The 69,334-nt window shown below is 52.7% G+C and overlaps 4 protein-coding genes across 9 annotated transcripts; 2 read left to right on the top strand and 2 right to left on the bottom strand.

Moving 5' to 3' along the window:
• The first annotated feature begins 8,645 nt into the window (after nucleotides 1-8,645).
• CCDC8 (coiled-coil domain containing 8) lies at nucleotides 8,646-11,329 on the top strand. The gene has a single exon (XM_032614862.1). It carries the CDS (start codon nucleotides 9,412-9,414, stop codon nucleotides 10,750-10,752), a length of 1,341 nt encoding a protein of 446 aa, XP_032470753.1. The 5' UTR covers nucleotides 8,646-9,411; the 3' UTR covers nucleotides 10,753-11,329.
• Nucleotides 11,330-13,893: 2,564 nt separating this feature from the next.
• PNMA8B (PNMA family member 8B) lies at nucleotides 13,894-23,576 on the bottom strand. Its single transcript, XM_032613393.1, is given in 9 exon segments — nucleotides 13,894-14,350; nucleotides 14,352-14,683; nucleotides 14,685-14,764; nucleotides 14,767-14,839; nucleotides 14,842-14,997; nucleotides 15,000-15,653; nucleotides 15,655-15,807; nucleotides 15,921-16,288; nucleotides 23,477-23,576. Coding segments are annotated over 9 exon segments (2,373 nt in total).
• Nucleotides 23,577-49,087: 25,511 nt separating this feature from the next.
• CALM3 (calmodulin 3) lies at nucleotides 49,088-58,586 on the top strand. Its single transcript, XM_032613712.1, has 6 exons — nucleotides 49,088-49,414; nucleotides 53,721-53,751; nucleotides 55,952-56,095; nucleotides 56,261-56,367; nucleotides 56,636-56,771; nucleotides 56,910-58,586. The coding sequence occupies exons 1-6, from the start codon at nucleotides 49,412-49,414 to the stop codon at nucleotides 56,936-56,938; spliced, it is 450 nt and encodes a 149-aa protein (XP_032469603.1). The 5' UTR covers nucleotides 49,088-49,411; the 3' UTR covers nucleotides 56,939-58,586.
• Nucleotides 58,587-63,395: 4,809 nt separating this feature from the next.
• On the bottom strand, nucleotides 63,396-67,739 carry PTGIR (prostaglandin I2 receptor). 6 transcript variants are annotated; one of them, XR_004347138.1, is made up of 4 exons: nucleotides 66,630-67,739; nucleotides 65,058-65,588; nucleotides 64,558-64,655; nucleotides 63,396-64,420 (listed from the first exon to the last, which is right to left on the bottom strand). XR_004347138.1 is itself a non-coding variant. In XM_032614854.1 (2 exons), the coding sequence occupies exons 1-2, from the start codon at nucleotides 67,395-67,397 to the stop codon at nucleotides 65,202-65,204; spliced, it is 1,155 nt and encodes a 384-aa protein (XP_032470745.1). In that variant the 5' UTR covers nucleotides 67,398-67,739; the 3' UTR covers nucleotides 63,396-65,201. The 6 variants fall into 6 exon arrangements, 1 of the variants encoding a protein (XP_032470745.1); XR_004347139.1 differs by having other exon boundaries at nucleotides 63,396-64,347; XR_004347137.1 differs by having other exon boundaries at nucleotides 63,396-64,347; nucleotides 64,558-65,588.
• Nucleotides 67,740-69,334: the final 1,595 nt, after the last annotated feature.

Raw genomic sequence — 69,334 nt, 5'->3', positions numbered from 1 at the left:
GAAACTACTTATCTGTGTGGGTCAAGACATGGCTGGCACACAGAAAACTCCAAGTAAATTGGATGTGCTGGCTGAGGGAAGGCTGCAGGTGGCCTTGGTAAATCCGCATTTTCAAACGTAGGTTCGATTAAAACTCTTCATTTTTCTTTGTGGTTGATGCTATATCATACAAATATGAACTTATAAGATAAATGGATGTGAATGCAATCACTGCATGCTCTTTGATATGTTGGGGGATCCGTGGTAGATTTAATTTGGAAAAACAATCTGGTTGCTAAAAAAGATACTCTGAAAATCACTTCCATGGGTTGCCTGAAGTTTTCCAGGGCTGCATTGTTTTTAAAAGGGGTGTTATCAGATCTCATGGCCAAGAGAACACAAAACACACAGCTTTTTTCTATCTCACTGGCTTCCAGTGGCTGATGGGAAAAGTGAAACAATTTATCTGGAATAAAAACAATAACAGCTATCCTGTGTTCCAGGCACTGTGCAGAGTCCTTCATATTCATTAATTCATTGTATCTTCCCATCCCTTGAGGTATGGGACTATAGGTCCACAACCCCTGATTCAAAACCCTCGGGCCAGGTGTGGTTCAGAATTCAGAGTGTTGGGTTTTAGAAAAGTGATACAGAGACTATATCTTATATTGTGTAATTCACCCCCAGGGGGGATTTGGGCAGCGCCCATAATCATATCCATTAGTATTCTAATAGTAGAGAAATACTGACCTTAAATGAAATAAATTAAAACTGTAAGTAGCCTCATGTCAGTCTAGATTTTGCTTCCAATTTTTTTTCATTTTTTGGATACATTTTTTGGTGCAAAGCTTTCAGAGCTTTTTGGATTTCAGAAGAGGAGCTAAGTGTTTATGAACTGTCATTTTATCGTGACCATCTTCTCATTCTATGGCTGAAGAAAGCGATGCTCAGAAAGGTTAAGTGACTTGCCTAAGGCCACACAGGAAAGCTCAAAAGAAATTGAAGCCCAGGTCTTTCTGACTACAGTCTGTGCCCTAACACAGATCCCAAGAAAAGGGGACAGGTCACACCACAGTGGGGGGGGGGGGGGGCACACGAGGAAGCTCCAGGATTGGTCAGGAGGCAGAGGGAGAGGGAGAGGGGGAACCGCGGACAGGAACTTTATTATGGTTTCTTCAGGGAAGGAATGGGTGAGGCAGGGAAGGCAGGCTCAGGATTGGCTAGTCTGAATAATTTCAGCAGGCTCTGGGGTAAAGGGGCTGTCCCTAGGTGTCTGGGACCTGGCCCCGGAGTGAATAGGGTAGGTGGATGGTGGCCCAGAGTGTGAGGGCTTAATAAAGAAGGTAGCTGGGGGCACGGGCTCTGGATTGTTTGCATTTGAAGAACACGTTCAAGGACAAGCATTGTTCCCTTTCTCTAGGAACTGCCTAACCCTGGGAAGGGCAGCCCCTCAAGGGTCAGCAAGTCCCCAGATGTCAAAGCATCAGAGTACAGAAAATAAAAGACATGGTTAATACAGTGATAAACACACAACATGGATAACTATCTCTGTAAGTTCAGAGTGGAACTAAATTCCTCTAATCTGCTGGCTCATTAGGCAACCTGCCAGTTAAGGCAGCAGAAGCCTCTGTCTGGTGTATGGAGGTTGGAGGTGAGGAACAGTGTTGGACGGTTGGCCTGGGTATGAGTCCCGCCTCCTCCACTTCCCAGAACGTGAGTCTGGGCAAGCCTCTTATCCCCCTGTGCCTTGGGTTGCTTATCTGTAAAATGGGGCTAGTAGTAACCTATTTCACCAGGTTTGGGGGAGGAGTAAATCTGTTCAGACATATAAAGGACTTAGCACAGTGGCTGAGAGGGGGAAGCTGTTAAGTGTTGGCCATTGGGATCCTGGATCCAGTGACAGCTGCGTTTTGCGTTGACAAAGAACACAGTCTGGTTTTAGAGCTCAGATTCCTGAACTTGATAAAAGCGTACCCAGCTCCCACAGCAGACTATGTGTTCTCTGTGTGCTGACAAAAGGCTGCTTCAGAATGGGATGCCGAAAGGCAGACTGGTGAATCCACCAAGGTCATGACCTTCGGAAGACAGTACCCACAGTTCCCTGGCATCAACAGGGCACACAATGGAAGGGGTGTCAAAGGATTTGGAGCTACACAGTCCTGGGTTCAATTCTTGATTCTGCTACCTGTTTAGCCGTGTGTCTTCAGGGAGCCAACTTCACCTCCCTGGGCCTTAGTTTCTTTATCTGTAAAGTGGGGCTAATGCTACCCATGCTTCAGATTCTTTGCAACAGAGAGAGTATACAGCTTGCAGTGAAAAACGTAGGCTCTGAAACATTCATAGGAGCTTTAGTCATAAAGCTGCTAGAACCCAGATCTCCACTGAGAAGTGAATGGATAAATCGTGGAGTATTCACTCAATAAATGATTACATAGCAAATAAAAGGAATGATCTACAGATACAGCAACACAGATGAATTCCCAAATCATGATGTTGAGTGAAAGAAGCCAAACAAAAAGGACACATTGTATGATTCTTTTGATATAAAACTCTAAAAACAGCAACACTTATAGGACAGAAATCAGATCAGTGGTTGGGGGTAGGCAGAGGTGACGGCCATAAACGGTACAAGGGGAGTTTTGGGGATGATGGAAGGGTTCTGTATCTTGATGGTGGTGATGGTGACTCTAAAACTTACCACAATGGACATTTAAAAAGGTTACGTTGTATAAGATATAAAGTATACTTTCAATAAAACTGACTTAATGAAATAAAGAGTGGGGCGGTCTGGAGGTGGGCTGCCTGGGTAAAGTACTTCATTTTCGTGCCTCAATTTCCTCATCTGTGAAATGGGTTGATAGTAATCGTACCTATTGTTGAGGGTGATCATGAAGACTCAAAAAGATGCTATCTGAAGATCAAGTGCTCAGTACGGGGGAGGCGATTTTACAGGAAAGTTCAGTGTGAGATATGTGAATGCCAAAAGTTTCATAGACTCCTGAGAGAAGGGAGGTCTAACCATTGGAACGCCCTCGTGTGAGGCTGGCGACGAGGGGCAGGCAGCAGACAGAAGCTCTGCAGGCTGGGGTGGGGGGCATTTAAAAACATTTCCAAGGTTCCCATGACCCAAAACTGACTCCTGGGGATCAGGACACTGCACAATAATTCTTTCACTTCAGGAATAATTATTCTTTTTCTTTGCGGTACGCGGGCCTCTCACTGTCGTGGCTTCTCCCGTTGCGGAGCACAGGCTCCGGACGCGCAGGCTCAGCGGCCATGGCTCACGGGCGCAGCCGCTCCGCGGCATGTGGGATCTTCCCGGACCGGGACACGAACCCGCGTCCCCTGCATCGGCAGACGGACTGTCAACCACTGCGCCACCAGGGAAGCCCCAGGAATAATTATTCTTGAGAGACAAGGTCAAGGAATAAAACTCGAATGCTTTAATTTGGAGTTTTCTTCAGTCCTGCCAGAGAGAAGTCCAACATCAAGGTGTTGGCAAGGCTGAGCTCCCTCCAGAGGCTCTAGGGAAGACTTCCTTGCCTCTTCCAGCTTCTGATGACTCCAGGTGTTCCTCGGCTTGTGGCCCCATCACTCCAGTCTCTGTCACCATCTTCACATGGCCTCCTCCGATTCTGTACCTCTTTTCTGTGTCTCTGTCATCTGCTTCCTCTGCTTCTCTCTTATAAGGACATTCCTGATGGTAGTTTTTGGGTCCACCCAGATAATCCATGCAATCTCATCTCAAATCTTTACTTACATCTGCAAAGACCCTTTTTCCAGATAAAGCACCATTTTCCAGTTCCAGGGATGAGGACCTGAAATCTTTGGGTAGATATTATTCAACCTGAGAGCCCCCCGCGCCCTTTAAAGGGCTCCTCTATGTTGCTAAAATTGGACAAACCGTAATTTCCGATCTGGTTCTTCGCTGCTACTGTGGTACTTCCAGTTGGTCAGGTTCCTCTAGGGACATTCAGTTCCTCACCTACTTCTGTCCAGCCTTACCAGCCATCACGTCTGTCAGAGTCATTTGGAAAGATTTTTAAATGTAGTACCCCACCCCCACCCTAAGACATTCTGATCCAGTAGGTTGGACTCAGGAAACTGGGATTTCTAAAACTCTTCCCAGTGATTCTAATGTGCAACCAGATTTGAGAATCACTGCTTTAGAGAAATGTGCCACATGAATAAGTGAATGAATGAATGATTCTTTAAATATACGGCTGCTCTAACTACCAGCTTTGCTTCCATACTCACCAAAAGCCTTCAGATTTGGGATTGGGGAGGGTGGGAGGGGAGATCGACCCAATTATGTGGTTGGAGTGTGGGCCACAAGGCTGCTTCCTGCTGTATGTGTTGAGGACCTACTATGTGCTGTCACTTAACCCAGTGATATCTGGTTCAAAAGTGTGGATAATTTATATCCTGTTCATTCTAGATAGGGATCTGATTTCGGGACATTTAGGACAAATCTGGTGACTGTGCCAGAGTTACAAATGTCACCTGGGAGAGAAGTCTTCGGGGATTGCCCGCCAACCTTGTTCCCTACCCACAACCACCACAGGCAACAGGGCGAATAAAGGAGGCTTAAGAGTATGGGGCTGGAGGGACTTCCCTGGCAGTCCAGTGGTTAAGATTCTGCACTTCCACTGCAGGGGGCACAGGTTCGACCCCTGGTCAGGGAACTAAGATCCCACATTATTTAAAAAGAGTATGGGGTGGGACTTCCTTGGTTGTCCAGTGATTAAGCCTTCCCCTTCCAATGCAGGGGGTGTGGATTCGATCCCTGGTGGGGGAGCTGAGATCCCACATGCCTGCAACCAAGGAGCCAAAACAGAATTAATATTGTAACAATTTCAATAAAGACTTTAAAAAAAAGAAGTAGGAGGCTGGAATCTAAGAATCCTGAGTGATTCAAAGTTCTGCCACTTCTTAGCTGTGTGGCTGCCTTTGGCCTCAGTTTTTCTCATCTGAAACATGGGAATAATACTTGTTTAGGAGGGGTTGTGGGATTAAAAGAGAAAATGCACAGGGTTGGGGGTAAAATAGGTGCTCAATAAAAATGAATTATTATCAGTATTATTACATTCCAGGCTTGAGGGCTTATGCAAAGATGAAAGCTGCTGAGAAACAAGAAAACTGAGATCGATCTGCTTGTACTGATATGGAAAGACTTCAAGACATGCTACTAAGTGAAAAAAGCAAGTTTATAGCACTAGATCTATAATCCCCTCATTCATTCATTCAACAAATACTTTGAGCCCCGATCAGCACTGTTCTAGATTCTGCAAATTCAGCAGCGAACAAACTAGACAAATATCCCTGCTGTCATGGGGCTAGTATTCTAATAGGGTGAGACAATGAATAAATAAGAAAATACGAGGAAGTGGTAAATGATGTGATGAAAATAATTCAGGATCATGTTAAAAATCCTCATGGGTTAAATTCTAAAATTACCCATGCCAGCATTTTTTTTTTAGAAAAAAAAGTACAGAGGCATTTAACTGTGGTTACTTTGGGGGGAGAGGCTGCAGGCTTGGGACTGGGGGCGGGAGACTTGTTTTTCATTTTAGCCTTTCTGTAAACTTCAGCATTTTCTTAAGTGTGTGTGTGTGTTACTTTTATTAATTTTTTTTAAAGTGGCAACCAAGTGTAGCTGGGTAGAGAGAGTTGAGCCATGTTTTGTTTTCTTCCTCCATTCTTTTTGGATTTTTCATTTCTTTTAAACAAGTATAGAAGTAGGAGCTATAATTATCGGTTTTTTCTGGGGCGGCTGGAGAATCTCTCCTGCCAGAGAGCTGGGTAATCTAAATCACCCACAGCGGAACTGCTCAGGGGTTGGCAATTTTTGTAACAATGTTGAACATTTGAGGGTTTTATTTCTAGGATAATCCTCCCCCCCCAACCCACCCCCAAACACAATTTTTACCAGTTACAAAACCCAATGCCTCATCTGCGAGGCCATTCCCACGTGGAAGCCTTGAGTTATCAGAGTTGGATTCTTAAGCCAACATTCCTCAACCAGAGGTGTCGCAGAAATTTTTAGTTTCGGACCTCTACAAAGCAGCTTCTCAGGGAAGCTGATTTGTGGGATCAGGCCGAGGGAAGTAATAAGAGGCTGAGAGGAGTGGCTACCTTGCTCCGCCCTCCGCCTCCGCCCACCCCCTCAGAGCGGACCAGCGGGAAGGAGTGCATCTTCCTCGTTGCCATGGAGAACGCTGGGAGGCGGGGAGAGAAATTGTGCAAGAGGGAGGGGCGCAGTGGCGGGAGGCCCGGTGAAGGGGTGACCCCGGCGGCTGGGATGGAGCTTGTGAGAGGAGGAGGAGAAAATCCAGCGAAGCCTAACGACCCGGCCCTGCAAAAGCAAAAACAACCCGAATGAGCCAATAACTGTGAAAAGGTCTCAGCGAGACCTTAACCATCCCCCGCCCCCCCCAAGCATCTTTCTTCCTTCCTTCTTTCCCTAAACATCTGCCTGCTTCCTTCAAGAGTGAAATAAAATCACACGTGGTGAGTTAGTTACACGTGTTCATTTTTATACTTTTATATTAAAGTCATTAGTTTACAGGTTTTGTTGTTGCCATATTTCTTTTAACAGTTCTAGTTCGTTATAATTGGTCTCCTTTGTAATCCCATGGATGCAATTCTATACGTTGAAAAACTATCCTGAAAAGGGTCTATGGCACAGAAAGGGTTAAGGATTCCTGGACTGGAGGGCCCAGAAGAGGGTGGAGGCCAACTAGTAGTTTGGGGGTGGCAGGCAGTGTGACCTTTCTAAAATGATGACCTTTGAGGTGTAGGAGATTGCCAAGAGGAAGTGGGAGCAGAACATTTTGGGTGTTTGGAACAGCAAGTGCAAAGTCCCTGAGGTGGCAGTAAGCCTGTGTGTTGGATGAACAGTTAGGAGGCAGGTGTGGCTGGAGTGGAGTGAGGAGGAGAGGAAGAGAGAGGCAAGTGGGGAGATTTAATAGGGCTTCGTGGGCCTCAGAGTTACCCGGGAAGCTTTGCAAATCCTGGTCAACACGTCCCAGGGATCCTGACGCACTATGTCTGTGGCCAAGTCTGAGGACCTTCAATTTAATTTAACTTACTTTAATGAACATTTCTTTTTTGGCCCCGCCGCAGGGTTTGTGGGATCTTAATTCCCCGACCAGGGATTGACCCGCGCCCTTGGCAGTGAAAGCGCAGAGTCCCAACCACTGGACCTCCCGGGAATTCCCTTAATGAACATTTTCGATTGCTAAAAATCTAAGGAATCCCAAAGGATATAGAGTGAAAAGTACATGTCTCTGCCACCTCTGGGGGTCCCTAGTCCCCCTCCCCAGACACAGCCACTTTGGGCGGTACTTATATATGTGATGAGTAAACATATGCACCTAGACCCTTTGGCCTTCGCACGCGTACACGCTCACACACACACGTCAGACTGTTTCAGATTCAAATCCAGGTTCCAATACTTCCTGGCCATGTGACCTTGAGCAAGTGATTTTATTTCCTCAGCTATAAAATGGGAATGATCATCATATTACCTGTGTCATAATGTTTTGGTGAGTTAATTTCATGAGTTAATTCGTAGAGAGCACTTAGAAAGATGGCTAGTACATAGGAAGTGCTCCATAAAAGGTGACTATTCTCAGTCACTTCTTTTTTTTCATAGCTGCCTAGTATATATCACTTTAAGAACAGAGCTGTACAGTTTAGTCAATTACTACTAATGAACAATTAGGTTCATTTGAGACAGGCTGGGACCTGGGACCCTTTGCTGCAGTGCTGCCATGCTTGCACCTGGACACACGGTCTCCTCCAGCAACAGAATACAAGGAAACTATATGGGACTAAAAATAACTGCATGCATGCGCAGTTAGGGCAAATGCTGGACAAAAGATACCAAAAAATCCAACTGCCACTTTTGAAGAGCCCAGAACAAAAGCAGGGGGTCTGGAGCAAAAGCAGGGTACTGCGCCCGCCCCCTGCACACACCATCACCTAAGGGGTGGGCAAACCACCTAAGCCACCGCTCCAGCCGGACTCCTGGACACACCCCTACCCTCACCCCATATAAGGATCTCCCCCGGGAGCGAGCCAGCAAGAGAATCTGTTGTTTGTTCTCGCTCCCCCCTGCTGCCGCAGGGGCCCCAATAAAGCCTTGCCTGAATTTCTTGTCTGGCCTCTGATCAATTTCTATTGATTAAGGAGGTCAAGGACCCTGGTCGGTAACACATTCACTCACTCAAAAATATTTCTTGGGCACCTACTGTGTGCCAAGCTCCACACTGCGGTTGGTGCAGAAAGACCCTGGTACCAAGGTCTCAACCCACACATCTCGGTATATAGGTAGGAACTGCTGGTACCACAAGTCACGCGATTTTAAAACGGTAATATACAGTGCCAATGGCTTTCAAAGGGACTGTCCCATTAGCACGCCCACCTTCAGGGCTTGGCTGGAACCCGCACGTTTAGGATGGCAGGTTTGGGAACTGCTGCCTTTCCTGGGGTAAGGTGCTGACGTGGGCTTGGGCTTTGGCGCAGGCGTTCAGCTTGGAAGATAGGGCCCCTGAGAGGCCCGGGGCGCGGCCACACCCCTGTGGGGGAGGGGAGCGAGGGCGTCCCGAAGGGAGTGGACAGCCCCCTTGTCAGTCTTCCCGAGTCCCGGAGTGTAAGATGAGAAGGGGGTAGGTGGGCCTCATCCTGGGGGAAGGCGAGGAGGAGCTTCCTGCGCGCGCGCGCTCCTAGGCATTGAGCGCTCGGGCTGGGAGGTGGGAGGTGCGTCAAGGTCGGCCTGGACCGGGGTGGCAGCCTGCCTAGGGGCGGGAGACCCTCCTGGGGAGCTGGGCTGCGGCCTCCAAGCGCCTCGGCCATATTGAATAGCCACGGCTGAGACTTCTTTGTCTGCGAAGTTCTCCCCCAAGTTCCAGGCACGTCCCTGGAACAGGAAGAGCCACCGGGCAGCCCCTGTATCGCAGCTGCAGCCGGGACACCAGTTTGCAGCTTGCGGTGGGCTTGGAGCCTCAGGACTGACCTCATCCCGGCTCACGTAAGCATCCTGGAAATTGATTCCACCAGTCCTTGAGGGGAGCGGGACTTGATCAAGACCAGACTCGTTGCAGGCGGAGAAATTGGGAGGTGAGACTCTCCCGGCGGCGCCACCGAGACCCCACCCTCACCCCCAAGACTCGGGGCTACGAGTAGTTTGGGCTCATTGCCCCCACCCCAGATTTCACCCTGGAGATTTTAAAGACCCTCGAGAAAAGCCATGTGGGGGGCTGGTTCCCCTGGGGCTTCCTCCCATCCCCCGACTGCCTGATCCTCTGGAGCGTCCCCGACGTCTGCAAAGATGTGGATTTGGACGTCCTCGTGGAAGCCTTGAAGCCTGTGGGGACCTTTAAGAAGATCGGCAAGGTGTTTCGCCGGGAGGAGGACTCCACAGTGGGGATGCTGCAGATCGGGGAGGACGTAGACTATTTGCTCATCCCCCGCGAAGTCAGGCTGGCGGGAGGCGTCTGGAGGGTCATCTCCAAGCCCGCCACCAAGGAGGCGGAATTTCGGGAGCGGCTGATCCAGTTTCTGGAGGAAGAAGGCCGCACCCTGGAGGATGTGGCCCGCATCATTGAGAAGAGCACTCCGCATCCACCCCAACCCCCCAAAAAACCCAAGGGGCCCCGGATGAGGAGAGTCCAGCAGATGGTGACCCCACCTCCCCGGCTGGTTGTGGGCACTTATGACAGCAGCAACGCTAGTGACAGCGAGTTCAGCGACTTCGAGACCTCCAGAGACAAGGGTGACAAGGGCCACAGAGGCACGGGGCGTGGCAGGAAGGTGCGCAAAATGCCTGTCAGTTACCTGGGCAGCAAATTCCTTGGGAGCGACCTGGAGAGCGAGGATGATGAGGAACTGGTGGAGGCCTTCCTCCGGCGAGGGGAGAAGAAGCCCAGCGTGCCGCCAGCCCGCCGCCGGGTTAACCTGCCAGTGCCCATGTTTGAGGACAACCCGGTGCCCCAGCTGTCCAAAGCGGACAGGTGGCGGGAGTATGTCACCCAGGTGTCCTGGGGGAAGCTGAAGCGGAGGGTGAAGGGCTGGGCACCGAGGTCCAGCCCAGGGGTGGGCGAAGCCTGGCAGGCCTCTACCAGGTCGGAGAGGGATGGCGCATCAGTGCCACGCAGCGCCAGCCTGGGGGATAATGTGGGAAATGCAGGAGACGGGCAGGTGCCTGAGAGCCCCCCGAGACGGTGGAGGCCTAAGATCAACTGGGCCTCATTCTGGCATCGCAGGAGAGAGGAAGCAGCAGCCAGGGCTCAGGGGGCAGAGGCTGTAGGTGAGCAGAGAGTGGAGGCCGTAGATAATCAGAGGGTGGAGGCTGTAGATGATCAAAGAGCAGGAGCCATAGCTGTCCAGAGGGCAGAGGCCATGGCTGTCCAGGGGGCAGAGGCTCTGGGTAATCAGAGGGCAGAAACCCCAGCTGTCCAGAGGGTAGAGGATGCAGATAATCAGAGGGCAGAGGCACCAGATGTCCAGGGAGTTGAATCCTCAGCTGCTGGGAGGGCCCTAGGGGTCAGCCCAGTATCTAGGACCCGGAAACAGGTCAAGACAGTGAGGTTCCAGACCCCTGGACGCTTTTCATGGTTTCGAAAGCGCCGGAGAACCTTCTGGTACACTCCCCGGTTGCCCACCCTGCCCAAGAGAGTCCCCAGGGCAGGCGGGGCTAGGAGCCTCAGGGTCCTGAGGGCTGAGGCCAGAGCAGAGGCAGAGCACGGAGAGCAGGAAAACCAGCTGTGAGGAGAGGGCAGGTGGGCCACGGAGGACCTCGCCACCTGCCACAGTATGGGCCGCTCAGGGTGTGTCCCTAACTCCGACACTTGGACAGAGGTGCTATCTCCATACTTGAAAATGGAGGTACAGCAAGGGCTTGGCAGTGCCCCGCACATCTCCTTTGTTTTCTTGTTAAAATTGTGTCTCTCATGCATTGATTTAATTTTGTTTTCTCGTGGCTTGTGGGATCTTAATTCCTGGACTAGGGATTGAACCTGGGCCCGGCAGTGACCGTGCCAAATCCTAACCACTGGACCACCAGGGAATTCCCCATGCATTGATTTTTTTAAAATACAGACTCTTTATAGTAACCCAAGGAATGTAAATAAAGAAACCCATACAACGGGTTCGCATCACCCATGATTTTAACTTCTTCATATGCAATTCTAGGTGCTCAGCTTGAAAAAGGGAGAGAGGTGAGGGAGAAATTCCTTCCTCTTCTCCTTTTTCTTCGCCCTTTCGCCTGCACACTTAAACTCACTGCCTCCTGGAACTTAAAAAGAGGGCGCAGGTCAACATGCAAATAAAAGTGTTTACAAACTTATTTCTTGGCTGTGGACTCGGCAACTGAAGAATGCTCCAGGATGATTTTGTCATACCCTTGTGTCCCCTCCCCTCCCCCCCTCCACTATGGCGACTTGTGTTTAAGTCACTTTGCTTGCCATCCCCACATTCCTGGGTTCTGCAGGCTTGGTGGGTACAGGGCCCGCAGTTTACATGCTTCGTCACATCTTGGCTACCAAGTACAGAATCATCATCTGGGAAACGTGGCCAGAACGCGGGTTCTGGAGCCCTTTGTGCCAGAGCTGTCAATTGCTGGTGCAGGCTGTGTGGCCCAGGAATCCGTTTTGATCAAGCCCCACAAACATCTCCTGGGGCAGCTTGGCTCCTGGACACATTGAAAAAACTTCATTGCAACAGGAACAGGGCAAAAGGTACGTTGTGGTGTGATAGCAGTATGCTGTGACTGGCCCTTATAATCGGGAGACATCAGGTTGCTACATGCTGTGGGAGCTGGGGGACATTTCTGTGTGTTGTTTTGTGTCCCCTCACCCAACCTCACTGGGGGAAAAACACAGCAAATGACCCTGGCCCAACCTCGATACAGGCAGGAGAAAAGGGAATTCTTGGAGGGAGGTCTGAAGGTCACCTGGGTCCTCCTGAGGCTGCAGTCCTGGCCTGAGCTTCTTAGACCTGACTCAGTAGGGCTGTAGGGCTGGTGGGGGTAGCGGGGGGCGGCGGGGGGGGGGGGGCAAGAATATGCATTCTTAAGAAGTTCCCAGGAGACGTGGATGCAGCTGGTTTCAGGACCTTATTTTGAGAACTGCGGCAGCCTGGCCGAAAGTTCAAAAAACAGGCGGAGCTTTGAAGTTTCAAGGCAGTGGACCAGTGCCCGCGCACCTTTAGTGCTCAAGAAGGGCCGTTTACCCTTGATTTTAACCATCTGTGCCGGAGCGCTTCCTGGTTGGGACAGTGGGCGCACCCTGAGAGCCACCACGGGGCGATTTTAACCATCGGTCTTGGAGCGCCACCTGGTGGATAAATGGGCCACGGCAACTCGCCTGAGTTGACGCTACCTCCTCAGGCCTAGTTGTAGCGGGGCGGAGCGTCCTGTCTTGGGGCGGGGCCTGCAATAAGGAAGGCGGGGCCTCGTGGGCAACAGGCTTTGAGGAACCGAATAGAGGGAAAGGCTTGTTGTTTTCTGTTTCTGGAGTCCTGGCTTCTCCCTCCAGGCCGTTCGAGGACCAGGTCACATCCCCGGGAGTCTCAGGGGGCCCCTGTCTCCGTTTGAGCAGACCGAGGGGTGGGACAGCTTACTCCTAGAGGTTCCAGGAAGGGGAGGGGGGCACGCTCCCGGCCTGTCTGCTCTCCCCGACCCCAGGGACCTCTGCACACTCACAGTCTAAACTCCAGTAACGTGGAATCCAAGTAGACAGCCACCCCCGTGAAGGCAGGTGGCCTGTTTTGGAGACACGGTCTCTCCTACGCTTAGCAGGGAATCCTGGCATCTGAGCGGTCCAGGGTTACACACGAATAAACCCCAATCACCACAGCCCTGGCTCGGGGCTTTTGCTCCGGCTGTTCCTGCCTCCTGAGAGCGCTTCCCTCGGGTATCTGCCGGCCATACCCCTCCCCTCCAGCGCTGAGGGGAGTCAGCCCACGGGAGGTGGGGTGGGGGACAGCTGGCGGGACGTGCAGGGGGAGCCACAGGCCCGTGAAGGAGCACCGCCTGGTACTGCAGAGAAAATCCAACACTCTGTATGTGAATTGCCCCAAACTGAAAATGTTGCAAATAATTCCCACTCTTTGAAAACACCGTGCAGGTTGAGTGACAGATTCGGTGTCTGGGCACCAGCAGGTGGCTTTGGCCTTGAGGAGCTGGTGCATTTGTACCAGCTACACTTCAGATGGGCAGGGCAGGTGTGGGTCTCTCTCTCTCTCTCTTCCTTCTCCTCCTTCCTTGGTCCTGGTCGCCAGAGCCCCGCCCCTCCCTTTCCCTCCCTCACTTCTTTTCCCCTCCCCCAGGAGCAACCCCTCTGCCTCTCAGGCTTCTCTTCCTGGAATCATCTCCTCCCCCAGCAGGGAGGTTCAGCCTTCCTGACTGAAGGCTCAGCTACATCCTGACACCCCCGCGCGGCTGGGTGGCCGAGCCTCCATCACAGAGCCCGGCCCCCATCAGATTGGGGTGGAGGACAGGGGCACAGAGACGCTGGCCAGAAGCATGAGTCTGGAAGGGATCGGGCTCTACGAACAGCCAGAAAAAACTCACTGGCACTGCTGGCCTCCCCCGGTGCCCGGTGTCCACGGACACGCTCACCCCTGCGCTAACGCGGAAGACCCAAAGACAATCCCGCTCGGGGGGCCCTGAGACCCCGTCCCATCACCTAGGGCTGCTGCGTCCGCGGGCGCCCGTTACACTCTTCCTTCTTCCCTTGGGCTCGCTCGCGCCACCTGCAAAGGAGGGACTGAAAGGACAGGGGCGTGAGCGGTGGGCGGGCGCGCACTTTAGAGCTCAGTGCCCACGGTGCAGCGGTTGCCGCCTCCGCGGCGGGGAGGGCCGAGGGGCGGAGCTGGGGCCCCACCGGCAGCTGCAGCCTTGCCGTGGCCTTAGCCGCACTTGGGGGGCAGCCTCTTGCCCCGACCAGCCTTCTTCCCACGCGTGGACTTGGAGCCGGCGGGCGGCCGAGCCCTGGGCTGGCCGCCCTTGGCCTGTGCCCCAGCGCCCGCGCGCCCCTTCCTGCTCTTGCTTCCTGCCGCCTCGTCCTGGGCTTCCGTCTCGGGAGGGATGCCCAGCCCGCCGGGGCCTACGCCTCCCCCTCGGGTTTTGCGGGTCCCCGACGGGGCGGGAGACCCTGCCCAGCCCGCCCGATCCGGGGCCCTAAAGGCCGGGCGGGCCCGCTTGGCCCCGGGCTTCCTGGACGCGCGGTCCTCGGGCTCCGACTCCTCGCTCTCCACGTGCTCCGACTCCCTGTTCCCCCGGGCCGCCCGCAGCGCCAAGACCTCCCCCAGGTTGCCTTTGGCGCATCTGAACCTCCCGCTCTGCCAGGCCTTTTCCTTTTCTTCCTATCACCTCAGCCATGTCCTGGGCATCCAGGAGCACCGCTGGCTCCAGGAGGCCGCCCTCATCTTCCTCGTCCTCGCCCCAGCCCCCCAGCGGGCCACCGGGAGCCTTCTTCCCTTTGCAGGTGGTCCGAGGCTCAGCCACGGTGGAGATGCATCCCAGCAGGTGAGCGCCGTCTTCGGACTTCCTCAGGACCACGGCGTCCACCTGGCGGCCTGCCTCCTCCACCTTCACTCGGGTTCCGGAAGTGTCCTTGGCCATGATGGACAAGACCTCGGGCAGCTCAGCTTTCTTGTCGCTCCAGCCCAGAAACTCGATCACAGAAGCAATTTTCAAACATCTCGTCGCAGGCGGAGTGGCCCGCGGGGTCTGTACAAGGCACAATGGCCACAAACTCGGGAATGTCCACCCCCCTCTTTCTTGATCCCCGTTTTCCTGAGACTCGCTTTGGGAGGCGTCACTGCCAATGGTCTCCTCGTCCGACGTGTCTCCCCCCTGCGAGTAAGTAGGGCCACTAAGTCTGGAATTTCGCTCCGGTCTTCTTTGATGTTCAGGCTGATCGACTCAGCCCCAGGGGGATTGTTCTCCATCTTCCTCTTCTTGGCTTTGTCCGTCACCGTTGCCAGGGCCAAGAACTCGCCGGGACCGTTCCATCATCTCCTTCCTTCTGGAGGGCCCACTTCCTAACAGGCTCCTTCGCGGCGGGCTGGAGGGTGGCGTACAGCGCGCTCTGTTCGCCATCCCCGCTCAAGTCCTCCTTGCCCATCTCATCGATCGTGATACCCAGGCTCTAGTCGGGAGAGTCTTGGAACTCCCGCTCCCCGACGTGGATGGCCGCCCTCCACGACGCTCTTCTGGCCCACCTGCTGCCTCTGGTTCTGTTTCTGTGACCCCGACGGCCCCTCCTACCATCTTTGGCTGCACCAGGAGGGGGGCCAGCCTCCCTGACCCCTGGCTCCGACTCCAGAGCCAGGGTCTCCGAAGCGGGAGGGGTGGGCGTGTCCCCGGGGGCCCTGGCCACTGTGGCCTGTGGGGGCCTTTTATCCAACAGCAAGCGTTTCATCTGCCTCAGGACTCTCGTGCCCTCCGCGCTGTCCTTGCACAGAACCCTCCAGTCGCCGTCCTTGCCCGGGATCTCCTCGGGGATGGCACCGTGATTAATGCCCTTCACAAACTCCATCAGGGAGGCCTTGGCCTTCTCGTCCCTCACGGCCCGCGTGTTCCGCAGCCTGAACTTGCCCAGGGGCAGCAAGGCCGGCTTCAGGACGGCTTCGATGGCTGTCTGCTCCAGGTCCTCCGGGATGCCCGGTGACCAGCAGGGCCCTGTGCACGTCCACGGCCAGCCCCCTGCACCAGTCCCCCAAAAGGCTCATGGCCACGGTGCCGCCGCTGGCGCTGACAGCGAAGCAGGAGGGAGCCCAAGGCCGACGTGGGCTGCGGTCCCCTGTGCAAATGCCACTCTGGAACAGCGCCACAGGGCTTGGAGCTCAGGTTCAGGTGAATGTGGCAAGGCTCGGGCTCCAGCTGCCCCTGGGCGGCTGACGCAGCGTCCTTTCCCGAGGTCCCTGCTCACAGGGGTCCTAGCATCCACAGGAAGCTTACGAGTCAAACCCAGGGGTGCCACCGGCCCGGCCCCTCCGCCCTTTGTTCCTGACAGAGGCTGAGTGACACCGCGGCGCCCGGGACAGGTGCTGGAGAGGGCGACGCCGTGCGCCCCCGGAGCGGCGCGGGGAGGGGCGCCACGCTCGCCTGCCTGTGGTCGGGCCTGGCCTTGCACCCTCTGCTCAACCTCAGCAGTTCCGGGCGACGGGTCTGCTCCGCCCTGCGCCTGCGCACACGGGCTAGCCCCGCCTCCCAGCTGCACCCCATCTCCATGGCAACACTGCGGGCTGGAGCAGGGGTCGGAGTTGGTGGGGTCTGAGGAGCCGGCTCTGGACGAGCCTGAGGAACAGAAGACTCAGGGGGTGGGATCACCATTAGTGATGAGCCCCAAAAGTCCATATTCACAGGGGGTGAAACAGCAGTCAGGAGGACCCGAGCTCCTTCAGGGGATAGAGGCCTCTTTTCCGTAGAGGACCGGCTTCCTGCAGGGTTGCAATTCCCCTCCACAGTGTAGGTGGAGTTCAGGATAGAGAGACGTAAATCAAGGGCTATGGGGGAAAAAAAGTGGTGGGGGGAATTCCCTGGCGGTCCAGTGGTTAGGACTTCGTGCTTCCACGGCAGGGGTCAAAGGTTCGATCCCTGGTCCGGGAACTAAGATCCCACAGGCGGCGCGGCGCGGACAAAGAAAAAACAACAAAAAAGCCTATGGCCTCCCACGGTGGAACCAGGACTCACTCAGAGTTTTCAGGCCTCACTCAGTGGGGACGGGCTTCAATAAGGGTACACAGGCCTCAGCTGTGAGGTGCGGGCATCATTTGGGGTCCACAGCTCTCGCTGATGGGGTACGGGCCTCGTTCAATGAGGCCTCGCTCTCGCAGATGTTTCTGTAGCCATAACGATGCGCGTGCAATCCACCGTGTGTTTTTGTACACAGTTTCTGTACGTGTATGATCCTCAGTGAGATCAGACGTGAATTCTGCAAGAAGGCATTTCTGCTGACTGGGTCCACAGGCTGGGACAGGTGAATATCATAGCTACTCTAAATACACATCTGCATCACCGTCCTTTATAACCCCCCCCACCCGCAACTCTGTGTAAATCAGGCGCTGTGGTCCAGCTCTTGAGTTTCTACTGCCGCTCGCTGCCCTCGCAGTGACTCTGGGAAGATCCCTGGGCTTCTCTACGCCTCGGTTTGCTCCTCTGTGAAATGGCGATAACCATTAACCCTACCTCATAGGATCCTTAGGGGGATTAAAGGTGATGATCCATGAAAGTCCCTGGAACAGAGGTTGGCCCAGAGTTGGTGCTCCATGAAAGATAACTATGGGACTTCTTTCTTGAGAACGTATGATGTAATCATTTAACATAAATATATTAATTAATTTAATTGTTAAATAAATAAGTATATAAATAAAGAAGAAACCCAAACACTTCCTTTTTTTTTTAACGTAAGAAGAGTTTATTGCAAGGTTACCATGGAAACTGGGCCTAGGGCAAACCAAACGGCTTTCTTACTCTCTTACCCACGCCCTTGCAGCTCTTATTTTCCCTGCTTTCCTCTTTTCCTTTCGCCCTCCTGGTCCCCAAATGGATGTTATCCTTCTCTCTGGAGCAGCGTTGTCCGACAGAAATATAATGCGAGCCCCTAAGGCAAGCCACATGCAAAATGTTAAGTTTGCTAACGTCCACCTTCAACAAATACGAAACAGGTGAGGGCTTCCCTGGTGGCGCAGTGGTTGAGAGTCCGCCTGCTGATGCAGGGGACACGGGTTTGTGCCCCGGTCCGGGAGGATTCCACATGCCGCGGAGCGGCTGGGCCCGTGAGCCATGGCCGCTGAGCCTGCGCATCCGGAGCCTGTGCTCCACAAAGGGAGTGGTCACAACAGTAAGAGGCCCACGTACCGCAAAACAAATAAATAAATAAATAATAAAATTAAATTAAAAACAGGTGAAATGAATTTTAAGAATAGATTTCGGGCTTCCCTGGTGGCGCAGTGGTTGAGAGTCCGCCTGCCGATGCAGGGGACATGGGTTCGTGCCCCGGTCCGGGAAGATCCCATATGCCGCGGAGTGACTGGGCCCGTGAGCCATGGCCACTGAGCCTGCGCGTCCGGAGCCTGTGCTCCGCAACGGGAGAGGCCACAACAGTGAGAGGCCCACGTATCGAAAAAAAAAAAAAAAAAGGAATAGATTTCATTTTTTATATAAATTTGTTTGTTTATTTTTGGCTGTGTTGGGTCTTTGTTGCTGTGTGCGGGCTTTCTCTAGTTGCGGCGCCACAGACTCAGTTGCTCTGTGGTATGTGGGATCTTTCTGGACCAGGGTTCGAACATGTGTCCACTGCATTGGCAGGCAGATTCTTAACCACTGCGCCACCAGGGAAGTCCTGGCTACAAGTTCTTTGACCGCTATCTGGAAGCGGCGTCCGCATACCCTTTTCTTGAATCTGAATCTAGACATGCTGTGACTGCCTCGACAAGTATGGCAGAAGTGATGCTATGTGTCTCCCAAGGCCAGTTATAAAAGCCTTTTGCCCACTTCTCTTGGAATATTTGCTCTCAAGACCCCCCTCCCAGGACATTCCTGCTTGAAACTTAACCTCCATGCTGTGAGGAAGCCCAACTCACACGGAGAGACCAATGGAGGTGCTCAAGTCAACATCTCCAGCTAAGCCCAGTTTTCAAGTCATCCCAGACCAGGCACCAGACATGACGATGAAGCTTCCAAATGATTCCAGACCTTAGCCATTGGAGTCACCCCAGCTAAGGCACCAGACGTTGTGGAACTGAAAAAAAGCCATTCCCCATTATTCCCTTTCATTATGCTGACCTACAGACTCCATGAACACAATAAAACATTTTTGTTTTCTGCCAGTGAGTTTAGGGTGGTTTGTTATGCAGCAAAAATAACCAGCACACACCCATCCCATCCTTACTGCTTTGGATAGGTAACTAACCTCTCCGTGCCTCCATTTACGTCCCTGAAAATGGGGATCACGTTCTCTTAGCGTCGTCAGGAAGATAGGAGAGGTTGTGGCGTGCGCGTGCCCAGCGAACCCCCGTAGCACTCAGCAAGTCCTACTGAGGTTATGAATCAGCGGCCGGTCACTTCCAGATCACCCACAACTGACCATGACCGCAATGGGGGCAGCTTGCGTAGAGACCACTGCGAGCCCCAAGACCGTGTACCGTCCCCATCCCGGTGCCTCGGGCCCCTAATGATCTGCCCCAGCTCACCCTGGCCTCTCCCCGTCCCTCGCTCCTCCACACCCAGTTTTCCCCTGCCCCCAGAGTTTGCGGAGACGGCAAGGAAAGGGTCCGCTCACAGACCCTGGAGTCACACGGACGTGACTTGAGTCAAGCCAGATCGCCTGGGTTCAGATTCCATCTCTGTGTGACTCTGACGAGTCATCTGCCTTCTCTGAATCTGTAAGATGAGCACAGTAAGAGCACCTAAACTTGCGTTGAAATCATCAGAGCGCATGTATTAAGAGATATATAAATAACAGCTATTGTTGTTCTTGCTGTTAGTGTTGAACCCCAGCACCCCACTTCAGAGCTGAATCAACTTAAGCAAATTATTTCGCCCGCGCCCTTGAACGCTGGGGAAGCGCCTTCGCAGGTGCGTCTTTAAGTCGCGGCCCTGGAGCGCCGCCTGGTGGTCAATACGGGCGCCGCAGAACTTCATCTACTGCGCGCGGAGCACCCCCCACTATTCCCTCCCCGCGGTTCTGGGACCTGGTACATCCCTGAGAGGGGGAAGAGTGTTGAGGGAGGGGGGTCCCAGGTTCGGGCATCGGATCTATCTCCCCGCTCTCCCAAACTGAAGGGGCTGGTGTTGGAGGTTTGCTAGATTCAAGGTGTGGCATCAGGCTCGTGTCAGCCCGCACCACAATCACATTAACACACACAAAACACACACTGGCTCACACACACTCACTTGCATTCACACAAGGTGACATTGACACACACTTGGACTGAGCTACTCTATTCCCTCCTACACACACACACACACACACACACACACACACACACACACACACAATTCGCACATAACCAGAGACATACACAGAAACCCGTTCATTGACACCCCGAGACTCGCCCCACCTACATCCACAGAGAGACACACACAGCCCTAACAAATGAAACACACAGATACACTACACATGCCTCAGCCCGAAACACCCACATCCTCATCTCTAACACGTGAACAAACCCACCAACTCCACAAGGAGACCGCCAGAGAGCATGCAGGGACCAAGCGACGCCTCACCCTTCGCCCACTCTCGCCCCGCTTTTGGAGCCGGGAAGGTTGTTCCTGCCCATGAAGGGACGGACCCCGCCCGGAGGGACCCGCCAGATTCTCCTTCAGGCTCACCAAGGCCAACCGAACCTGCCCTGGGGCGCAGGGAGCTTGGACCTGCAGGCTGAGGGGGTGCCGCCGCCACCCGGAGCTCTGTGTGTGGACACTGGCCTGGAGACTTGGGCCAGGTCCGTGGGTGTGTGTCGGGGAGCTGCCATCAGACTGCCAGACTTGGGAAGACTCCGAGGGAGGGCGAGAGTCTGATCCAGCCCCACTCCCGCCCTTCCCATTCATCCTCCACGTGACATAACAAACTTGACCCTGTCTCTCCTCTCCTCTAAACCTCTCTATGGCTCCCCAGTGCCCTCGGGAGAAAGCACAGGCTCCTCGCCTTGTCCTATGAGGCTCTGCATACTGCGGTCCCGCCCTCCTCCCGGGTCTCTTTCCAACCTAAAGTATCCGGCTTCCGGGTTAAGCTCTAATCAGGAGTGTCCTCTGACAGGCACCCCTCCGCCCACACACACACTAGGCTGTGAATCCCGGGAGGGCAGGGCCTGGGCTGTCACAGTCACCACTGGGTCTCCAGATAGGTGGAAGCAGGTTCTGGGGGGATGTGTGTGGAAGGAAGGAAAGACGACAGGGAGAACGGAACGGAGGGAAGAAAGATCTTTAAAATTTAAACCTTTGGTCCATCTTTCTTCTCTGAGCCACGTCTCCCTGTGCCCACCAGAGGACGCTCTGACCCAGCAAATCCCTAAAGCAGCCACTCAGCCCGCTCTTCGTACAAAAAGGTATTACGATACTGAAGAGGATTAATACCAATAACTGCTACTGAAAGCCCTACTGCACCCCAGGACGTGCGCTAAACCCTCCACGTGCCTAAGCCAACACAGCAGCTTAAAGTATCGTGCAAAGGAGGAAAGTGAGGCTCAGAGATGTTGTTTAACTCTCTCAGCGTCACACAGCACCTAAACTGCAGAGAAGCTTCCCACTCTGACCTTGGAGACCCAACCGCCCTTTGCTCCTTGGCCACATCCCTAGTGTAACCAACTCACAATTCCCCGTGGACCTGGCCTTGCCTCTTCCCCCACTCGGCCACACCTCATTCCCCTCAACTCTTCAGGTCTCCTGTCCTCCATCCAGCCACTGGGGTCTTCATATACCAACCCCCTCGAAAACACTTCTTCCGTACTTCACAGAGGGTCACCTCCTCCCTTCAGACTCAGCTCAGTGTCACCTGTTTCGGGAAGCTGGCCCCAATCCAGAATCAGCTGCAGCTCTTCCGACCCACCTCCCCTGAGAATGCAGGCGTTTCCCTCCTAGCACTCGCTTCCGCTTCCGCTTCTGCTCCTGAGCTCCAGGAGGCAGAGCCTGCCTCAGTCATCACTGCTCCCGGCGACCTGCACAGGTGGGTCCCAGGACAGCCACTAGAGAAACAATGAATGAGTGAATGAAGTCTCTGGGCGGGAATGACTTCAGTGAGCACCTGAAAGGGTGAATGCTCTTCCCCAACCAGTGTTCCAGAGATTCGACAACAGACACCCCCAGCCAAGGAGAGGGCCCCATACTCCCTTTCAGGCCCTCCCCTATCCAGGTACAGTGAGTCTCACTACTGCCCTTCCTCCCCTGGGGACAGAATCTCCTGCTTTCCAGCCCAGTATCCACCCCCCCACACTCCCACCCCCGTCTCCTAAGTGATTTGCCTCCATTTCTCCTTGTGGCATCCCCTCCCTCATGTGGAGGGAGCCAGGTGGTTCCTGTGGGAATCACTAACCCTCACCCACCACTCCCCGAAGCCTGGCCAATCAAAGCACTCACTCCCTCTCCAGTCACTGTGATTGGTGCAGGGGCAGGCACATGACCCAGCTGATCCAATGGGAGCTGGTCCAGAGTCTGGTTGAATAAATGAATGAAGGGACCCTGGAACCAGCCATGACTGAAGCTAAGACAACCCGGACTTTATAGTAACGTGAGCCAATGAATTCCCTTTTCTGCTTAATCCAGGACAACTTCGGTTTCTGCACTTGGAATTCAAAGTGTCCTGTGTAATTTGTTCCCCCTAAAGCATTCTCCAAGCCTCCAAGAAGGAGGGGCACAGGGGCCCCTCAGTACCCTGCCAGACATTACCTCTGGCTCGAAGTGCTGGAGCAGGACTTGAGGGGACCAGGGAAGGGTCTTCCTGACTTCTCAGACCTGGCACCGTCACCTGCCATAGGCTCCTGAGGCTTTTTGCCTCATTCCTGGGGCCCCAGGTCTCATGCCAACAGGGAACCATAAAGGCGGTCTTGCTGCTCTGGAAGAATCCCAATGGCAGGAAAGTTCTCGGTCAGCGTTTGCTGGATGGGTCCACGCTTGCGCAGACTGGCAGCTCAGCCATCAGATGGGCTGAGGAGAAAGGAATCTGATTTTATCTCTAATAGTTTGCCCAGATGGAAGGAGGGAATGAACGAACGTCATTACCTGGGGCTCATCCTGCAGCCTGGGGCCTGGGTCACCACCACAGTGTGTCCAGGTCCCAAGTGAGAGGGAGGGGGAAGGGGAGGGGAGGGGAGGGGAGAGGAGGGGGAGGGGAGAGGAGGGGGAGAGGGAGGGGAGGGGAGGGGGAGGGGAGGGGGAGGGGAGAGGAGGGGGAGGGGAGGGGAGGGAGGGGAGGGGAGGGGGAGGGGAGGGGGGAGGGGAGAGAGGGGAGGGGGGGAGGGGGAGAGAGGGGAGGGGGAGAGGAGGGGAGGGGAGGGGGAGGGGAGGGGAGGGGAAGGGAGGGGGAGGGGAGGGGAGGGGAGGGGAGGGGAGGGGAGGGGAGGGGAGGGGAGGGGAGGGGAGGGGGGGAGGGGGAGGGGAGGGGAGGGGAGGGGAGGGGAGGGGGAGGGGAGGGGAGGGGAGGGGAGGGGAGGGGAGGGGAGGGGAGGGGAGGGGAAGGGGAGGGGAGGGGAGGGGAGGGGAAGGGAGGGGGAGGGGAGGGGAGGGGAGGGGAGGGGGAGGGGGAGGGGGAGGGGAGGGGAGGGGGAGGGGGAGGGGAGGGGAGGGGAGGGACAGGCCCTAAGGCTTGAAGGGGCAGTTCTGGAGGTAGCACTTGGGGTGTTAATGCGGCAGATACTGAGATATCATTCAAGTGGCCCCCTGGGGGTCACTATGATATGATGATTTGCAGTGGCCACAGGCCCATCCCACGAGTAGGCCTTGCCCTCTGAGCACCCCGCCTGCTCTGATCTACAGAGAAGGTCCCACCGCGGTCCTGGTAGCTGTGGCTGCCCGGAGGGCTGTGAAACCCGGACAGCAGTTGTGCCCCTGAACCAGGCCTGGCCCACTGCTCGGGCTCAGCCTCCATCTCACACAGCCACCAACCAGGGGCCCTTAGCCCCACCGGGACACAGACCTGCCACTTGCACTCCCATCCCCAGCCTCAGCTTCAGTCCAGACCCCGCCTCCTGGCCCTAGCCATCAAACTCACTCCAGACCCCGAGTAACCCCGAGTGAGGGCTGATCACCCCCCATTAAGGCCTGGTCCTCCTGAGACTTGATCCGCCAGTGAGCGGGACTGAGTTTTCTGTGTGAGGCCTGCCCAGTGAAACTAAAAGGCGAATATTCTCATTTTCATTGGGTTCCTCAAAACAAATGCTCAGACCCTGGCAACAGCCTAAAAGCGGTTGTCATGGAACCGGCAGTAGCCCGTGGGGGAAGGAGAGGTGCCAGTGCCCAGGAGCCAAAGCCTGCTGCCCACTCTGATGTAGATGCGAAAAAACTGGCAGGACGAAGGGGACGAAGGAGGAAGTGTGTCACACTTGGCTGGAGTGGGAGGGAGAGTAGTGATCCGTCACCCAGGAGGCCCATACTGATGCAGGGCGCTGGCTGTGGACGTGCACAGGGCCCTGCTGGTCACCAGCATCCCGGAGGACCTGGAACAGGCGCCATCGAAGCCGTCCTGCAGCCAGCCTTCTCGCGCCAGGGCACGTTCAGGTTGAGGAACACGAGGGACGTGAGGGAGGAGAAGGCCAAGGCCACCTTCATGGAGTTTGTGGCAGACGTTAATCACGGTGCCATCCCCAGGGGGATCCCGGGCAAGAACAGCGTCTGGAGGGTTCTGTGCAAGGACACGAGAGTCCTGAGGCAGATGAAACTGTCCTGAGGCAGCTTGCTGCTGCATGAAAGGCTCCCACAGGCCGCAGTGGCCAGGGCCCCCGGGGGACTCATCTGCCAATTCAGAGACCCAGGCCCCGTTCCAGGTGCAGCCAGCAAGGCTAGCAAGGGCAGTGCGGGTGGGGGTGGGGTCTCAGAAATAGAGTCAGAGACACAAAGAGGGGCCGAGGAGGACTGCCATTTACCTCTGCAAAAAAGGAGCTGAAGGATTCTTCCATCAGAGCCTGGGCATCGAGATCGCAGATGTGGAAGAGGAGGACTTGGGCAGGGATAAATGGCAATGCGAGTGCGCTCTACACAACACTCCAAACGGCTGCAAGGAAGCCGTGCAGAGAGGCGTGGATAAGGCATACAGTCAGTCTCCATGGAGTTCTTGGCCCTGGCGACCGTTTTGGACAAAGCCAAGAAGAAAGTGACAGAGAAAGAGCCCCCGATGTGATCAGCTTGAGCATGACAGAAGCCAGGAGCATGAGGGACACACCTGATAAAGTGCTCAAGGGCAGTGATGCTTCAGGAGGGGGGTCTGAGGGCTGAGGCAACCAGGTCACCCAGAAGGGCATAGAGAACCCCGAGTTCTAGACATCATGGCCTACAGGATTTCATCAGACATCAAAACCTGCAGGGAGACGTTGAAAATCGCTTCTGTGATCGAGTCGCTGGGCTGGAGCGAAAAGAAAGACAAAAAAGCTGCCCTGCCCGAGGTCTTGTCCGTCATGGCCAAGGACACTTCCGGAACCCGAGTGAAGGTGGAGGAGGCAGGCCGCCAGGTGGACGCCGTGGTCCTGAGGAAGGCCAAAGATGGTGCTCACTTGCTGGGATGCATCAAGGAAGCTCTGTCTGACACCTGAATAAAATCCAGTTTTTGTTAGGAAGAAAGAGGGGCAGGGATAGCTTTGTGGATAGGCAGTAAACAGTATTTCATACATGTTCTGGTTATCTATTGCTGTATAACAAACTGCCCCAAAACTTCATGCCTTAAATCAACACATATTTTGCACACATTCATCTCTTCTTCATGCGGCATTGGCTAGGGATACCTCTGCTGAGAGCTAAGGATCCTCTTCTAAGATGCTTCACCCCTTTGGCTGGCAAGTTTGGGCTGACTGTCACCAAGAAAACTATTCCTAATCGATACACATACCATGGAATGTGCTATACAAGTGCTTCCCACGCCTGATCTCACGGAATCTGTGCAGCACCCCTATAACGGAGTTACCATGATTTCCATTTTAATGAGGCCCAGAGAAGTTTAGAGCCTTCTGCATCATCACACAAAGGGTGCGTGTCAGAGCTGGGCTCTTTGAACCCAAACCTTCTGGGTTCCAGAGCCTCTTCCATTAAGCTCAGTAATTCCCAGCTCTCTCGATGCACTCTGCCTCTTCCTGCCCCCTCCAGAAATCACGTGACAATGAAAGCGGGGCAGAGTGTGGTTGCTATAGAAACAGCTCCGAATCCACTCTGGTTTATAAAATCGAGGCGCATCCCGTGCTGACTTGTACTGGGTTAGCACAGGTTACCTATGACCTGCTGGAGACACGCGGTGGGTGGCGGGGGCGTGTGGGGCTGCTTCTGATTGACTCACTGCTTACGAGTCACTGCTGTGACTGTAGGTGTCGCTGTAACAAATACCCCGACATCTCAGCGGCTCGCGGCAGCAAAGGTTTGTTTCTCATGCGTGTTGTTACACATCTGTGCAGTGGGCTGTGGATATTCCCCATTCTAGAAGCCTAAGGGGCAGCCCTCATTTGGGTGTCTTCTTCTGATGCTGGCAGGTCAATGGCCAAACCTGCAGCGTCTGTCACAGCTTCCGCTGGTATCGGGCACTCAGCACATCCCCTCACAACTGGACCCAGGCAAATCACAAGCCGCCTTGATTCTTTGGAGTCGCCAGCTACTTGGCAACAATCAGGAATGTGTACCCTCCATAGAGGATCGGTGAACGAATGGAACCATAGAATAATCTAACCCTCCACCGTCACACAGCAAAGGCAAAATCTCTTTCCGTGGGGCTTTTGAGCTCTTGTCTCCTGCACTAGGCTGTGTACTTGTCTGTCAGGTTTGGGAATCAGACTGTCCTCAGCTGAGCCCCTCGCTGCCCTGAGCCTCAACGTCCTCATCTGTAAAATTCAGCCTCGGGTGTTCTTGTGAGGTTGGGCTGTGATCGTTCATGAAAAGCATTCAGTACAGCCCAGGGCGCGAGATAAACCTAAGCCTTGGCTATGAGGGTGTTAGGAGCCGGAGGCTGGGATGATGCATGGGTTTGGAGCGCCTTCTGCTGGAAGAAGACATAACAGCAGGGCTGCCCAGGCCGGGGACCACTCTGCATCTCAGAACCTCATCTGTAACCATGACCTAACGATGATGCCAACATCGTGAGATTGCTTGAGGACTGATGGTGTTAATGTATGTAAAATTACTAGAGTAATGTGATGAATTAAAGGTAAGTGCAAATTCTTTATCCTTCTCCCCACCTGGAGGTGGAGTTTATTAGAATGAAGTGGTAGTCACATTGAGGCTGCCTGCTTCTTCTTACTGACTTTTGGAACACCTGCTCTCGGGAAACTGTCAGAAGACTCAGCCACCAAGTTTTGGGAAGGCCGAGCCACATGGAGAGGCTGTGGGTAGACCCTGCAGTTGAGAATCCCAGCTGAGGCACTAAGAGTTTTTCCCCTAGGGCTTCCCTGGTGGCGCAGTGGTTGAGAGTCCGCCTGCCGATGCAGGGGACACGGGTTCGTGCCCCGGTCCGGGAAGATCCCACATGCCGCGGAGCGGCTGCGCCCATGAGCCATGGCCGCTGAGCCTGCGCGTCCGGAGCCTGTGCTCCGCAACGGGAGAGGCCACAACAGTGAGAGGCCCGCGTACAGCAAAAAAAAAAAAAAAAAAAAAAAAGAGTTTGTTCCCTAAACTACACTATACCATTTGATGGAGGGTAAAGAACCCCACCCAAAACAAATCCTTTGTAGCAGAAGATTTAGATCTAATGGCTGAGGGAAACACGACATATTTGTAATTTGGGCTTACTATGCCCCCAGGAAAGTAAGCAAATCCAGAAGCCTTTTGGGACTGTTCAAAGAAGGACTTCCCAAGAGTATAGGAGGAATGTATGGCTGATTAATAGAACAGTTTCCTGTTTTCCAGCAGGAAACTTGGGTATATATGCATGGTGATGAATCACATCTTCTGGTGAAATTTTTTTAATCTTTTTTTTTGTGTGTCTGGCTGCATACAGCACGTGGGGTCTCAGTTCCCTGACCAGGAATCAAACCCGTGCCCCCTGCAGTGGAATCACAGAGTCCTAATCACTGGACCGCCAGGGAATTCTTGGAAATTTTTAAAAATAATTCTCAAGGACTTACATTCTGCATTGATTAGGACTATGGTTGAAGCTGTTGTCTGCAAGTTCCAAAGGTGCCGATGGGTGTATGTATTTGCTTGAGCTACCATAACAAAGCACGGCAGCCTGGTGGCTTAAACAACAGAAATGAATTTTCTCACAATTCTGAAGGCCAGGAGTCTGAGATCAAGGTGTCAGCAGGGTTGGTTTCTTCTGAGGCCTCTCTCCTTGCCTTGCAGGTGACTGTCTTCTCCCTGTGTCCTCACAAGCTCTGCCCTGTGTGTGTGTCTGTGTCCTAATTTCCTCTTCTTATACCATCAGTCCTATTGGATTAGGGCCTTTTAATCCAATTTAAGCTCATTTAACTTAGTTGCCTTTCTAAGCATTTTATCTCCAAATACAGTCACATTCGAAGGTGCTGGGGGTTAGGACTTCAACATATGAATTTGGAGAATGACACAATTCAGCCCATAACAATAGGAAACTCTGGCCTGGAGAGTCTGTTGACACAAATATTTTCCAGGCAGGTGGGGGAAGGTTCTGGTTAAGTTTCAAGAATGTAAGATCCTTACAAACAGGGACCAGTGCCTGATTGTTTACTGTTAAATCCCCAATGCCCTGCACTGTGTGTGGCACAGAGGAGAAAATAAATGTTCGTTGAATGAATGAATGAATATATGAATGAATGAGAAGCTTGCCTGTAAGAGGCCATTTTAACCCTACTGGTTTTGTGTTGATACCTTCTGGAATGTAACTCTTCACCCTGAGGCCATAGTTCCTACAAAGCGTGTTTCAAATGTTTGTGGTGAGAGGGGCTTCCCTGGTGGCACACTGGTTAAGAACCTGCCTGCCAATGCAAGGGACACGGGTTCGAGCCCTGGTCTGGGAAGACCCCACAGGCTGCGGAGCAACTAAGTCCATGCGCCACAACTACTGAGCCTGTGCTCTAGAGCCCGTGAGCCACAACTACTGAGCCCACATGCCACAACTATTGAAGCCTGTGTTCCTAGAGCCCATGATCCACACTGCAATGAGAAGCCCACGTACCGACACGAAGAGTAGCCCCCGCTCACGCACAGCAACAAAGACCCAAAGCAGCCAAAAATAAATAAATTAATTAATTTAAAAAAATATTTGTGGTGAGAAACTTCATTCATTGCACATCTAAAAAATAGGAAATAGAATGTATCACTCCAGCTGGAAATATTTAACTCCCTGATTAAAGCATCACTAATCCTGTTATAATTAACTCACCTTGTCCAGAAAGTGGGAAGGGTCTCCTGGAGTTAAGAAACGGATTGGTGTGCTTTTTCTCCTTTTATAAGTTTATGTAAGTAAAAGGAAAATAAAGTTATAGCAGCTTCATTTTCACATCAGCTACCTGGTCTCTGGATATCTGAGTTTGGGAGCTCTGCTCTAGCGCAATCTGGAAAGGAGCATGGATCAGCAAGGGGTGTTTTGGCTACAAGTTACAGATAACCAAACTGACAGCAGACATAAGCAAAAAGGATATTTCTTAGCTTTTTAACTAAAATTTTGGAGGAAGGAGGCTTCTGGGTTTAATCAATTAAGTATGTTATCAAGAACCTAGAATGTTTCTATTCCTCCACTTATTAGCTTTTGCCTTCCAGCTTGTTGCCTCATGGTTACAAAATGGCTGCCAAGCTCCAGGCATCACCTTTTCACACAAAAAGCAAAAAGCAGGGAGGTGGGGGTGATGAGAGAGTCCTTTCCTCTCATGCCTCTCCTCTTTTATCCAGCAGCAAAAATATTTCCCCAAAGCCCTCAGCATACTCATTGGCCAGAACTGGCTCACTGCATACCAGTAGCTGCAGGGGAGTCTGGGAAAGAAGGGAGCTGGCTTTTTTAGCTTTTATAGTATCACAGTAGTATGTAGGAAAGGGGCTGGAAGTGATTGTTAGATCTGCCAATCAACATTATTAACGACTGAGGTGCACTCATGCCCACCGAAAAAATAATTTTTATAAGTTTTTTTAAATAAACTTATTTATTTTATTTATTTATTTTTGGCTGTATTGGGTCTTCATTGCTGCACACAGGCTTTCTCTAGTTGCCGTGATTGGGGCTACTCTTCATTGAGGTGTGCAGGCTTCTCATTGCAGTGGCTTCTCTTGTTGCAGAGCACAGGCTCTAGGCATGCAGGTTTCAGTAGTTGTGGCGCATGGGCTTAGTTGATCCATGGCATGTGAGATCTTCCTGGACCAGTGCTCAAACCTGTGTCCCCTGCACTGGCAGGCAGCTTCTTAACCACTGCGCCACCAGGGAAGCCCACAAAAATAATTGTTAAACATTAAAACAAAGAGAGAGAGAGATGAAGCTGTCCCTTCTCTCCTGCAGCTTCAGTGGGAGGGTTACTACCTCTTATCATAAGTCTTTCTAAAGAATCAGCTTCGAGGGGACTCCCTGGCTGTCCAGTGGTTAGGACTCTGCGCTTTCACTGCCCAGGACATTGGTCGGGGAACCAATATCCCCATAAGCCGCATGGTGTGGGCAAAAGACAAAAATTAAAATTAAAAAATAAAATAAAAATCAGTTTCCATAAAGTGGCAGATTGAGAATAATCCCCAAACATCTATATTGTTTTCCTGTACAGCCAGGAGGCTTGAGTGAATTTTCCTGTTACCAGCCTCCTCTGTTCTCTGTTCAATTTAAGCCTATCCTTGGAAAGAGAATTTGAACAAGAGTCTGGGAGATTCTCTTAGAAACTGTTGCAATTTCCAAAGAAAAATAACCTCCCAAAGAAGCCTACTTTTCCGATTGGCTGTCTTCCTTGATATTTGTTGCCATGGTGTTAACAAGATTAAATAGTCTATTTTTTAAAGAATAAATAACCATAGGTCTTCTCTATCAAATCAGGAAAAGACTATTTCTATCCTTCCACGAACATTATGAAATAAAGGCCCAAGTCTTTTCTAGACTTGCTTTTTAACAAAGAAATCGAAAGTCTCATCCCAACTAAATTAACAAAAGCGTTTATCACAACGTCTACTCTCCTGCTAATGGCAAGTATTGATATCAGATCCAGCGCGCCATCTGGTGGTCTGTGAGAGAACAGCAGGACTGTATCTACCGCAAGTCGCCCGGTTTGCGATATGTACTGTTACGGCAGCCCTAACAAATAATACAACAGGTTTGTTTCTGGTGGTCTTAGACCGATTGGGCCAGAACACCTGACTGCTTTGACCAATAAAATATGACAGAAGTGACATTATGCCAGTCCTGGACCCAGCCTTTAGAGGACAAGCAGCTTCCATTGTGACCTCTTGGAGCCCTCATCTGCCATGTAAGAATTGCAACTACCCCAAGGGCATCCTGCAGTGAGAAGGCCCAGGAGAATCGAAGCTCCAGGCCTGTGAGTGAAGAAGCCATCTTGAAAATGTATCCTCCAGCCCCAGCTGCCTCGGCTGATGCCACGCTGAGCCGAGATGAACATCCAACAAAGGTCTTTCTGACTTCCTGACCCACAAAATTGTGAACTCCAGTTTCTAGGTACTTGATAAATGTCTGTTGGATCGTTCAATGTATAAACGCCCTCCTTCTTCTCCACAACCACTTTCCTTTGGCTTCTAGTGTCTCTCACTGTTCTTCTACATCACAGCTACCCCTGGTCCTCCTGATGATTCCTTTTCTCTCACTTTCTTGAGCTTCCATCCTCCAGAGGCTTTGTGATCTAATCCCAGAAGCGACATACCTTTTTTTTTTTTTGCCATATTGTATTTGTTAGAAGCCAGCCACTACATCTGACCTACCCCCAAAGGGGTATAAATCTCAGAAGGATGTAAATGCCTGGTGGCGGGATCGTTGGAGACCATCTTAGAGGTTGCCTATCACAAGTACATGAGTTAAGGTGATTATAAATATGACCACGGCTCCATCTGGTGGGAAAGGCTGGTAAACAACAGAATATGTGACAAACTGGGGAGTTTTAACAATTCGGACTCCATGAAACACAGAAAACACAGGACACCCAGTTAAACTTAAATCTCAGAAAAACATCGAATACCTTTTTTAGTGTAAGTATGTCCCATGCAATGATCCGTACGTACTTATTCTAAAAAATAACTCACTGAACACCAAGGGAGGGGCATCCACGGAGCCTTTGGCTATCCAGCCCGGAGCTCAGACACAGGGCTGATGGGGTCGGCAGAATAATGGCCCCCAAAGATGTCCACGTCTGAATCCCCGGAACCCGTGAAAATATTACTCTAAATAACAAAAGGGAATGTTTCGCTGTGATTAATTTAAGGCTGTTGAGATCGGGGGACTTCCCTGGCGGTCCAGTGGTTAAGACTTCACACTTCCACTGCAGGACATGGGATGGGTTCCATCCCTGGTCGGGGAACTGATTCCACACGCCACACAGAGTGGCCAAAAAAAAAAAAAAAAAAAGAAGCTATTGAGATCAAGAGTTATCTTGGATTCCCTGGGTTGAATTGTGTTCCCCAAAGAGATATATTGAAGTCCTTTCCCCCGGGACCTCAGAACGTTCCCCAAAAAGATATATTGAAGTCCTCTCCCCCGGGACCTCAGAACGTTCCCCAAAAAGATATATTGAAGTCCTCTCCCCCGGGACCTCAGAATGTGACCTTATTTGGAAATAGCGTTGTTGCAGATGTAATTAGTTAAATTAAAATGAGGTCTGGGCTTCCCTGGTGGCACAGTGGTTAAGAATCCGCCTGCCAGTGCAGGGGACACGGGTTCGAGCCCTGGTCTGGGAAGATCCCACATGCCGCGGAGCAACTAAGCCCGTGCGCCACGACTACCGAACCTGCACTCTAGAGCCCGTACTCCGCAACGAGAGAAGCCACCGCAAAGAGAAGCCTGCGCACCGCAGTGAAGAGTGGCCCCCGCTCTCCACAACTAGAGAAAGCCCGCGCACAGCAACGGAGACACAAAGCAGCCAAAAATAAATAAATAAAATAAATTTCTTTAAAAATGAGGTCAGACTGGAGTAGCGTGGGTTCTTGATCCAATACAACTGGCATCTTTATAAGAAGACAAGGTGAGGATGCGAGGGAAGGATGCCATGTAAAGATGGAAGCAGACGGTGCAGTGATGCAGCTGCAAGCCAAGGAATGCCCCGGCCACCCCCAGAAGCTGGAAGAGGCAAGGAAGGATTCCCTTACCGGTTTCAGAGGGAGCTTGGCCCTGCCAACACCTTGATTTCCTTTGTTGCTTTTTTAAAAATATATTTATTTATTTATTTATTTGGCTGCATCGGGTCTTAGTCACGGCACACGGGATCTTCGTTGCAGCATGCGGGATCTTCCGTTTCCACGCACGGGCTTCTCTCTAGTTGTGGCGCCGGGGCTCCAGAGCACGCGGGCTCAGTAGTTACATCGCGCGGGTTTAGTTGCCCTGAGGCATGTGGGAACTTATTTTCCCGACCAGGGATCGATACTTCACCCTTGCATTGGAAGGTGGATTCTTAACCACTGGACCAAAACCATGAGATAATAAATTTCTGTTGTTACAAGTCACCCAATTTGTGGTACTTTGTTACAGTAGCTCTAGAAAACTAATACAGTAAGGAAAAGAGGGATGAGAGAGAGAGAGAGAGAGAGAGAGAGAGACAGATGTGATGATGGAGGTAGAGGTCAGAGAGGGAGAGAATGGAATATGCTCTGCTGCTGGCTTTGCAGATGGAGAAGGGACTGTTACTGACCAGGGTTCTTGGCCTCCTTCATCAATAGAAATTGATCAGAGACCAGACAAGAAATTCAGGCAAGGCTTTATTGGGGCCCCTGCTGCAGCAGAGGGGAGCGAGAACAAACAACAGGTTCCCTTGCTGGCTCACTCCCCGGAGGGGAGGCGGGGGAGGGGGGGGGCGAACTTGTTCCTTATATGGGGTGAGGGTAGGGGTGTGTCCAAGGGCCGGCCGGCCGGAGGGGTGGCTTAGGTGTTTTGCCCACCCCTTAGGTGGTGTTGTGTGCAGTGGGCACGCGCAGTACCCTGTTTTGCTCCAGGCTCTTCAAAAGTGGCAGTTGGGTTTTTTGGTCTCTTTGTATCTTTTGTCCAGAATTTGCCCCAAGTGCACATGCACGCAGTTATTTTTAGTCCCATACAGTTTCTTTGTATTTTGTTGCTGGAGGAGGGGTGTGTCCAGGTGCAAGCATGGCAGCACTGCAGCAAAGGGTCCCAGGTCCCAGCCTGTCTCAAGACCACGAGCCAAGGAAGGCAGGTGGCTTCCAGACGCTGGAAAAAGCTTAGGAAATGCATTCTCTCCAGAGCTGCCAGAAGGAGCACAGCCCTGCTGACACCTTATTTTAGTCGTATATAACCCACATCAATCACCTCTGCTCCAGAACTGTAAGATAATTCGTAGGTGTTATTTTAAGCCACTAAATGTGTGGTGATTTGTTACAGCGGCAACAGGAAACTGATATGGCTGGGCTGAGGACAAAGATGCAGGCAGGCAGACAGGAAATGTCATTAGAGAGAGAAGCATAGAGACGAATAAGATCAGGGTGAAAGGGTGAAGATGCCTAGAGGGCCTGAGCACGGGGGTGGGGGTGGGGGGGTCAGCCATGTACCATGCACAGACCAGGGAAGGGGAGGCCCTGAGGGAGGCTGGTAAGAAGCCATCAGAGAGGTGATCAGCGTGCAAAGGACGGAAGCCCAGGGCTGACGCCTGTCATTCATGTAGACGGGTGGAGGGTGGGGGTGGGGTGGGGGGGGCGTGGAGCTCCCACTTCTCAGGGATGGTCCCCACGTCATCTCTGTGCTGATGTCTTCCCCATACGGCTCTCGCACCCAGCCCGGCTGCCGGAGCACCGGGTCCCATTGGGCCCTGGCTGCAATTACATGCAAACCATGGCTGACGAGTTCCAAAGGTACAAATGGGAACCTTGAATGGAGAGACTGGAGACACAGTGTTTCCCGGTGAGATGCGGTTAATGTGCCAGTTCCACTGGAGAAATGTGAAATCCGAAAGAGCACAAACTGTTTTGTCCGCCTCTGGATTCCTAGGACCTAGAACAGCAGCTCTTGATGGGGGGCCCCCCCAAGAGACATCTGGCAGTGAAACCTTTTTGTCTGTCACAACTGGAGTCAGACGTGGAGGTGGGGCAGGGATGCTAAATGCCCTACAGTGAACAAGAGAGCCTCCTGAACACACAAACATACACACACCCCCTAAGAATGATCCTGACCATGGCAGACAGAATAAAGACCTCCCAAAGCTCTGTGTGTCCTAATCCCCAGAACCGAGGAACATGTTAGAATACATGGCCAAGAAGAATTAGGGTGGCAGATGAAATTAAGGCTGCTAAATCAACCTAAATTAAGGAGACTGGGAATTCCCTGGCCGTCCAGTAGTTAGGACTCCCAGTTCTCACTGCCAAGGGCCTAGGTTTGAGCCTTGCTCGGGGAACAAAGATCCCCACAAGCCACGCGGTGCGGCCTAGATAAATAAATAAATAAATCCAACCGCATAGGAATTAAAAATAAAATGGGGACCCAAGGTAATCATAAGAATCCTTAAAAGTGGAAGAGGAAACAAGACGAGAGAACCAGAGAGACGGCAACATGAGAAGGACCTGGCCTGATGTTCCTGGCTTTGAGGATAGAAGAAGGGGCCACAAGCCAAGCCAAGGAAGCCAAGGAAAGCACATGGTTTCTAGAAACCGGAACAGGCAAGGAAAGAGATAACAGATTCTCTACTAAAGTCCCACCACCACAAAAGGAATACAGCCCTGCTGACACCTTGATTTTAGCTCATTAAGACCCATTTTGGACGTCTGACCTTCAGAACTGTCAAAGAATAAACGTGTGTTGTTTCAAGCCAGTAAATTTGCGACCATCTGTCGCAGAAGCCATAGGAAACCAACACAGGCCCCAAACATCAATAGATTTGGTGTCAAGAGAGTCTAACCTTGAACAGCACCCGGCATGCAGTAGCTGTTCAAAAGATATTTCTCGAAGGAATGAATGATTGAAAGTTGGATCTAGGGACTTCCCTGGTGGTCCAGTGGGTGGGACTCCGTGCTCCCAGTGCAGGGTGCCTGGGTTTGATCCCTGGTCAGGGAACTAGATCCCGCACGCATGCGGCCACTAAGGGTTCGCATGCTGCAACTAAGAAGCCCTCATGCCGCAACTCAGACCCAGCGCAGCCTAAATAAATAAATAAATAAATATTTTAAAAAAGAAGGTTGGATCCATACAAATGATTTCCGTTTTGTGACAAAAGAGTGTTTCCTGACTGGTTTCTTAGCCAACAGATTGCTAATGAGAGGTGCCTTTCCACATCATCACCTGTGTTCATTCATTCTGGAATTTCTTTTTCTTTTTTTAAATTTTGGCCACGCCGCATGGCTTGCGGGATCTTACTTCCCAGACCAGGGACTGAACCTGGGCCCACAGCAGTGAAAGAGTGGAGTCCTAACCACTGGACCACCAGGGAAATCTCTGGAATTTCATCTTTAACCCTGAGGCTGAGATGACCACAAACTTGGCTTATGCGTTTGCTACCGGGAGGTGTGTTTAATTATTGTGTGTGCGCGAAATCGAACTTATCCCTCAAGTTTGAGATTTAACCCTTCATGACATCGTCACTAATCCAGTTATAATTAAATCACCTCGAGCAGAAGGGCCAGAGAAACTCCTGGAGTTATGAAAAGAATCTGTGCGCTTTGCCTCCTATCATAAGTTTATGTGAGTAAATATAAAATTAAGTTCGAACAGTTTCAGGGTTTTTGTAAGCTTGATAGGCATATAACTCACATGCCAGAAAAATCCACCCTTTTAAAGTGTACTAGTCAGCGGTTAGCACCGTTAGCACCATCAATTTTAGAACGTTGTCATCGCCCGACAACAGAAATCCTGAAGTGTTCAAACAAAAACTTGTACATCAATGTTCTTAACAGCATTATTCATGACAGCCAAAAGGTAGTGACAGCCCAAATGGCTATCAACAGATAAATGAATAAACAAAGTACAGTGTATCTGTACAATGGAATATTATTCAGTCATAAAGAAGGAATGAAGGACTGATACACACTACTTCTTTCCCCCACCACCACCATCCCCTTCTGGCTCTTGCTATTCTGGCCCTTTGGACACCCTTGTAATAAATCCCCTGCATTAAATTTCCTCTGCTTGAAACACCTGGAGTAGCTTCTGTTGAGAAGCCACAGCTCTACAGAGCTCAATTTCTGTGACTGTATCTCTATTCCAGGCAGAGCACAGCTGGAAAGGGAGCAAGATGAAGGGTGGTTGCTATGACAGTGCCGCAACTAAAGACGAATTCTAGGAAAATAGAACTTTTTTTCAACCTCTACCCACTCAGGCTGATCCGGGACAAACACCCTTGTTCAGGGGTGTGTAGGGGATGGGGTTAGAGGAGAGGTGTGTGTTACCCTGTGGGCCCCTGAGCCTATGGGTGGAAGAAGGGAACTCAATGTCTTAGTTTGCTCACGCTTTGATAACAAATACCCTCAACTGGGTGGCTTTAACAACAGACATATATTTTCTCACAGTTCTGGAGGCTGAGAAGTCCAAGATCAAGATGCTGCTTTTTGCCTGTGATGTCAACCAAGGAGATTCAGAATCAGCTCCTTAAAATGCAAGTTCTCAACTATTAGCCAATGCAGTTTGAAAAAGTGACTTTAAATTTTTAATAAAAATATGTTTAAAATGGAAAAAAGAGGGACTTCTCTGGCGGTCCAGTGGTTAAGACTCTGCGCTTTCAATGCAGGGGGCGCGGGTTCGATCCCTGGTCAAGGAACTATGATCACAACATGCCACACAGCCAAAAAAAAAAAAAAAAGTAAAAAGTAAAAGAGGTGAAGATGTTCTCTCTTCCCTGCAGCTACATGCATAATAAAGCCCATCTAAAGAATCTGCCCCATAAGGAAACAAACTGAGAACACCCATCTGGTTTTCCTGTGCAATCTGGAGGCTTGAGTTCCTGTCACCAACCTGTTCTGTTCATTTAAGACTGTCCTTGAAGGATAATTTGAACAAAAGAGTCTTTGAAAGTCTCCTTGAAATTGTTGCCATATCTTGAGAAAAATAACCTCCGAGAGAAATCTGCAATTCTGATTGGTTTTCTTCCTTGATCATTTGTTGCCATAGTGATAACATCATCTCTATTGTTAAAAGGAATAAATGTCGGTTTTCTCTCTCTCTCAATCTGAAGAGGATCGTTGGCACTTTTCTCTCACAAACGTAATGGAAATAAAAGCCTGTGACTCTGCTAGATTTCTTACTTTTAAGGAAGACATTGAGAATCCTGACTCATTTAAGTGAACCACAGCGCTCAGCCACTATGTGCACAAATGGCGGTAGCTATGGTCACCGCGATGGCGGTGAGTTGCAATCCTAACTTCACCAGAGCGCCCGCTGGTGGGAAATGAGAGAACAACAGGTCTGGCCCTGATGGGAGACCCCCCTCCCCTCCCTTCCTCTTTGGAGCGCTCACCACCACCAGCCACCTGGTCAGGCTCGCGATGGAGGACAGAGCGAGGACAGAGATCCCTGCAGATTCTGCAGAGGATGGAGGAATAGCCTCTCCCTCTCTCAGCACACGCTATGGACACCTACTGTGTGCCCGGCATTGTGTCGCGCCTTGCACACTATCCAACATCATTGCAACCCCTTAAGGAGGAAATATGACCCTCCCGCTTTCTGCAGATGAGGACTCCAAAAACCGAGAGGTTAAGTCTCTTGACCAAGGTCACACAGCCAGAAACTGGAGGAACCATGAGTTATTTAAACCCAGGTCTCTCTGACTCTAGGCAGAGAAATTCAGCATAAAGGAAGTGTGGTGGGATTCAGAAGCCTCCCAATCTACCTTCAAGAGAGATTATCCAGCAAGGGGCTTTCAACATCCAACCATATAATTGTCCTGGTAAATCATGGCTAACAGTAACTGAGAACTTGTTATGTGCTATGTTCTTGGCTAAGCACTTGAGATACATAATCTCACTAAATCCTGCTGATAGATTTAGGGAGAAAAATTATTGTGCCTATTTCATAGAAGAAGAGACTGAGGTTCAGAGAGGCCCATTAAATTTCCCAAGGTTACACAACTGGGAAGTATTGGAATCAGGATTATGAACGCATGTCTGCCTGGCTCCAAGGGTTCTGCTCTTCTGGACTACACTATTTAGGAAGAGAGACAGGATTTGGATTTGAGTGTGGCCCTGACTCAGTGCAAAAAGTGCTTTCTGGACCTAGGTGCCAACTGTGACATTTTCTGATTATAGTCCTTCTGTATCCAGGGGTTCCCCATCCACGGAGTCAACTAACCTCGGATCACAAATATTTGAAAAAAATTCCAGAAAGTTCCAAAAAGCAAAACTTGAATTTGTTATGCTCCAGCAACTATTTACATAGCAAATACACTGTATTAGGTATTATGAGTAATCTAGAGATGGTTTAAAGTACACGCGAAGATGTGTGTACGTTATATGCACATACTATGCCATGTTATGTAAGGGACTTGAGCATCTCAGGATTTTGGTACCCATGACAGTGTGTGTGTGTGTGGGGGGGTGTTCCTGGAGCCAATCCCCTGTGGAGACAGAGAGACAACTGGTAGTGGCTTAGTTTTTCTGTCTCGGTTATCTATTGCTGTATAACAAATCACCCCCAAAACCTGGTGGCTTAAAACAACAATTATTTATTTTGCTCACAAACCTGCAATTTGGAGAAGGCAGTGACAGTACTCTGCTCCACATGGTATCACCTGGAGAGCATCAGATCTGCTTTCAAAATGGCACACTCATGTGAGCTGTCTTCTGGGAGCTCAGCTGGAACTGAGGGCTTGAGCCTCATTTCCTCTCCACATGGTTTCTTCCTCTGGCTGCTTGAGCTTCCTTACAGTATGGCAGCTGGCTTTCAAAAGCAAGCGTCCCAAGAGAACAACTCAGAGGTGCGTAGCATTTTTACAAGCTAGCTTTGGAATTACGTAACATCACTTCCACTTTATTGGTCAAGGCCCACTCGGATTCCAGGGAAGGAGACACAGACTCCACTCTTGATGCAGGAATGGCAAGGTTCTAGAAGAGGACGTGGGATGTGAGACATTTTTGTGGGCATCTCCGGAAAATAAAATCTGCCACACTCCTGGAGGCAGCATAAGGTAGAGGGAAATCTCCCACTTGATCTCACTTTGCTCACTCTCTGGGAGGAGGGGGTGTTTTACTGGAGGAAGATGGGAAGCTGAAGACCCTGCCTTGGTCTTGGAACCCTAAGAATCCAAGACTTATTTTGAGGACAAAAGGTGTCGTTTGGGGAGGAGGTATCTCTTTGCGGGGATATTTAAGGATCCATGGGCCGGACCTGCCTGTTATTGAATAGCTTACCAAAGACCTCCAGATAACTCAGTGGGTAATTCTGGAAACACCAAGGTCAAGATCCCAGTCTTTGCGGCCAGGCAGGCCAGTGTCCAAACCCCAGCTTTGCCGCTATCTGTGTATCTCTGGTCCATTGCCACCTCACTTTCCTAACTTCCTAATCAAAAGAATATCCAGTTGGGGGGGGGGGTCCAAGGAAGACTGAGGTGCAAGGTGTATGGATCAGAGCAGGATCTGGAGCAAGAAGCAGTATTGGTGCTTCTGGCAGGTGCTTCAGGCCCACCGCGGCTAACATCTATTTCCATCGGTGCCACAGCTGCTCCCTGCCCCTGTAGGGGCACAAGCTACTACAACTGGGTCATCCAGGTTCACAGTACCTGTCCCCATCAGAACTGCACACAAGCTGGGATGTACGCCATATGAATGGAATAAACTACATCAGTTTAACCCACAACGACAGATGCCCCAAGGTGAAACATGCAATGAGCTTCCAGAGTACAAAATCATCCCCTCCAGAAATTTAACGTCTGTGACACTTTTGCCAAGGGAAGAAAAGAGGGTGGCAGAAATCTGTGCAAATGGTCCCATGCACTGCCGTTTAATGGTCACAGACATGAATGAGGACCCCTGGGAGCATTTTTGCTGAATATGGTCCTTGCCGTTTCTGTACTGGAAGAGGGTTAATGAAGGGATTGAGATTAGGCTGTCCTACACTTCTGGGGTGAAAAAGATATGATGAGGGTTTACAATTTATATAAAGACAGAAAAGCACTAATTATAGCCCTGCTTTTGAAGAGTTCTGTACATCATTTGGGGACCTCATTGTTTAGACTGGATGGTTTTTTTTTTTTTTGGCTGCGTTGGGTCTTCGCTGCTGCACGCAGGTTTTCTCTAGTTGTGGTGAGCAGGGACTACTCTTCACTGCCGTGCGCAGGCTTCTCATTGTGGTGCCTTCTCTTGTTATGGAGCATGGGCTCTAAGCGCACGGGCTTCAGTAGTTGTGGCACGCAGGCTCAGTAGTTGTGGTGCACGGGCTCAGTTGGCCTCAGCATGTGGGATCTTCCCAGACCAGGGCTTGAACCCGTGTCCCCTGAATTGGCAGGTGGATTCTTAACCACTGCATCACCAGGGAAGTCCAATACTGGATGGTTCTTGGGTAGCAGTCTGTGGAAAAAATTAAGTAATCTAAAGCAAGCAGAGGAAGGTCTGATGAGCACTGATATTTACGAAGTGTTGGAGTATCTCCCTGCAGATTACTTATTAATTACAAAAGGAGGGCTTCCCTGGTGGCGCAGTGGTTGAGAGTCCGCCTGCCGATGCAGGGGACACGGGTTCGTGCCCCGGTCTGGGAAGATCCCGCATGCCGCGGAGCGGCTGGGCCCGTGAGCCATGGCCGCTGAGCCTGTGCGTCTGGAGCCTGTGCTCCACAAGGGGAGAGGCCCCAACAGTGAGAGGCCCGCGTACCGCAAAAAAAAAAAAAAAAAAAATTACAAAAGGAAAAAGAGTAACTTTACAGCTAGAAACATCACCATTGCCAGTAATGGGACAAAATGCATCATCTGCCTCCAGATAAGATGCACTGAGGACACGAATGACTTCTATGACAGTCTTTCTTTTTAAAGACTATATAACCTGGGACTTCCCTGGTGGCGCAGTGGTTGAGAGTCCGCCTGCCGATGCAGGGGACACGGATTCGTGCCCCGGTCCGGGAAGATCCCACATGCCGCGGAGCGGCTGGGCCCGTGAACCATGGCCGCTGAGCCTGCGCGTCCGGAGCCTGTGCTCCGCAACGGGAGAGGCCACAACAGTGAGAGGCCCACATACCACAAAAAAATCAAAACAAAACAAAACGAAACTATATAACCTGAATCTGGTCGTGAAAAAACATCAGACCAACCCAAATAGACATTCTACAAAATAACTGACATGAAATTTCAAAACTGTCAATGTCATAAAACACAAAGAAAGACTGAGGAACTGTTCCAAACTAAAGCAGTATGATAGCTAATGGAATATGTCATCCTGGCTGGATAAAATAAAGGAAAAAAAAACTTTTTTTTTTTTTGCTATAAAGGTCATAATTGGAACAATTGACAAACTTTGATAAAGCTCCATAGATTAGATAATTGTATCATTGCTGAATTTCCTGATTTTGATTGTTGTAACTGTAATTTCATAGGCAAATGTCTTTGTGCTTAGGAAATTCACATTTGAGCATTTGGAGATAATGTGGCATGAAGTCTGCAACTTATTGTCAAATGATTCAGAAAATACATACATAAACATATGGATGGATAATAATGCCATATTTAATCAATTCTCGGTCGCTCATTTTAACATGTCTGAATCCAGGCTTCCTCTTCAACAAAGGTCAGCCAGGTAGCTGTCCACCTGCAGATGTCATCGGCTCTCTGCGTACATCTAACCTTGTGCATGGGTGACAATGACTTGGAGGAAAATCCTGGAGACAAAAACAGCACCCTTTAACAAATACTGCCTCATCATGGCACAAAGAATGATTATCTTGAGTAGCAATGACCCTGAGCAAAAAGTGCATCTGTATTTACCTAGAAATAATCCTAGAGAGCAAGCTGATATAGTATTAGAACGAGCTTCAATAGGAGGCTGGATTCAAGATCACTTATAAAAAGTCATAACGTCAATACACACCAGGCTGCTAGAAAATTGTGGAAAATTGGATCCCATTCAGATTGTCAACAAAAACTTTAAAATATCTAGAAATAATCCTGCCCATGTTAGTAGGAATCAAATGAAGAAATTTTTTTTTTTTTTTTTTTTTTTTTGCGGTACGCAGGCCTCTCACTGTTGTGGCCTCTCCCGTTGCGGAGCACAGGCTCCGGATGCGCAGGCTACGGACGCGCAGGCTCAGCGGCCATGGCTCACAGGCCCAGCCACTCCGCGGCATGTGGGATCTTCTCAGACCGGGGCACGAACCTGTGTCGCCTGCATCGGCAGGTGGACTCTCAACCACTGCGCCACCAGGGAAGCCCTTCCCAGTCTCTCTTGCAGTTATGTCTGGCCTACGTCTGGGTTCTGGCCAATGAAATGCAATCAAAATACATGAGCTACATCCAGGACAAGTCACCACATGATCCTCTGTGTTCTCTCTTTCCCCAAATTCTGGCTGGACAGAGGATCCAGAAGAGATTTTTGAGTATGTAGTGGATAATAGAACCATAAAAGAAAAGGAACTGGGTCTCTGAAGACCATCTGCCTAAAAGGAACTCCCACATTAGACATTGTGTGAGTGAGATATATATACAGTTTTATTGTGTTAAGCCACTGAGACTTGGGAGCTTATTTGTTACAGCATCTCAGATTACTTACCCTAACTACTGCATCTTCTCAGTGACAACACTAAATGTCCTTCTTTGCCTGTTTTTTACCTTCCTGCTAATTGGGAAGTGGCAGCAACTGTAGCAGCTCCTTAGGTACGTTCGTGGAACCCACATGTGGATGATGGCAGGGCCAACCCACCAGCCCTGGATGACCTCATGTAGTAATACTGGGGCTGAATCAGCTGCAGAAGATGAGTTTTGGAGGAAGAAAGTGAGTTTGAGGAAACTGCTTTGGGAGAAAATGTTTGGAGACAAAATAGAAATGAGTAAAGAAGGGGATTAAGAATGTTTCCCCATGTCATAGACAACTTAACTTTCCTCTTTTTTTCCAGGAATTTCCCAAGAAAAATCCAAGACATTTTTATGTGGTGGACCTTCTTCCCACCACACACCCCTCTTGCTAACCCGACCCCAGTTTTGTCCAGGTACCAGGTAACAATGTGCTCAAGGAAGGTGTGCCTTGACCCAAAGGGTGAACCTTGTTTGGTCTAAACCTTGTTCCTGTTTGCTAGTGATTGATTTAGGAGTGATCATGTGACCTATTTTGTGCCAAAGAAACTTGAAGGGGTTTTGAGAAAAGGTTTATTCTCTCTGATAAAGGGAAATAAAAGAACCTTATTCCGTTCCATCCTGACTTTGGTTACTGCCTTGGGAAGTAACGTCCGGAGCTGTGGCAGCCACCTTGCCACCATAAAGCTATGAGCCTAAAGACAGAAAATATTGAAGATACCAGAGCAGAAGGAGAAAAAAAGTCTGGGTCCTTGGTTGCATCATTGAGCCACTGAACCAGTCCTGATCTGACCCTGCCTCCAGACTATTATGTAAGATAATTTTTTAAAAGAAAACTTAGTGAGGTAAAAAAATCACAGATAGGTGACCAATTTAAGGATACTTGGAGCAATCACTATAAAAATGCAAAGAGGTAGAGTTAAAAAAAGCAATCTTCAATAGCAACAAGGACACTCAGAGCCCAGATCTTAGTTTCTAACCTAATTATCCAATAAAAGGAGCCAGGGCTCCTTAGAGAAATGGCTGATTGTAGGATTGGAGCAAGAAATATACAAGATGAGTCCGGAACATCCTAGAAAGTAGTAGCCAGAAAGTAAGGAAGTGCTAACACACACACGCGCGTGCGCGCACGCACACACGCACACACACATACACACGATGAGGCTAGTAGAATCAGTAGGTCACAGTGAGCATCATTTCTGAAACATGAAATGGAATAGGAAAGAAAATATCAGAGTGCCTTGTCTATAGTAAGACTAAGTTCTGCTTCTGAAATTTTTGTTTCAGACTAAATATATAGTTTCTGAAAAAAAAATATATATGAAACATGGCTGGATTATGATGTAAAATGTGGTTCTTGCCGTGAAGCTCACTCAAAATAATTTGAAAGCCACTTATCAAGGATATAGTTAAGAGTAGAACTGCTAGATTTTAGCAAATGTACACGTTCAACTTTACAGTTATGGTCAAATGTCTCTCTGTGACGAAGACCATGGTATGATCACCAAATTCTGTTTCCTGTTTCCTCTTCTGGGGCACGGGAGAAAATACACTTCTTCATCCCTTAGCAGTGACACGGGACCATGTGGCTGGTTCTGGACAATGAAATGTGAGCTGAAGTGACAGATGTCACTTCTACTAAGACAATGAAAACTCCCTGGGACATTCTCCAATCTCTCTTCCCCTGCTGTGGCAACATAGAGACCCTCAGGAGCAATAAAAGAGCCTGGGACACTGAGTCACCACATGGAGGACATCTGTCCTGCAGAGAGGCCAAGACACTTGGTGGATTTTATGTGAGTGAGAAAGAAACTTTAACTGTGTTAACTGAGATTTTTGCAGCTGTTTCTGTACTATAACCTAGCCTACCCTAAATGGGACACTCACTAGGGTCTTTGTATCAATATATTCTCCCACCAGCACTGTAGGGGAATTTCCATCTCCCCATATTTATCTAGTTATTTTTTAAAAGTATTTATTGAGCACCTATTATATTCCTGGCTCTGCTTTTGGCACTGAAGATACAACAGTGAACATGATAGAAAGATCAGACCTCGTGGAACTTATATTCCAGTGGGAGAATCAAACTCTAAATAGAATAAATAAGAAAAGTATATCATATTTGAGAAAGTGGTCCCACCTATGAAAAAAATAAGGCCAAGTAAAGGCAATTGGGAGTGTTGGTTTACAATTTTATTTTATTTATTTATTTATTTTTTTGGTTTACAATTTTAAATGGGATGGTCAAAGTAGGCCATCACTGAGGTCGTGTCATTTGAACAAAGCAAAGGAGGAGACAAACCACATAACTATCACGGGGAGAGCATTTGAAGAAGAGGAAATAATACAAAGGCTCTGAGGCAGGAGCCAGCCAAATGCGTTCAAAGAACAGCAAAGAGGCCAGTGTGGCCGGAACCAAGAGAGTGAGAGAGGAGTGTAGGGAGGTGAGGTCAGAGAAATAACAGGGTCACCAGATCGTGGTGTGGATCCAGCAACAGATAGTATTATTGGACTTGGTGTTTATCCAGCTGGTGGAAGTGAACCGGGATGTTGATGATAATGGGGTTGAGCCTTAGTTCATTGATCATTCCTAAAGCTCAGAAGATTTGAAGCCACTATCAAGATTCTTGCCTGGCTGTAGCATAGGACAACCTGAGGCCTGGAAGTTCAGGTGGTCCCCTGTAAGGTCCCTAAGCTCATTTCCCAACCATGGAAAGAAGGTGCTTTGAGATTAGGATCATCAGAGTTAGCAATTAGAAGTACAGGACTCCAGTTGAACATGAAATTCCAGATCAACAACAAAAAATATATTTTAGTATAAGTATGCTCCATGCAACTTTTGCTCAAAAATATTACATTGAGGGCTTCCCTGGTGGCGCAGTGGTTGAGAGTCCGCCTGCCGATGCAGGGGACACGGGTTCATGCCCCGGTCCGGGAAGATCCCACGTGCTGCGGAGCGGCTGGGCCCGTGGGCCATGGCCGCTAAGCCTGTGTGTCCGGAGCCTGTGCTCCACAACGGAAGAGGCCACAACAGTGAGAGGCCCGCGTACCGCAAAAAAAAACAAAACAAAACTCTAGAACAGGCAAAACTAATCTCTAATGACAGAAACCAGAACAATGGTTGCTTGAGGGGGACAGGAATTGACGGGAAAGAGCCACAAGGGAACTCACTTCTGGGATGATAGAAATGTTCTACAGCTTGTCTTGGGTGGTGGTTACATGGCGTACACAATTATCAAAACTCATTGAACTGAACACTTTAAGACCTGTGGCATTTTATTGAATGTAAATTATGCCACGCCTGGAAAAAAAAAAGAGTCATACAATTGACTCTGAACCACTCAGAGGTATGGAAGCAGGACATGCTGATTGGTTTACGCCTGAACCACATGACCCCTCACTAATGTAGGCATAAGAGCTTCCACCAAAGCAAGGGCAGTAACCAAAAAGGGGACATGTATGTGTTTGGCTGTTATAACAAAGTGATCCAGAATAGCAGGGGCTTAAGCAATACAGAAATTTATTTCACTCTCGAATAAAAGTTTGGCACTGGGGATGGAAGGGTGGGCTCTGCTCCAGGCAATCATCAAGGTGCCAGGTGAGTATGGTCACCATTGGTCTCTCATCTAATGCCTACAAGGGCTGCTCTACTAGCAGGCAAGAGGAGAAGAAGGAGGGCATGTCCTCCCCTTTAACGGTATACCCAGAAGTTTCATATATCACTATCCTTTCTGGCCAGAATTCAATCAAATGACCACTCATAACTGCAAGGAAGGTTGGGAAATGTAGTTTTTAGTCAGGATCGCAATGTGCCCAGCTAAACTTCTATTATGCTGGAAGACAGGGAAAATGGATAATAGAAGACAAATATGATCTCTCCCACTGGTAGTGTAACGGTGTTTAAGAGTGTGGGGTTTTCAGGCAAACTGCTGGGGATCAAATCCTGACTCTACCTCCTACTGTGTGACCATGGGCAAGCTACTTCACTTCTCTGTTTTTGGTCAAGCTTTCATACCTCTCTGGTCTCATCTAATTCCAGTGGCAATAAAGCAGTTTCATCAGGTGGAAAATGGAAGTAACAAACCCATAGGGATATTGTAAGAACTAAATAAACTAATGGATGCAAAGCGAATGGAATGGTGCATGGAACAGAGTAAGTGCTCAAACATGTTAATAGTTGTATATGTATTATTTCGTAGGCCTAAGTAATTCAGAAGTTAAGGTCTGCCTGGCAGAAATCAAGACTCAGAGACAGGGAGAAGAGAGAAAGGGGGAGAGAGCATGAGCCTGACTTCATTTTGCTTATTTGTTCAGCAAATGTTGACTGGGTCCTCGGCCTTCTCTGTTTCAGGGCCAATGCTGATGACCAAGACAGAGTTTAGCCCAGCTCACATCCATCAGAAAATCTTTGGGTGCAAGTGACAGAAATTCAACTCAAACCAGTTTGGGATAAATGGGAAATTTTAATAGCTCATATATGCAAAATCCTGGCATGATGGCTGTGCAGCTGGCCTCAAGAGTACTGGAACCAGGGAAGTGAATGGCAACAGGACTCTCTCACTCCATCTCTTCTTTGCCTCTCCTTGGTATCACTTTTATTCTCCCCTCCAGGGTGGGGAAATGGCCACAGACAGCGCCAGACCTATTTCTTCACAGCCTCACCACGCAAAAAGAAAAGGCTTCCTGTCCCCAAACTCGAGATCCAAAAACCTAGGGAAGGACTCTCATTAGCCTACATCCTGTTCCAGGTGTGACATAATGATTGGCGAGTGAGCCATCCCTCAGCCAATCACCGAGAGGGGTACGGGGCGTGTAATCGAATGGCAGCTCCCATTCTAAACAAGAGAAGGGGAGCGTTTCTGAGCTCCAGTAAACAGTCTCAGCTAACCTTGGCACTCTTTTTCCTCCTATGGCTGGAACCTTAGAACAAGGAGTCAAGTGGTCTACAAGACAACAGGACAATGGTTGGGAAGTTTGGTCTCCCCAGCCCAGCCAATCACGGGTCCCTACATTACACCAGGCACCCAATTCAGTCTTTTTTAATGAATGACTGAATTAACGCCCTGTTCCCAGAGGCTGTCCTGCGACGGCCCCACTTTCACAGACCCTGAGCCAATCAGGAGTGAAGCGGGGATAGGGGTTCCGGACACCTGTGGAGGGTGTCACAGGGTGCACACACCTGTCCCAACGGACAGCACCTTTAGGGTAAGAGAAGAACCTTGAAGACCCCGCCACATCGTAGGGCGCAGTTGGGGGCGGGGCTTCCAGGCCAGCATTTTGGATTGCACCATCTTCCATCTGTTAGAGGGGAGAGCCGAGAAAGTGCTTCTGCATCTTCCGCCAGCCCTTTACCACTCCCTGACCAAGAAGATGATGTATTTGCTTCTCTAACAGTCACACAATTTTCCCCTTCGCCTCATTACGCCTCACAGCTCCACGCAGACACACATTTCGGGCTGCCCACCACCACCACGCAGTGGCTCGCCCCAGTTTGACGCATTGCAGGGAAGGCCGGACCAATCGGCACCGCGCTCTCATTTCCGCCGTCGCCCGGGCCCAATAGCGGCGCGGCTCACACAGGAACGCGTCACGCGCCGCCGAGCAGTGCCCCTCCGCCGAGGAGAAAAGTAGAGTGGGCACAGGGGGCGGGGCGCGCGGCGACGGAAAGTAGTCCCCCGGCGGGTGCGCGCGCGCGCGCGGCCGGCCACAAACCCAGCCCCGAGCGGGGTGGGAGCGAGAGATCCGCGGGCCCGGCAGTGCGAAGAGAGGCGCGGAGGGATCCGTGGGACCCGCAGTGCGGCGGCGCGCGGACCGGGCGGGGCGGGGCGCGCGCGGCGGCCGTTGAGGGACCGTTGGGGCGGGCGGCGGCGGCGGCGGCAGCGGCGGCGCGCGCTGCGGGCAGTGAGTGTGGAGGCGCGGACGCGCGGCGAGCTCAAGCTGCTGCAGCTGCTGCCGCCGCCGGAGGAATCTTGATCCCCGCGCTCCGGACACCCCGGGCCTCGCGATGGTGAGTGAGGCTGAAGGGCCGCCGAGGCTGGGGGCTCTGAGGTGGGCGCGGCGGGGCAGGACCCCCGAGAGCGCGAGTGGAGCCAGAATGGGGGGGGTGTTTGGGCCCCGGAGAGCGCCTCTGGACCCCTCTCTGCCCCACTATCGAGGGCATTCGAACCCAGAGCGGGACGTTTGGATCCGAAAAGGGGGTTGGGGCTTCCAAAAGCGACTTTTAGCACCAGATGGGTTCTCTGGCCCCCAGAAGGGGCACCTGAGCCCTCCAAGGGGGTATTTGAACCCAGGATGGAGCATCTGGACCTTCAGAGGGTAAGGGCTCTTGGACCCAGGATGGGGCGTTTGGTCGCTAAGGTGAGGTGTTTGTATTCCAGGGGGGCGAGGTAAGAAACATTGGCTAGGGAAGGGGGTGATTTGTGCCCTGATAAAGGCTTTGGGTCCTGAGAGGATGCAGGGAAGGGGGATCGGAGGGAAGCCGGGCTGCTGGGGAGCTCCCCGAGAGGGGGCCGTGGGTAGCTGTGCCTGGACGGGGGGAGTGCTCCTGGAGGGGCGGGGGGGGGCCCTTCTACAGATCAGACCCTTGAGGGGAGAGAAGGAGGTTCTCCAAAGACCGACAGTGCAGAGGAAGGAGGAGGAGGGTGAGATGCAAGCTTGGGGAAGAAGAGCCTGGGGTGGGTGGCAGCCGAGGTTAGGAGATGCTCTGGAAACCTGCAGGGACTGAAGAGGATTGGGGTCGGGGAAGTGGTTAAAAGGGAATGGCGAGCTTGCCAGTGCTGGGGGGACAGGGGGCCTCGTGGTTGATGTGGGGGGCAGCCAGAGAAGGTTCTGCGGTTACTGGTGGGTTAAGGCTATTGAACTAGGAAGGGAGGTTGGGTTTGGAAGTGCAGAGTGTTGTGTTTGGGTCCGTGAGGAGGTGGCTTTCCGAGGTGAGGGGTGGGAGAGGACTTTGGCTTGGGTGGTGTGGGAGGTGGGGTGGAAGGAGATCTGGGGACGTGTTGGAGAAAATGAATGGCGGCTGAGGTGGGCCTCGGGTTGGAGGTGGATGTGGGTAGCTCCCCGGAAGTTTCCAGGGCAAAGCTGGGACAAAGACTGTTCAGTCTGGATGGGGGGTGGGCTGCAGAGGCCGGAGGGAGTGGCTCTCGGGTCCCCTTCCCAGAAAGAATGAAGCTGGGCAGAAGGCAGGGCAGTGGGAGCAGGTGGGCGGAGTTGTTCGGGCCCCTATGGCGCACTGACGCTGTAGGAAATGGGGGTGGGAGATGAAAGTTTGGGCTGCATCAAACGAGCCAGCTTTTTCAGCCTTGAACCTCACCCGCTCACTGTCCCTTTCAGACCAAGAGAGCTGTTCTTTCCAAACAGGAATGCTGGTTTTCTCATGGTCTCCAGCTCCACGCACCGCTCTGCATCTCCTCACTTGTGCCAAATGACAGTGCAGTGCAGTGTGGCGTCGGTGACAATCGGATGCCTGTTCCTGTGGCCTCGGGGTGGGGACTGCAGAGCTTGACTAGAGGAGACCTCCAGAAGGACCCCTTCATCAGCCCGAGGGCCGCTTGTTCTGTTCGGGGCCCTCACTGAGTGCTTCTGTTAATTCACACAGCTGGGGCTTTGAGAGAAAACCAGCAGACTAGTTCTTTCCCGGTCCCTGCTACCCACAACACCCCTAGCCCCCCAGGCTCAGCCTCGGGACCGGGCGCAGCCATCATCCCTGGCAAGGCTGGGGAGAACAGGCCGCCGCTGCTGTGTATCAGATCTCATACTTGCTGACACAGGCCTCATGGCTCCTCTCACCTCTCCCCCATTTTCCCCCAGCAGAACCTTGCTAAACGGGCACCGAATCACTGGCAGGTGCTAGGAGGCCCCCCGCCTCCCAAATAGGACCCGAGCTTTGGCCCTACTAGTTTCTCTTTCCATTTGTAATCGGCAAGGTATGGGTGGGTGGGACAAGTCACTGCTAACTGGCCTTGGACTTTGGCCTGAGCTCTGTGGCTCCTCCTTGGCCCGGGTGAGGGGCCCTGGCCTTGGTTTCTGAGCTCATCTAACACTGCTCTCTGGCACTGGCTGGGGGCTGGGGCAAGGCAGAGAAATAATACCCTCTTCCCTCCCCCACCCCAGGATTATTTTTTTTTCCTTGTCCAGCTCCTTGCTGGAGCCTAAGATGAGGGACATGGAAGCAGGAGACCAAATGGGTTATTTTGGAGACAGTTGTTGGTGAAAGCTGAAAATCTTCAGCTCAGGAAAGGGAAGAAGCCCTGAGAAGGGCTCCCCAGCGGTGATCAGTTTCCTGGGCAGCAGCCATGCTTTGAGATCTCTAGCTCGGAGCTGGGACCTTTCCTTCCCCAAGCAGGGGAGAGGGTCTCCTAACAGGGAGGGAGAGAGTGTGCGATGGGCCCTACAGTCAGAGCCACGCCTATTTGCAGTGACCCCGTAGGAGTGTGGCCGAGCCTCTCTGCGCCTTGCAGCTTGGTGGTCGGGAGCGGCAGACACCGGCCTTCAGAGCCACTCTGGGCCATTCTGCAGCCTGTGCCAACCGCCTTGCCCGCAGCCCCTGCCCCTGCTGCCTGAAGGTGGTGTGGTAGGGGCGCGGAGGTCCCCGACTGGACTAGCTTTTTCTATCCAGGCCAGGGGAAGAGGATGAAAGCAGAGGGGATGGCGGCCCTGTTCCCCAGACTGCTGCTCTCCCGTCTGCCTCCTCCCCTCCCCTCCCCTGGCATCACCTGGCCTTGGTAACCAGAAGCCCATCCTCTGTTCTCACTTTCCCCCAGCAGCTTCCTCGGGTGTCAGGACCTAGGGGATCGGCTCCGGCTTCTTTACCCGTAGAAGCCAGGGGAAGCGGAGGAGCAAGGGGCTTGTGGGCCTGGGGCTGCCAGGCTGGCGTTCAGGAGCCCAGCAGCCCTGGGTCTTTTCTGAAAGTGATGCAGAAGTAGCTCCATTTGGCCTCCTAACCTTCCCTTTAGACTTTGGACTTTTCCAGAATGTGCATGTGTGGTGTTTTTCCTTCTCTACCTTCCTGCTTCCCCCTCCCTTAGCCATCTCCCCTCTGTCATCATCACTTTGATTTCCCCTCCCATTCTGACTATTTGGGGCTTGGCCTAAGTTTCTCTTCCCTTAGATTTAAAAAAAAGAAAGAAAGAAAGAAAAAGGACATTTGAGACCTGTTCTAATGTGATCGGTCTTCATATTTGGGACAGGGGTGGGGGGTTGTTGCTAGCTCTGGAAACGTTATAGAGAATAATGCAAATACACACAATGGCATGCATCAGTTTGGGGGGCTCTCAGAGTCAACGCTAGGAGCCCCTTTCCCCTAATTGTGAAAGGAAATAAAGGAAGGGGATGGTGGTCTGGGGAGAGCGGTGCCTTTTTGGCAGCATTCACAAAAACCAAGGAAAATTCCTTTTTTGATGCTAAATGTTGGGATTTTGTTCCCCTCATGGCTGCTTCCCCAGAGGATCCCTATGCCTGGCTAGTTCCCAGCACACCAGTGTGGGACAAGCTAGCCTTTGCTTCTCCTCTGCCCCGCCCCCAAGCCCCGCATGCAGTAAGGGCTGCCTGCCACCGTCCTAACGAACAAACGGAGCGGCCAGGGCCGGAGAGGGTTCAAAACTGCAGTGCAGTGGGGGAAGCTGACTTTAGTCCTCCAGCCTCTGCCACCACTGCCTGCTGCAGTCCCCTCCCTGACACCCACCCTTCCTGCCCAAAAGAAACAGCGGAATGGTGCCCCGTGCACACGAGAGTGGGGGGCTGCCCCCTGCCTGAGCAGGATTCTGTTAGGCACTCGGAGCGCCTCAGAGCCACCAGTTAGGAGAATTGTTGCCAGTTGGGTCCACTGTGCTCGGACCTAGTGCCTCCAAATCGGTGACATAGAAACTAGCGAAGAGCCCCCAGACATCTTCCCTCTGCCCTACCCAAGGACTGGCCTGTTTTGGTTTGGAGCCTTCTAGAGCTGCTTGATTAGGCCTCTAGGGCAACTGCTCCCTTCACTCAGCCTCTGGGGCTCCTGTGCTATGATGGCGCAGCTGGGTTGGGTCTGGGGCAGCCCTTCTTCCCGCCCACCGTGGCTCCAGAGCACTGGGTTGGATTGGAGACCTTGGAGTCTGGGCGGTGTAAACAGGCCCTGCGTCAGGCTGGTCTGGGTTTCCAGCCCACCTTAGTCCCCAGCTTCCTGGACCACCAGACTTTATCCCAGACCCTGGCTCTGGCATGACCTCCTTTGCCCAGGTACGTGGGTGCCGTGTGGAACCAGCCTCACCAGAGGGGGCCGGGCTGAGCAAGGATGTGCCAGCCTGTGACTAACTTTCTCCTTCCTGCTTTTCCAGGCTGACCAGCTGACTGAGGAGCAGATCGCAGGTGAGCTTGCCTCCCTCCCTCCCCTCCCGCTGCCACGGGAAGTCCTCTGCATCCCCAGCCAAATCTTACTCCGGCGCAGAGGGACCAGGAGGAGCGTGTGACAGATAAACCTGTTGTGTATAAGAGCACACCACCGCCCCAGTAATACCAAACCTCACAGTCCTGAGCCCGAAACTCACCAGATGGCAGGGCTGGTTCCTCTCCTGGCCATGGCTCCTCGGGGTCTTTTAATCAGTGGCTGCAGGGTGAGCCCGACCCCTGCCGGTTAGGTTCAGAAGGTGAGCTCCCTGCCTCACTGTGGGGCTGCAGAGCTCCTGGCCCACTTGAGGAGCCGCCCAGGAGATGGCTCGGCAGGCACTCCCACCTCCGCACTCACGTTTGCACGCGCTTGCACTTGCTTTCTCCTGGGCCAGAAGTGCCTTCCCCCGGCGGTTTGCACTGACGGGCAGCTCCTTCTCATCCTTCGGGTCTCGGCTCCAATGTCGCCTTGGAAAGGACTTCCCTGACTCCCCTCTCAAATAGACAGCTTTCCTTTACTCTCCATCAGGTCACTCTGTTTCCTTCACAGCCTTTCTCTCTATCTGAAATTATTTTATGATGTCTTTACCTGCTGTATCTCCTGTCACTAGATGCGTTCCTTATTTGGGGACTTTATCAGTCCCTGCTGTATCTTTGGTGCCTAAAACATAGTAGGTGCTCTGTAAATTTTTGTTGGCTAAATAACTAAAATGAATGAACAAAGGAATGATCACATATTTCCCAGTAAGCTAAAAGAAATCCTTGAATCCTGTCTAATTCATTTTTGTAGCCGCACTGTCCCCTAAAGCCCAGGAAGTCACAGCTGCAGGAAGTACTGTGTGTTGAACAGGTTTCCCTGCCCCCCGCCCCAAGACGATGCACTGCCTGAGGACAGAGGCCGGTTCCCAGTTAAGCTCCACAGCCACGGGCTGGAGCAGAGTAGCCCCTGGGCCCCGCAGCGACCCAACCCCAGCTTTGCTGTCACGTTCAACACGCCCCACGTGACTGGTACTGAAGGTCCAGCTTCTGAAGTGGGAGGAGACAGGGATGGACTCGCCTTCTCTCCTTTCCTCCTCCCCCCACACTTTCTGCTTCTAAACTTTGGCCCCCGGTGGCTATGGAGACCCACTGAGGAAAGCCAGAGAACCCCTTGTCGTTTAGTGATCACGAGCGTAGGGTGCCCACATGACCCCCTCCCCCAAAGAGCAACAAGGCCTCAGCACAGGGCGGTGGCAGCATCCCCAGGGAGACACTTAACGCTTCTCCAGGGCCCAGGGGCTCGGCTGTACGTGTGGCTCCTGCCACACTCAACCCCCCGCTCTGCCCTCGGGTAACACAAACACACGCTCCACGTCACATCCCCGCCCCGTCCCCATTAGCAAACTGTCCACCACCTCACCCCAGCCCACGCCCTGTGGGAATAGGCTGCCAGGCATCTGTTCTCAGGGTTTGGGGGTGGGGAGAGCCAGGTGCCGAAACGGGCCCAGTGGGAGGGCAGGAGCCACGCGCTTCTCTCCCGCTCCTGAGGCGTCCCCAGCTGTGGCCTTCCCACTCAGTGCCACTAGCGCCTCATCCTCCTGGCTTGGCAGCCATCCCTCTCCTTCCGTCCCCCCACCTACCCCACGCATCGTCCGTCAGCCGTGCTCTGCTGCCGGCCACCCCCAGACTCCACCATACACAGCGCTCGGCTCCTCTGGAAACCAGGGAACTGGGCTGGCGGTACCAGTCAGGAGGGATGCCGTGCCGCCCAGAGGCGTCCTGCACCTCTCCTTCCCTTCCTTTCCCAGCCAGTTGACCTTGGCTGGCATACTTCAGATAGAGACTTCCCACGGCTCTCATCCCCTCCATGACGTTGGTCCGTTTCATCATTTGAGGGAGAGGCTGAAGCCAGGGACCAAGAAGAAATGTAGGAAGGTCTAAGGCCTCTGTCACCCATTTTCCCCTCTGTCCCCACTGAGCTAGGGTGACAGACAGGCAGCTTTGCCTGGCACAGGCCAGGTGCTCAGTAAGTGTTGACTGAAAGAAGGAAGGGTCCGGCCCTGAGTACAGAGGCGAGAGGCTTGGGCTGGAATTGAAGTCTTGTTCTGGTTTCTTTAGGTGGGCCTGACTCTTTCGGCCTGTCTCCCAAGGTCAGGACTTCCCTGTGTCCTCAGCCTCTGACTCATTGTCTTTCTTCTCCCAGAATTCAAGGAGGCCTTCTCCCTCTTTGACAAGGATGGAGATGGTACCATCACCACCAAGGAGTTGGGGACAGTGATGAGATCCCTGGGGCAGAACCCCACTGAAGCCGAGCTGCAGGATATGATCAATGAGGTGGACGCAGATGGTGAGCCCCATGGAGCGGGTGGGCAGCCCCACTCCCGGTCACCCTCACGACCACGAGGAACCTTCCTCTGGTAATGGATGAGCCGGTGTCTCCTCTGCCAGGGCTCCGGGCTCGTCTCCCAGGGCCCAGGCCCAGAGCATCCCTGCTCCCTTCCCCACCTTGCAGGGAACGGGACCATTGACTTCCCGGAGTTCCTGACCATGATGGCCAGAAAGATGAAGGATACAGACAGCGAGGAGGAGATCCGAGAGGCCTTCCGTGTCTTTGACAAGGTGAGCAGGCCTTTCCCAGAGTGGCTCTGGGACTCCGGCAGAGAGCAGAACAGGTGGCGTCCCAGGATGCCCTGTGTAACGGGAGTCAGAACTTCCAGGAGGCCCAGGCCCCAGTGCCATCCCCGCTGCCGACTTGCTCTGCCACCTCAGGAAGCCCCCCTGCCCCTGCTGAGTGTGGGTGACTTGACAGTTCCTGCACTGTGGCCCCCAGGGAAGAGCCAGGCGAATGCCTCGAGCTCAAAGCTTTTGTCTGTCCCCTGACACCCAGGATGGCAATGGCTACATCAGCGCCGCAGAGCTGCGCCACGTCATGACGAACCTGGGTGAGAAGCTGACCGATGAGGAAGTGGATGAGATGATCAGAGAGGCTGACATCGACGGAGACGGCCAGGTCAATTACGAAGGTGAGCCGACCCGGCCCCTGTCTCTGGGCCAGCAGCAGGAGCTTCTGGAACAAGCCCCCAGGTCGGGGCGGGGTGCGGGGTGCGGCTTGGGGCTGAGCCCTGCTCGCTGGCTGACCTCCTCCCTGTCTGCCTCCACAGAGTTTGTACAGATGATGACTGCAAAGTGAAGGCCCCCGGGCAGCTGGTGATGCCCGTTCTCGATCTCTCTTCCCGCGCGCGCATCTTCAACACTCCCCTGCGTATCCCGGTTCTAGCAAACACCAGTTGATTGACTGAGAATCTGATAAAGCAACAAAAGATTTGTCCCAAGCTGCATGATCGCTCTTTCTCTTCCTCCCGAGTCTCCTTCCATGCCCCTGCCATCTCTTCCTTTTGCCCTTCCCCCTTCCATTCACATCTTCCAAGGCCTGATGCATTCATAAGATGAGCCCCCTAGTCCCCTTGTCGGGGGGGCCCTGCCCTCCTTCTCCAGCCCGGGTGGCTCTCGTCCGTCTTGGTTTGTTTCTTTTCATATGTCCTCTTATATTTTGGGTGCCGGGTGGCTGCCAGCCCTGTCCCGGGACCTGCTGGGGAGGGGCCGAGGCCCTCTGAGGGCCGGGCAGGAGAGCACGCCTTTCGCTGTTGCATGCGACCAGCCCTGTGATTCCCTGTGCCGATCCCAGCAGCCTGTTGGGGCAGGGGTGCCGAGAGAGGCATCGCAGAAGGGCTGAGGACGGGGCGGGGGGGCGGTTCCAGAGTTGTGGTGTTGACTGGATGTGGCCCAGGAGGGGGTCAAGGGGCGAGGGAGGCTTGGAAGCCGGCATTCTTTACCACTTGAGGAGGCCGGCTCAGAGAAGGGGCCGGAGAGAGTGGACGAGGCTCAGATGCCATTGGCTGCTCTTCTGAACCCATCTGATCGGCTTCCTGAGGTGGGGCTGAGCGGGGCTGCTCCCCGGACCCTCCTGCACGTTGTCCAGCCCGTGCTCCTGACGCGATCTCAAGCTGTCCTGTAAATACCTGGTGCTAACATCCCATGCCGCTCCCTCGTGATGCCCCTGCCCCCCCGCATCGAGGTCCCCTCATCGGAATGGACGTGGGGATGGCCGCTTTGTAATATGCTGGTTATCCTTTCTTTTTCTTCATGCCCCTTAAAGCTTTAATTTTGTCCAACACCGTGCTGGGCTAGCTGAGGGGTGGAGAGAGGGAAGATGTGCCCCACCACACTCTGAAGAGAACATGCCTGCAATAAAACAGTCCCGTCGGCCAGCTGCCCTGGAGGACCAGCGGCCACGGGCAGCTCTGCTTCCTCCGCCGGCCCCTCCCGCTCCCCTGTGGTGACTTGGCTGGCTCCCCGACCTTTGTGCTGTCTCTGTGCCCGCCTCTGCCCTCGCCCACCTGCCTGCCCTCGCACTCCCCGGCCGAGAGCATGAGCCGTGACCTTGCTTCTGATTTTCGCCTCTGGGACAATTCAGTCAATGTGGGCAGTTTGGTCATCCGGATTTTTTTTTGTTTTTTTCCCTGTTCATTTCATCTGCCCTCCACTCCCTCCCCAGCCCCAGGTTGATCAAATGGCTTTTCCTGGGACCTGCCCAGCTTTGAGAATCTCTTCTCATCCTCACCCTCGGGCACCCAACCTCCGGGGGACGGAAGGGGAGGGATGGGGCATAGTGGGAGACCTAGCCGAGAGCTGAGGGTTAGGGCAGGTAAGCGTTAGGCTGTGGATGTTTTCGGAGTGTTTTGGTTTGTTTTTTTTAAACCGGGCAATATTGTGTTCAGTTCAAGCTGTGAAGAAAAATATATATCAATGTTTTCCAATAAAATACAGTGACTACCTGACTCCGCTCTTCTACTCTTGTCTTGGTTAATGGGCTTGCCGCCTGGAGCATGGGCCTGGAGCCCTTCCCCGGAAGAGCCTGTCCTCCATGCTCGCTCAAGAGACTTGGCCTCAGCACTGCACAGCCACATTTCAGAGCCCAACCAGACGGCCGGGTGGTTGAGGGCAGGATTCTATCCTGGCGGCGCAGCCCGTCAGCTCTGAGTGCTCGCCATTGGACATCTTGGGACCTGCACGCGTGTGCGAGAGAGAATGAGCCCGCCTTAGTGGGGGCCTGTATCAGTCACACGAATGACTGCAAGATGAGGCCTGAGAAGGCCTGAGGCAGGTCCACTGCGTCACAAGAACATCCCAGTTTGGGGGTTGAGGGCGGCGGGCAGCATCAAGCTGAAAGGTGAGTGGTCACCTGGCTGCGTGGGGGTGGGGGAAGGAAAGGCATCATCCCAGAGAACAAGAAGGCAGGGTCAGGCCCTGGGGGCCTAGGCCAGGGTGGGGGGGTCTCGACAGGGTGCTCCGGCCAAGAGGTGACCAGTGTCAAGCGGGAACCCTGAGTGCCAAGTTCGAACACGCGGTGGGGAGAAAAGAGGCGTGATCCCGAGCTCACAGCTTCAGTCAGCTCCTGGAGAGGGCACACGACTAAGATTTGAAAGAAAAAGCCCCAAACAACTGCAAACCATAGAAAGCTCCTCAGCTTCCCTGAGGTAAGTGGGGAAGAAAAAGAAAGGAGGGGAGGCCCCACCCCCAACTACCAAACACTGGTCGATAGACGTCATCTAACATCTGAGCTGCTCTCACTCAACCAGGGGCTGGGCAGGAGGCGAGCAGAGACAGCTCAGTGGAGTAAAAAGACTTCTGCTCACCTTTACCCGGCCTTGGGAGGATGAAGAAGCCTGACAGGGTTCAAACTCAGGGCCCTTCCTGTGGCGGAAAGGAGACACATTTTTCCAAAGCCCCAGTTTCTCTGCCCCCTTTTTCTGCCATCTGGTTGGGGCTCGAAATTGGTGCAGTAAAGATGGTAGAGTGTTGTGGGTAAGAGCTCAGGGTCCGGGGCACTTAACTGCGTGCATGGCCTTGGGTAGACGGCTCTCTGCCCCTGTTTGGAAAGTGGGGCTGTGATAACACTGACCTCGGGACTTCCCTGGTGGTCCAGTGGTTCAGACTCCATGCTTCCACTGCAGGGGGCGTGGGTTCGATCCCTGGTCAGGGAACTAAGTCCCACATACCACGTGATGTGGCCAAGAAAACCCACTGACCAGGGCCAGCCAAGGATTGGTGAGCCCGCAGGAGCCAGGCCTGGGGTGCAGTGAGCGTCCAGGGGGCATGAGCTGCTCTCCATTGGGTGCTTTCTACTCCACGGGCTGTCTTCTAAGCTCTGCCTCCGTGATCTCATTGAATCCTTCAAGCAGCCATCTGGGCTGGGTGCTGTTAGTCCCCATTTGGCAGACTAGGAAACTGAGGCCCAGAGAAGAGCAGGAACTAGTCCAGGGTGATTAAGCAGAAAGTGAGAGCTGGAATCTGAAGCAGATGTGACCTGAGCAGTCAGTCCATGCTCTCAGCTGCCTGACTTTAGAGTAAATGGTCTTTTTTTTTTTTTTAAGATGATTTCAGGTAGGCCAGAGACAGCCAGTGGGAAGGCTAGGCTGAGGCTGGGGTCACAACGGTGGAGTCTGAGATGGGAGCTGCCTTCTTAGCAGCCAGGATACCTGTGGAAAATTCTGGTCTTATAGCTGTGAAGAAGATAGGTTTTGGTGACTCACAGGATTGGGCTCCAACCCAGCGTCACCACTGCAGTGTCTGTATACTCACTAAGCCTCAGGTCCCACCTCTGTCACTTCCTACCTGATAACCTTGGAGCAGTGACTTCACTTCTCTGAGCCTCAGTTTACCAGTCTGCAAAATGGAGCATAGTAATTGTCTCTCAAAGGAGGATCAGAAAATATTGTGCCGCTTTTTAGACATCGTATCATTTACTTCTCACCCAGGCCAGGTTGAGTCCTAATAAAATTTAGTACGCATTTATGACATGCATCCTCCCCAGTGGGCATATGAGCACAAGATAAGTTATCATCAAAAGCTGACAGGAGGGGGCTTCCCTGGCGGTCCAGTGGTTAAGACTCTGCACCTCCACTGCAGGGGCGTGGGTTCAATCCCTGGTTGGGAAGTTCCGGGAAGTGTAGCCAAAAAAAAAAAAAAAGAACTGAAAGGAATGGAGGTGGGGGTCGGGGGGGCAGCTAAAACCTCTAGCACCACACTTCTCGGAAGTGGGTGAGCTGGGACTTGAACCCCAGATTATTCGCATCCCAAATGCCCACGATTTTAACCACCGCATTGCTTTGCCTGCACTTCTCTACTGCCCCGTCATTTATTTTCCCCCTTGGGCCCTGTGTTTTGACTTTTACTTCCATATGGCCTGCATTATTAAGGCAGGGAGGGGCAAGCATCAGCTGATGCTTGCTGTGGGTCATTTCCAACTCAGGCTCACAGATCCTCTGGGCCAGCTCAAAACCTGTCCTGAGAAAATGACTACACAGGGGGACACATCGGGAAGTGCCCAACTGGGGCCCACTGGAGGGAAATCCAGGTTCCCCTCACCTCCCAGAGGGGAGCTCCAATGCAGTGGCTCTGGAACCACCTCTAAGTGTCATTCCCAGTGTGACCAGCAGGTGGGGCAGTGACCACAGAAGGCCCAAGAGCAGCTACTCCCGGGGACTGGCCAGGGTGTATGTGTGTGTGCATGCTTAAGTTCCATCTGTGCCCGAAAGTCAGAAATGAATCAAGAAATGAAGTTAAAAGTGCATCAAGTCTCCTTGAGGGAGACAGACCTGTTCCCAGCGTGTCACTTCTTGATCCCAACGCCAGACCAGAGCGGGCGCCTCCCTTTCACTGTGTTCTCAGTACATTCCACAGCTTGTAAATTTATATTTTTGTGGCTTATTGTAATACATATTTCTGTGATTATTAAATTCTCACCACCACTGAATTGTGAGCGAGGTAGGGCCAAGGCGGTGTCAGTCACTGCTATTTCCCCAGCAAGCACAGAGCAGCCGTGGGTCCAGAGCAGGCTCAAGGGAACGTGTGTTGAATGAATGAATGAGACGAAGGAAAGGAGGCATCAGAGGCCAGAGCCAGAACTGCGAGCACAACAGAAACACTCTTCTTTACTTGGTTAACTTTCTTCCAATCCTCAGGTCCTGGCTCAGCCATCTCCTCCTCCAAGAAACCCTCCCTGATGTCCCCCAAGACTCCACCCTTCACAACGCCCAGCCCTGCCCCCTCTGAACTGTGAGTTCCAGGAGCGCAGGGCCAAGGCTGTCTGTCCCTGCCACGTCCCCAGCGTCATAGGGACAAAACCTGACGTACAGTAAGCCCTCAATCAGAGCCTGCTGAATGAACGAACGGACGTCTGTGCTACAACAGGCTGCAGTGAGGACCATTGTGGAGCCTCAGACGCACTGAGAGCCCCTGAGAGCAGTGATTAAGTCTTCAAGGAGGAGGAATAGCCTAAAGCAGGAACTTGAAGGGCAAGGGAGCTTTTGACGGTTGGAGAAGGGGAAACACGTCTCATGGGAAGGGTGCGCTCAGCGAGCTAAGAGGTGGAGGCCCCAAAGGTCATGGGCTCTTTGGGGAAACCTCGGTTGTCTGCTGTGGCCGAGCAGAGAGTGTGGGAGTTGGCCTCGGGGCAGTGGGAGCCCTTGGAGCTCGGCAGGCAGGGGAGGAACCATTCAGACAGGACCTCCAGACAGGACCATGGCAGCCAGCGGAGAGGTTACCCGGGCAGTCAGGGGTCAGGAACCAGCCAAGAGAGGAGCTTCCAAATCATCCTGGAGGGGCCGAGGGAGTTGTTTGAAAACCCGCACCCTGGCAGACAGTGTAGACATCCAGGCCAGAGCTGGTGGGGCTCTAAGACAAACAGTGGGATGCAGAGGAGGGGGAAGATTCCTGAGATGTTAGGCCTGGTGGGTAAAAGCCAGCAGAAAACCAGCTTCAACACTTAATCCTCTCCTCCCCTTAATCCACATCCGAAAAATAGGACTGATAATGGCACTCACCTTGGGTGAGGATGCTGTGGGTTCTAAAGCCCAGCCCTGCCCTGCCATTCAGCGAATGCTGAGGCCAGAACTGACCCGCCTTCCAGGGGCAGCACAGAGAGAGGAGGGAAGCGTGCCTCCCACCCCCGGGGTCTTGCCTGGACAGGCAGCCCTGCCCCACCTCGACTCCTGCCTGAAACGCAGCCCCTCCATCCCATCCCTTCTGCACGCTCCTCCAGGGGCACCTTTGGGCTGGTTCCCACTGAGGCCGGGCCAGGATTGGTAACAAAGGCCGGACCCCACCTGATGTTTCTCGAACTGTTTTTTGGTTTGTTTTGGTACAAGTCAAATTTTTACTATTAAATTCAAGCGATAGGACTTCCCTGGTGGCGCAGTGGTTAAGAATCCGCCTGCCAATGCGGGGGACACTGGTTCAATCCCTAGTCTGGGAAGATCCCACATGCTGCAGAACAACTAAGCCTGTGAGCCACAACTACTGAAGCCCGCGTGCTAGAGCCCGTGCTCCGCAACAAGAGAGGCCACCGCAATGAGAAGCCCGCGCACCGCAACGGAGAGTAGCCCCCGCTCGCCGCAACTAGAGAAAGCCCACATGCAGCAACGAAGACCCAACGCAGCCAAAAATAAATAAATAAAATAAAATAAAATATTCTAAAAATAAATGAAAAATAAATTCAAGCGATACAATATTTCTCTGGCAAGACTGCTATAAAAGTTTCTAAACTTCCTCAATTTTTTTTTTCAGTATTACATTTTTTTTATTGTGGTTAAAATACCCATAATACAAAATGTACCATTTTAACCATCTTAGAAAGTACAATTCAGTGACATTTAGTACATTCATGACGTTGTACAACCACCGCCGCTATCTAGTTCCAGGACATTTTCATCACCCCAAAAGGAAACCCCATATGCATTAAGCAGTCGTTTGACCTATTTTTAACTCTCGCAGACACCCCTTCAAATGAAACATAATGTCTGGTGGGAAGAAGTCAAAGCAATGGAGAAAAGCGTTGTTTTCAAACAGCATTTGCCCAGATGCCAAAAACCACTACAGTAGCCACAACAATAACAACGGCAGTAACAGTAACCCATACTGTGGGCTTTACTCCAGGCCCTGTGCTGGAGTAATCATTTTCGGGGGAATCATTTAATCCTCAGCACGGCCTTGTAAGCTAAGTATTAGATTATGATCACCATTCTGCGCAAAAGGAAACCAAAGCAAACTCATCAGCCCAACAGTGATTTGAGCTAAGAAGCTAAAAAGATAGACCAGGGACTTCCCTGGTGGTCCAGTGGTTAGGACTCTGGGCTTCCACTGCAGGGGGCACGGGTTCCATGGCCGCCGCTATTGTCTTTATAGGAAGCTCATGCCTCATCTACTCCTCCAGCCCTCCCCAGGGGCAGATTTATTGTTTTAACCCTGAAGCCAAGTGAGAAAGGGGAACCCAGGGCTGGGGGTGAGTCTGGGGGGGGGCTTTCCCATTCACCTCCTCCCACCAGCAGAAGCACCACTTCCTTTCATGTTCACTCCTGGAAAACCCTTGCATTCTGTACCTGAGGGCAGGGGATGGCAACGAGAAGGGGGGAGGGGTGGATGGCTGGACATCACCCCAGCAATCAGAAGGGGAATTGAAGGCTGGAAATCACCCCAGAGGAATCCAGGGTGGGGCCGAGACTGCTCTGTGTCCCCAGCACTTGGTAGAGTCAGCGCCCACTATGTTGAATGAATGAATGAATGAATGACATTTGGGTGGCAGTTCCCAGGACACAGGCGGTGAAGTGAGGCTCTGAGAGGGGGCGTAGGGACAGGCACAGGACTTAGGTCTGAGTTCTTGGGCCGTCCCTGGGTTCCGTGCCTCCCACAGCTTCATTCCCCAGCTTCTCCCCCAGCCCAGGGCCCCACCATCCACATCTTGCAACTCACCAAGCCATGCAGTTTCCAGGCACCTGTCCAGTGGTGTCACCCACAATGCAACAGTCTCCCCTTCTTCACCTCCCCTGCGGGGACCAGGCCTCCCAAGTCTGATGGGGAATCAGAAGTAAAGGGAAGCAGGGAGCTTGTCGGAGAATCCTGGGCTCCCATGAGGCAGTGGCTCTTGGAGTGGACTGGGAGAGGGCAGGGCTGTCCGCTGGGGGTTTGGGGTGGGCATCCAGGGCACCCTGCAGTGAATGAGGATCAGAGCCAGAACCCTAACCAGAGCAGACCTGAGTGCACAGAAGCTGCTGGGAACTTTTCTGCCTTCTAAATATTTAGACAGCGAGATGGATAGGCAAAGCGAGGGCCAGACCAGGCCACCCAGGCCACCGGATATTTTGAGAGAACTGTTCTTTTTATGCTCCAGGATAATTGTTTCCTCTCCCTCTCTCCCTCCTCCCACAGCCCATCATGGCCACCCTGAAGGGGGAGAAATAGCAGCTGATCACCCCTCTGAATCCATGGGGTCAACATTCTGGCCGGCTGGGCTCCAGGATCCAGCTCTGGGCTTGTCCACCCGCAGCCACCGGTCAAGTCCCTGAATTTCTGGCTGCTGCTCTCGGAAGACAGGGCAGGAGATCACGGGGCAGATGTCAGCAGAGGGAGCAGGCTGTCTCGGACCCCACTTTGGACGGTGTTCCCACGGTGCTGCTGGATGGCTGTAGGACAGGCAAGGGTGCCCCCTGCCCCTCGCCCCAGGCTGACGAATGCACCCAGCTCCCATCCTTCCCCCCGAGAGAAGTGGGGGCCCTTGAGCCCTTCCTCCCCGAGGCCCGCTGGGAGAGGGACGTCTGCAAGTCGCCCTGGCCAGGCCTCAGGCACAGGCAACAGAACCAGAGCTTGAGCTGCTGGAAGACGGCCTTGCGGAAAAGGATGAAGACCCAGGGATCCAGGATGGGGTTGAAGGCATTGAAACGGAAAGCGAGGAGGTCCCCCATCTCACTGCTGTCCGGGGCGATGGCCTGGGTGAAGCCGTGGATCTGAGGGCAGAGTGAGGGTGTCAAGCAGCACCCACGAGTCCTCTGCCCCCACCCACACCCCACCCTCGATCCCCTCCCCCCACTTGCTCACTGGTAGAAATGAGGGAGGGGTGGCCTGTCCGAAAGGGAAGGAAATAAGATAAGATGAAAACTAACAAACAAGTGCATCTGGGGAGCAGAGGGAGAGAAAGCCCCAGGAGACAGCCAGCAAAGCCCTAGAGACGGAGAGATGGGGCGGTAGGGCTGGGTCCCAGGGCTGTGTCTGTGTGTGTCCAGTTCCTGAGTCCTCTGTAACCCCCCAAAGGTTTGACGACCCTCAGATCTAGCCCAGCCCTTGCGTTTTACAGAAAGAGAAACCGAGGCCCAGAGTATAGACAGGATGACTGGGTGCCACAGGACCAGGGTTGGCCCCGCTGCAATTTGGGAGGGGCAGGGCAGGAGTTCCTGCAGGAAAGGGGCGAGGCCAGGAGATGCCAAGGGCAGACCCATGGGTGGGGCTGGGGAAGTGGGAAGCACGGTGGCAGGGAGATCAGACTCTGGCATCAGAGGAGCCCAGGGTGCAGACCTGCCTGTGTGATCATGGGCAAAAGGCATCATCACCTGTCCTCTGTAAAAATGGTGACAGGGCAGAGACTTCGTCACATTTCTTGCTAAATGCTTGTGGAATAGATGCATAAGATCATTTTGGAGATTATCGGAGAAAGGATTTCTAAACCACTGAGCACAGGGTGGACAGAGAGCAATGAATGGCGGATCTTATTATCATTGTAGGGGTAGGAGAAGGTTGGTGGGGGGTGGAATTGGTAGGGTTGGGGGGCTAGAGATGTGGAAGGGGGAGACAAGAGTCAGAAGGGGTCAAATGGGGCAGAAGCAAACGGGGAGACTTCTCCAGCAAGTTGGGAGTTGTTTGACCCTGGACAAAGCCTCTCATCTCTTCGGGTCTCAGTTTCCCCATGTGTGAAATAGGTACAAACGATGGAGGATGGCGCTGGGCTCTGCCTTCCTCCCCACCGCCCACCCCGATCTGCCGAGGGGACTCACCGTGAGAGGCAGGGAGCACACGGCCATGATGCCCGTCATGAGGGCCAGCAGAATCAGGTGGTCAACCTCGTCTTCGCCCGCCCGGGGGCTGGGGACCAGCGAGCCGTGGTGGCGCCTCTGCTGGCGGTACATGCGGCAGAGGCTGAGGGTGACCGAGCCGTTGCAGAGGAAGATGGCGGCCACCAGCAGGGCCACGAGGCTGGCGTAGGCCAGCGAGAATGCGCAGCCGCCCAGCTCGGCCGAGCGCATGCGGATGAAGCACCAGCTGCCCGGGCAGTACTGCTGGTGTTGGCCCAGGCCCAGCAGGGGCAGCGAGCAGAAGACGGCGCAGAAGGCGTAGATGGCGGGCAGCGCCAGGCGGGCGCGGCGCGGCCCGTCCAGCCGGGCGTAGAGGTAGGGGTGGCTGAGCGCCAGGCAGCGCTCCACGGCCATGGCGAAGAGGATGAGCGTGGAGGCCAGGCCGAAGAAGGTCATGGCGAAGGCGAAGGCATCGCACAGCGCCGGGCGGCCCCGGGCCAGGCCCAGCAGCGAGCTGTTGCGGGCGTAGGCCGCGAACACCACTGGACTCAGGAAGCACGTGCCCAGCAGGTCGGTGACCGCCAGCCCGGTGACCAGCACCGCGAAGGCCGAGGGGCGTGACCGTCGCCGCGCCCCCAAGATGCCCAGCGCCAGCCCGTTGCCCACCACGCCCGCCACGAACATCAGGGCGCTGGTGGCCGGGCCCACCGAGTCCCGCACGTACGTGAGGTTCTGGCACGAATCCGCCATCCCCGGCCTCCCGCGGCCGCCCGGGCCGGAGGGGTCCCCGGGGTGGGAGGTGGCGACGGAGGGGAGCCGAGCCGGATCCGGCCCTGCGACGCCCACCACCGCGCTCCCCTCCCCGTGGTCCTCGCTGCAGTTGGAGGTCGGGGGGAGGGAGGGTCCCAGCCAACCCACCGCAATTCTTGTGCGACTATTTCTCTCCCCTCTGTCTTCCCCAGGCTCTGGTACTCTCTCTCTCTCTCCTTCCCCTGTTTCTTTCCTTCCCTACATCTGTCTCTCTGTCTAGTCTTTTCCTCTTCAAGCCCCTAGTTCTTTCCTTCTCTGTCTCTGTCTCTTGCTGTGTCTCTGTCTCTGTCTCCTCCCTGGTCCACCCCCTCTGCCTCCCTCCCTCCCTCCCTCTCTCCTGACAGCCGTCCATTCCCTTCTCCGCGTTTCTGCTTTCCCAGCCCCTCCTCACTGCCTGCGGTCTCTCTCAGCTCCTCCTCTGTCCCCTCGCTCCTTCTCCAGGGTCGTGCTGGCTGGGTCCCTCTCCGAGTGTCAGCTTCTCCCTCCTCCCCTCCCTCCTCCCTCCCTTTCTATTCATCTTGCCCGCTCACCCCGGCTTTTTCATTTCCTCTTTCTGCCCCACGTTCCCCCGCCTCTGCTTTCCCCAGAGGGTCCTGGCCTCCGTCCGCCTTCCCTGGCACGCTCCCTCCATGCCCTCTCCCCAAGACATCCATCTCCCGCCTCCCCCTCCCCCTCCCTGTGTCCCCTCACGGTCCCCATCACCGAGCCACCTGTCACCTGGCACACTCAGGACTCTGCCAGCGTTCTTCCCTTCCCAGCGTCGGCCGGGTGGGGATCACCTGAGTCATCATCACCCTGGAGTTGGGAGTTTGCCAGCAGGGACCCGGGCGGGACCTGAGGGGCACAGCTGACCAGTCTGCAAGGCTGTCTGGGGTGGCTTCTGGCATCTATTCTGGGCTCAGGCCCCACGGGGTTAGAACATTGCCCAAGGATTGAGAAATGACCAGGAAATTCCTGCCTGATGTAGTGTTTTCCAGGCACAACTGAGCTTGCTTTTCCCTGGACACAGTTCACTCCTTCCATGAGACCAGCCCCCACCCCATCCCGCCAGGATTTCCACTGCTCAGCATCAAAGGGGAGCACCCTCCCGCCCTCTTGCCTCTCACCCTAGCACTCCCAGGCCTCAGGCCAAGCTCTGGTGACCTTGACTTCAAAGAATAATATTTTAGCCACAGACAGCCGTCCAGGGCTCCAGCACTGCTGTTCCTTAATTTCTCCCACTCCTCTACAAACACATCACCAGCCGCAGAGCCGCCACCCTACAGCCAGTGTGAGCAGCCTGTGTGTCCCAGACGCCAGCACAGCGGTCACCCGTCCCTGTTGCCACTGAGCCTGTGCAGCCTCCCAACCCATAAGGGCCAGATGGGACCTCAGAGACCTTCTCAGACACCTCTTATTTTTCAGGGAGTCAGTTTAAGTGCAGAGATGACAAATTCAAGATCTCACTCCATTTGACTGGAGTTTCTGTCCCAGTTCGACCACCTCCTTGCTATGGGATAGTCCCAGGCCAGGATGAGAGAAGCCAGTGGACCTCGGTTTCCTAATCTGTACAATGGGCTTCATGGGCCTGGTGGCCGACCATGGCCAGTGGCCCATCCCAGACCCCTCTTTGTAACAAGGAGAGAGCCTATGTACATACCGTATCCCATCCAAGGCCAGGGAGGATGCCCCTGACCCCAAGGACTGGACGCTGGGCAGCTACAGACTTCCCCTCTCCGTCGCCATGCCACCCCTGCTTCCGTGACCACAATCCCCTCACCCCTCCCCCTCCTCCATCTCCCTATCACCCATGCCCAGCTGGTACACCCAGCTTCCGCCGGGATGGATGCCCCAGCTCCAGCCACACCAGGGGCTCCAAGAATGACCCTTCAGCCCCA

The sequence above is a fragment of the Phocoena sinus genome, chromosome 19, assembly GCF_008692025.1.
Source record: "Phocoena sinus isolate mPhoSin1 chromosome 19, mPhoSin1.pri, whole genome shotgun sequence".
NCBI classification, from domain to species: domain Eukaryota; kingdom Metazoa; phylum Chordata; class Mammalia; order Artiodactyla; family Phocoenidae; genus Phocoena; species Phocoena sinus.
Note: the sequence above shows the minus strand (reverse complement) of the source record. Positions and strands in the feature narration are given on the sequence as shown.

What these genes read in the sequence shown, in the direction of transcription:
- PTGIR (XM_032614854.1), bottom strand. Translation starts at nt 67,397, where the DNA reads ATGGCGGATTCGTGCCAGAACCTCACGTACGTGCGGGACTCGGTGGGC. An exon ending in TGTGCTCCCTGCCTCTCACG is followed by an intron (nt 65,589 to 66,629) that starts GTGAGTCCCCTC and finishes CTCTGCCCTCAG; the next exon opens with ATCCACGGCTTCACCCAGGC.
- CCDC8 (XM_032614862.1), top strand. Translation starts at nt 9,412, where the DNA reads ATGCTGCAGATCGGGGAGGACGTAGACTATTTGCTCATCCCCCGCGAA.
- CALM3 (XM_032613712.1), top strand. An exon ending in GACTGAGGAGCAGATCGCAG is followed by an intron (nt 53,752 to 55,951) that starts GTGAGCTTGCCT and finishes TTCTTCTCCCAG; the next exon opens with AATTCAAGGAGGCCTTCTCC. An exon ending in CCTTCCGTGTCTTTGACAAG is followed by an intron (nt 56,368 to 56,635) that starts GTGAGCAGGCCT and finishes CCTGACACCCAG; the next exon opens with GATGGCAATGGCTACATCAG.